We start from the raw sequence: 69280 nt of genomic DNA, 5'->3' as shown, positions 1-69280 counted from the left end.
AGAGAGAGAGATGACGATTTTACCATTTTTATAGGAAATATATTTATCGTCACGTTATAACATTAAAATTCTTTGCATAGTTAACTAATGTCCTTAACTCAAAACCAGTTCCAACAAAAATGTTGTCATGAGAAAACCTTGTAAATGTATAACTAAATTCAATAAACAATCAAATCGCTGCTTTCAACAGTCATCTGAGAGGTGCAGACTACAGCAGAACTTCTAGCTTTAAACTCATTCTCAGACTCGATCAGCGATCGGATTCTCCAGCCGATTGTTCCTTCCCTGCAAATCTGTGGCCACTTTTCCCGCAGAGAGAATAGGGAAGGACAGGAATGCTTGCATCAACCTTTTCCATGGCAACATGCCTGAAGCCCGTCCTGAACAGCCTGAGGGCCACAATGATGACAAAACAGTATTTAACCAAGCACACTGCTCCGGCTAGTTACAAAAGGGGGAAGGCTGGGGAGAGAGCAGCTCCACAAAAGTCCATTTACAGGACGGGTCAGTACATCTCAATACCTTTACAAATCCAGTCAAATTCTTTGTGTCCTCCCTACTGACAATAAGTATCTAGCCCACGCCACACACAAAAGGGCGAGCGGCGGTTTATGGTCTCCGCTGACATTAACCCGACAGATTTCAGCTCCTCTCCATTAAACTGCTCTTTCTTTTCTCCATCACACCATTAAACTTCTCCCTTTCTTCCTCCATCACACGGGTCAGTTCGAGTGTGAAGCAATCAGAGAGCGAGAGATGCGGCGACTTGCCTTTAACAATAATTAGTTCCTCTGTACGGCGGAACAATCTGCCCTTTTCCGAGCACCAAAAGGATTCTGCTGTTAAGGAGACATTAGCTGCCGTAACAAAGGGGGTCCCGGCCTTTGGAGCCGTTCGCCTCACATTAGCTCACAGTCCCGCTTCCGCTTCAGCCTGGCTTTGAGTCAGGACACAGAATCTCCCTGTGAGTTTGAGCTTCCCGCATTATACTTCCATCCCGGCCTAATCCTGCTTTTACAGGGGTCAAAATGGGGTCAATCCTCAGAGCATCCACCCAGGACATGATGCTGGAGTTAGTGCAAACATATGAAGATGGGAAATCTTTTTAAGATAAAAAATAAAGAACTGACAGAAGTTTTTACCTTTCTAATTTTAACGCAAAGTTTGCCATGAATAGAAATTGAATGACCAATTATTAATAAAGCCATTTCAGCTTGTGCACAGTAGGAAAACCAATTACAAGAAATAATAATGGTTACAAAAATGGGATAAAAAAATGTTGTTTTTTTTAAATATATATCACCTTGAAAATGGGTGATATATATTTTCATTTTCAAGGTGATCGGGTCAAAAATAGAGTAATAAAATTCATAAAACTCCTGATTTGGATTAAATCTAATCCACCGCAGCGAAACAATGCTATTCAAGCCATATCAAATATATTTATTTTGGTGATATTAAAGGTCCCGTTCTTCGCGATTCCATCTTTCAAACTATAGTTAGTGTGTAATGTTGCTGTTGGAGCATAAATAATACCTGTACAATTATAAAGCTCAAAGTTCAATGCCAAGCGAGATATTTTATTTAACAGAAGTTCCCTTTCAAAGCCTACAGCGAGCGGCCGGTTTGGACTACACCGCTGCACTTCCTGCTGTGATGACGTCACTAGAACCGTTTGTTGACTAAAGCTCCGCCCACAAGAACACGCAAAATAGGGGGCGTGGTCTCGTTGCTCTCCCACGTGGAGAAGAGCGCATTCTGCGCCGGCATCTCCCGGATATGGTAAGAGGCGGGACCTTTCTGGTCAACGTGCGCTACGCTGCTGTCCAATCACAACACGGGAAGCGCTGGCCCAATCAGAACTTGCTACATGTTTCTGAAGGAGGGACTTCATAAAATAAGGAAATAATCAGGACAGAGTTTTTAGGACAGAGGAAACAGCGGTGTACAGATAAGTAAAGTGTGTGAAAAATACTGTGTTTTTTTACACGCGAAACATGAACTCATGTTATATTGCAGACTGTAAACACAATCAAAGCTTCGAAAACACGCGAAGAACGGGACCTTTAAATTTTTAAAAGAAGGTACGTTCAATGCCTCTACATTTAAGCACAGAGTTTGCATTCTCTTGCATTTCAAGCAATAAAAATATGATATAATACATACTCATAAATCAAACATCCATCTATCGTTCTTTCATTCTATCTGTCCATCCACTCATCCATCTATCATTCATTCTTTAATTTTATCTATGTATCTATATCCGTCCGTCCATCCATCATTCTTTAATTTTATCTATCAACTCTCTATTAATCTAATTTATCCACACATCCATCCATCCTCTATCTATCCATCAATTCATCCATCATCTATCTTGTTTAATTCTATCTATCTATCTATCTATCTATCTATCTATCTATCTATCTATCTATCTATCTATCTATCTATCTATCTATCTATCTATCTATCTATCTATCTATCTATCTATCTATCCATCCATCCATCCATCCATCCATCCATCCATCCATCCATCCATCCATCCATCCATCCATCCATCCATCATATTACTAGAAAAATGTTACAAAATAAAATAAAATATGGCTTTGATAAATGCAGCCCAGAAACAAAGTGTCCCAGTTTCATTGTCCCAGCCCAATAACTCCTAAATAGGATAACTCTGACCTGAGAAGACTAAAGCACTTGTTTTGCTGGTAGTTTCTACAGTATAAAATCTGGAGTTAAGCACTTTGGGAAAAGTCAACACGAGTCTCTGTAATTGCTGCAAATCTGAACGGCCGAGGTGGGAGTGAAAGGTTTTCCTCTAAAGAACGGAGTCAACAAACACCAGCACAATCACCGTGAGGGGTATTAGTAGCGGAGGCTGGTGAAAGGGGAGGCGACCCTGGGAGCGTTTTAAATGGGCACTGTTTGACTGGGGCCTCTGCCAACCCCAGCTAGGGTTCCATATGTGTGCCTTTATTAGAATGGGATTGAACTTAATCACGTTTGGCTTATGTTGCACCCTGTGATTGCTGAGAGTAATTTTCAAGGCCAGCTGCTCATACTGACTCCCCACATTTCCCCATGTCCTCTGCTCTTAAACAGGCTTCAAACCAATAAATTATTCTGCTTATCATGTTATGGCCGCTGTCCACTACGAACACAAATACTTAACACAGTTGCTGGCCAACGTAAACGAGTCTGGTCTACCGCTCCGGAGCCAATGCGGTGGACACGGTTCGTCCAGGCCAGAGATCAGCGTCGATAATCCGACGAAATGGAAGAACTGGTGCTTGAAACTGACCTCATCTGAGAGCGAGTGCGGTCAGCTGTACATCTTCTCATGTCAACGCGGCGTGTGATGGATTTGTGCTGTTTTCTTTAATCTAATATACAGCCGGGCGTGCTCTGATAATCTGGATCTTGTAAATGTGCCATATTAAATTCCTCAGCCGTTCACTCTACTGTAGCATTTTGTTCCCATCTCCCAATTTCCGAGGGATGACTTTGGTTTCAAATAACTTGGCTGGAGTGCAAAGTCGTGTAAATACTAAACTATCACAGGCTCTAATTGAGTAAAACAATACTGCTTAGATTTGCAATGAATTTGCACACTCGTTAATTCACTAAACTGTTAGTTTTTCAGAATGAACAATCCATTTGTAGCTAATTAAAATAGACCTACACTGTAGTGTTGTCTAAAGTACTGACCACGATACCAATTTGGTACTGACCATGGACTGTAAAAAAAATATGGACGCTTTGTTTTCGTGACGTCACCCATAGGGTTCTGAAGAGCAGTTTTAGAGCCTCAAAGTCGACCGTTGCCATCTTGCCAGCGCGTCCTGCCTGGATAACAGAAAATGGGCAAAGAGGCAGGACGTGAGTGGAGCTGAGGCGACGTGATGACTAATAGACAATGGATAAATGGCTATCCACCTGTCAATCAAAGTGCAAAGTGCCCTTAATTATGCAGAACTTTAAGGCTTTATATAATGTAAACGAATGAGTTATATAAAAAACATCACCCCCTCACAGTTGTCATGAAGGGCAAAATTAGCCATATAGACCAAAGGCACAATTTGTACCAGACTGTAAACATGTTTTTTTCTGCTGTAAAGTTGGGCATTTTAACATTGGTTCAATGAGATTCTGCTCCTTCTGGAGCCGCTCTAGTGGCCAGTCGATGAATTGCAGTTTAAGTCACTTCCGTATTGGCTTCAACAGAAACTGGGGGAGGAGCCACTTGGCACTGACATTTAAAAAATGTGACTGAGCGCTGTTGAGCTGTATTCGAAAACACCTCTGACTGGCCATCGTGCTCACACGCTCATCAGATGTGTCTGTGATTGGCTACAATGATCAACACACAGGAGTGTTTAAAAGTGTTTTGAAAGTGGGAGCGGGAGTGTTTGAAAGCACAAGCAGATGACGATCAGCGGACCGGTAGGATAGACTCCTGTATTCAAACCCTCCGGGTGTATCTGTGTAAGCGCTCTGCAAGAGTCATTGATGCATATTTATAACAGGTTTGTGAAGCGCTGGTCATTGTAGCCAATCACAGACATACTTGATGAGCGTGAGTGCAATGGTCAGTCAGAGGTGTTTACGATTCTGGTCAACAGCACTTAAGGAGTCACATTTTTTAAATTTCAGTACCGACTTGGTATCACGGTCGGTACTTTTGACAACACTACTACACTGTCAACCAGGGCTATTTAAATCTTGCCCTGGAGGGCCAATGAGCTGCAGAGTTTAGCTCCAACCCTAATCAAACACACCTGAACATGCTAATCAATGTCTTCAGGATCATTAGAAAAAAAATCACTGGTGGGTGTGTTTGATCAGGGTTGGAGCTAAACTCTGCAGCGCATTGGCCCTCCAGGGCACGATTTGAATAGTCCTGTTGTAAACCCTAATGCTAAAAATAATTCATTGGTAAACTTAAATTAAACAAATGAGTTCAATAAAATGAACTTTTTGAGTTATGAGTATTTAGAAATTTTCTTTTGAGTTCACAAAACGGACACATTTTAATTATGAATGTGTTTCTTTTAATTTAGACCAACTTAACTTTAACTGAAACTTACATTTCCCAGCATGCTTTGCCATGACACTAGAAAGGGAGAGTAAATATAAAATGAATGAGTACAAAATAAAAATCTGCCAAATCTGCTTACTTAAACTTAAAACATTTGAGGTAATCAGTAACATTTTGCCAACTTATTCAGGTTTATGGGTCATTTAATTGACTCGTATGTCATCGTGCCATTACCATCTGACAGAAATACAAGTCTTTGGCTCACAGACATTACCTTATAAACTTAATACGGTGAAATTATATAAGCGTAAAACGGTCAGCGATGCACCTGCAAATGGAGAAGCCATAAAAATGAGATTTTAATTCTCGTTCAGGAAGTACGGCAGCCTCTGACATCCAAACGGCACTGTGAAGTAAATAAATCTCGATCCATTTTTAACGTTTTTGCAAGGCAAGGAAAACATCAGATTCCATTTGATTAGAGCGAAATTAAAAAGTACACACACGTACGTTCACATCAATCTATCTTCTGCCTCCGAAAGCACAAGTGATTGTGAGGTAGCTCTGCCGCTAATTGCTTCCATATATTTCAGCCTAGATGAGGTAATTCCATCTATTTAGAGCAAATGGCAGCAGTCAAACTCATTACAACTGATTATGAGTGCTTACAGAAGAGTATTGGCCGAACGGTCTGATTGTGGCTCGCCCCATCAGGAATCAGGGTTGATTCTTCTCCTCCAGCAAAAAACATTTTGACATATCATTAAAGAGTCATATACTTACCGTTTCATATTATAATTAAGGGACTTGCCATCCCCCTACTAATCTATCACGGTAAATTATTATTGTAGGTGATGGTTCCCTGCGTGTGCTTTGATTTATACATTAGCGAACCCATCGCTCTTCAGTTCATTTGAGCGGAGCTGGGTTTTGACAGCGAGAGCAGTCTATCACATCTCGGAGAGCTGACCCCATTCATAGTCTGCATATATCATACCCAGACCTGACAGAAACCTGATTTACAGTCTTCTATTATAGCACAGTAATGTGTTAAACCTCCACCTGGGCTGCTAAAACAACTCTCGGGGTAAATCTGGAGGGAGAACTAACTCTAGACTCAGAGCTGTGAACTGGCACTTACTAAGCACAGATTGTAGCCCATTAAACCCCTGAGAGGACTGAACTGTATCTGCTGAATATGAGAAGGAAGTCCATCTAATGTTCTGAGAAAAGCCTCGCAATCCTTTGACTTCACCTCGATTTCACCCTACGGCTCACCCAAACATTCATTCCTCTCTTCTGCCTGGATTGTAATGATCATTATTTGCATTCCAGTTCAGTCTCCGTCTATATTTGGAGACACTGTAAGAGGTTGACGGTGAAGTCTTTTCTGTGAGGACTCTCACTGAGTGTTTGGAAATGAAACCCAAACACACTGTTCAGCATGAAAGAAAGCACTTACTTTTGCTCCTCAATTTACAAGTCTGGACACACATCATTTGTTATTATTGCGTTCCCCTCACAGTCAAGCTCACAGTCAAGTAAAAATCAAAAACCTTCTGAATATAATGAAGATTAAAAGTAAAGTAATCAAAACTATGAAATAACACAAACAGAGTTATGGGAATTATGGTTCAAAATTATTTTCAGAGATTCATGAGTGCCGCTGTTATGCTCTTTTAAAGGCTCATTATTGTGTTTTTGTGTCTCCTACAACAGGTTTACATGCACATTTACACATTTACATATAATACACACATTGCACATCACATTGTTCAATGATTCTCAAACGACTCGACGGATGAATCGTTCTCTCTAAATCCATCCTTTCCTTGAGCTACTCTGCTCTGATTGGCCAGACGGCCCAGTCTGTTGTGATTGGTCTACCGTGTACAGCTCATTACCATAACTGAACTTCAGCTCCGGAGGCTTCCTAAAGCTCAGCGATCACACACACTGTAAAGACAGTAACGATGGCGTCGCTTTGACCATATCAATCTGAGCGCGAGTCCGATGATGAAACATTGAAGAACTAGTTATTCAACCCGAACCTCCATCACAAGGACGACTCGTGCATTCATTGGTTATGATTCGGAAGAGCAGCTGGTCCTAATAAACTGGTAATGACCGATATTTCAATAGCAAGTGTTTTGTGAATCTGAGAATTGAGATGCAGTCATCAGTCAAATGATGTTTGAAGCTGGGTCAAGTGGTTTGTGGGCGGGCGATGTACAACATAGGGATTTACGCAAATGTCTTTTCTTGTTAGAATTGTAACTCAGTGGAATCTGAATTACAAACTACTCGTCTAGGGCAGCTCAGAGTCGATTCTTTCTTTTGGGAGACAATACAATTTTTTATCATGCACTTTCAACTTTACATCTTTGGCGTTTACATTCACAAACACAGATATTACACAGAGGGAATAATTGTGAAGCTATTCTGAACTTTAGCTATTATGCTAAACTGAAATTAATGAAACAATTTAAAAAACAAAAAATACAGGAGAAATCTTTATTTGGCTGGATATGAATAAAGATGTAAGCAATGACAACATCTCAGCCCATGACAGAAGACAAATGAAAACCAGTTGGGCATTTGAAGAACCCAACATGATGAGTAATTTTGAAGTATTAATCTTTATTTTCACCAGGATAACACAGCTGTAACTGATGACAAATATGGTGATCCATCTTAATTTCACTCGGGATTGTGTGGCAGAGGGAGGGGGAGGGGGTGTATATCCATCTTACTCTAGCTTGGGCAGAGTAAAGAGATGAAAGAATGTTAGAGAAAAAGAGCAGCTGTTCTGAAAGTTTTAGAAGAGAGAGAGAGAGAGAGAGAGAGAGAGAGAGAGAGAGAGAGAGAGAGAGTGAGAGAGAGAGAGAGAGAGAGAGAGAGAGAGAGAGAGAGAGAGAGAGAGAGAGAGAGAGAGAGAGAGAGAGAGAGAGAGAGAGAGAGAGAGAGAGAGAGAGAGAGAGAGATTCGGATCGCCAGTGTCACGTGTTTTCAACTGTTTGACACGCGATCCAAACTGGTGAAATCACGTGACATTGTCGATCCGAATCATTGATCGATTCACTGATTCATGAACCGTTTTAATCTTTTTTTGGAGGAACAGGGAAAAGAAGACAATGCTAAATCAAGTCGTACTTTTTGTTATTTTTGGACCCAAATGGATTTCTGATGCTTCAAGAGACTCTAATTAACCCACTGATGTCTCATATGGACTGCTGTGATGATGTTTTTATTCCCTTTCTGGACATGGACAGTATAGTGTGCATACACTTGTATACACTCTCGGACTAAATATAAAATATCTTAAACTGTGTGTAAAGATGAACGGAGGTCTTACAGGTGTGGAACGACATTAGGGGGAGGAGGGGGAGGAGTTAATGACATACATTTCATTACATTTCATACATGTCCGGTTTCTTCCACAGATCGATTATTTCACTTTATATGACCTCAATGAATCGCCAGCAGCCACATGTATTCATTTAGTTTTGCCTGTATATGATTTTTTGACTCTTTTAAAGTGACAATAGCATTATATGGATCACCAAGGACCGCGGTTTCAGCTAATCTTCTTTACTGTTCACCCACATCGTGATATAATGGTGAAATAATGCTGGGTTGTTTTTTAACCCAAAATGCTGGGTTAAGACTGTTGGGTCATTTTTGTTGGTTTATTTGGTAACATTTTAAACACCATTGGGTAGTTTTAAATTTCCAGTCGTTGGGTTAAACCTGCTGGGTCGCAATGCTTGGTTGATTCTATCCAGCACTTGGTTGTTTCACGTGCTTCCCGCCTTGATTCGTTTAAATTTGCTCCCAAACTTTCATTTTGAAAGGACAATGCAAAAGGCAAAGCCACTGGTTGCAGATATTTTAAGATAAATTCATATGTTTTCGTTAATAATCATTTTAATTAGCATAATTATATATTTTTTCTTTTTCGCGGCAACAATTCTTAAGCTTACATGACGTTAAGACGACAAAAGTTTTTACCTCAGAATCTGATGCAATGTAACTGACTCGCGTTAGTTCAGGCATGTGAGACGATAGATTAATACAGTTTTTGATTATAGGGAACCATGGTCCGCTTACGAAAATTAAACATGGTTTTATGTAGGGATGTCACAAGTACCGGTACTTCGGTACCAAGTACATACTGAAATTTTAAAAATGTGACAGTATCTGTAGGCTATATAGCATCGACTCACAAGTAGACTATATTCGGTCCCGCAGCTGCGTTCAGTCGCGTCACGCAGGGCTCCAGACTGTAGCCGAATATATACCAGTGTCTGTGTAACGCTATATTAAATATGATTTAAATATTACTCTTCCATGTTTTGCGTCTCTGTGTGAATGATGGGAGCGCGTGTCATATCATGAACACTCAAAAGTCACGGCAACCCGTCAAAATAAAAGTTTGATTTAAACGTGAATAAATTGACAGAATATATTAGGTTTGTAGTTGTCATTGTGGCCAATTTTAACACATTTGTGTGTTGTACCATTTGTCAAGCAATAAAAATGATTGTTTTAACAGTCTAAACATGCATTCTTCATTTGTTCTTTTATGATTGTCTAGTTTTACAGCTAATGCACAGGAGAAATTTTAAGAAAAACCCAGCAAGAATAACGCAGAATAGCAAATCCATTAATGGTAAAAAAAATTGACTACATTTTGGGTTTTCTCAACAGCCCAGCCTGCTGGGTTAAAATGCCACTGGGTTAATTTAACCCAGCATGTGTTCTGTCCAATATTTACCCAGCGCTGGGTTGTCAATTGGGTTGTTTTTAACCCAGCCATTTTTAGAGTGTAAAATAAAAATAGTCAATGAAAGAAGGTAAATGTGGTGTATACACCTCCCATCATTGATTAAGTTGATTAGCTTATTGAGCTCCACTCGTGTTTAATTAGGTTTTAATTATCTGACATTTTTTAATAACAAGTTTCGGGAGGAGCACATCACATAATTTATTACATTTTGGTTTGCCTACATGAAGGACAGCTGTTCTGCACGTATGAACTATGATGCCGTTTTGTAGAATGACCCAGCTGCCTTTTTCCTTCATATTTTCCATAAGATTTGACAGTCCACTAATCATCCCTGGATCCATTCACTGAGGAAAACTCCTTCAATCGGCAACCGCCTGGAGCTAAACGAACACACCTTGGTGTGAGAGAGCTTCTTCTGCTTCCACACAGTAACACACACTCCCGCACAAATCCACATTCACGCACCTCTATGCACTATGTCACTATGTTTCCAGCTCATTTTGCATCGCGTGTCCTAATATTTACTCTCGGCTTCAAGTCCGGGCATAGTGTGTGCTTTTACCATCAGCACTCTAACTGATACTGCCATTAATTCTAGGCTTCTAGAAGGACAGTATGACAAAGATGTGGCTTTTCACTGTACTGCTGAGCTGCGTAGAGCTGTACAGACTGACAGCAGCTTTTATTGCACTTCAATGCAGGCGATTAAGTGATCCAACCTTTGAATGGCTATATAGAACAAAAACAAGCAGAGAAATAATAATAATAATCTCTCTAGTGTGACTATGCATTCAGTGAATATGGACGGGTTGGAACGAGAGTGGGAATGCATATGCCTACACATGTACCTTTTGAATCGTCATTGACTGAAAGTATGTGGAAGCTTATAAAACAGCAAAATGAGAAGGAATGTTTGTGCAAACACATGTAATAACATCATTCATCACAACGCAATCCGCAGATGATGAATAGATATTAAATAAATATGGAAACAACATCTGCACAGATCAGAAGGGGATAGACTGATGAAAAGATGGCCGTGTGTGTCTACACAACAGGAGTGTATACAGGTCTGACTGGCGTTACACTAAGTAGATTGATGTCGCCTAAACTCTGGCCTTTCTACGGGTTCAAGAGTTCCATCCAAGTGCAATTACTCTCTGATGTAGAGCGAGACAAATGATGAATCGTTTTCATTCTCTCCTCTTTATTGCTCCTCTCATTAATCTATTTTTCAATAGTCCTTTTCATGTAATGTCCACCGGCTGCCTTGCCAAATGGAGATTAGCACTACAGGCAAATCCCCTGCCCAGCCGGCCTTAAAATGGCTCACTCCTGGCAGAGGCATTCCACGGCGGGTCACATGTTCCCCAATAGAGTCTGTGTTTGAGTAAAAGGTTCAATGCTAGCATTCCTACACTGTCCACGCGTTTTGTTGGAGGGATTTCCGCTAAACCAGCGGCTGCAGTGACAGGTTTACTGTATATCATATACATCTTTTTGGGATCAGAATTGTGTAATTATTGTGTCACACCTGACCCAGAATCTGAGTAACACAAAAACTACCCAAACACTGGGTTGTCACGTCTGACCCAGGATCTGAGTAACACAAAAACTACCCAAACACTGGGTTGTTACATCTGACCCAGGATCTGAGTAACACAAAAACTACCCAAACACTGGGTTATTACGTCTGACCCCGGATCTGAGTAACACAAAAACTACCCAAACACTGGGTTGTCACGTCTGACCCAGGATCTGAGTAACACAAAAACTACCCAAACACTGGGTTGTCACGTCTGACCCAGGATCTGAGTAACACAAAAACTACCCAAACACTGGGTTGTTACGTCTGACCCAAGATCTGAGTAACACAAAAACTACCCAAACACTGGGTTGTTACGTCTGACCCAGGATCTGAGTAACACAAAAACTACCCAAACACTGGGTTGTCACGTCTGACCCAGGATCTGAGTAACACAAAAACTACCCAAACACTGGGTTGTTACGTCTGACCCAGGATCTGAGTAACACAAAAACTACCCAAACACTGGGTTGTTACGTCTGACCCAGGATCTGAGTAACACAAAAACTACCCAAACACTGGGTTGTCACGTCTGACCCAGGATCTGAGTAACACAAAAACTACCCAAACACTGGGTTGTTACGTCTGAGTACGTCTGAATCTGAGTAACACAAAAACTACCCAAACACTGGGTTGTTACGTCTGACCCAGGATCTGAGTAACACAAAAACTACCCAAACACTGGGTTGTTACGTCTGACCCAGGATCTGAGTAACACAAAAACTACCCAAACACTGGGTTGTTACGTCTGAGTACGTCTGAATCCGAGTAACAAAAAACCTACCCAAACACTGGGTTGTTACGTCTGACCCAGGATCTGAGTTACACAAAAACTACCCAAACACTGGGTTGTTACGTCTGACCCAGGATCTGAGTGGTTGTTACGTCTGACCCAGGATCTGAGTTACACAAAAACTACCCAAACACTGGGTTGTCACGTCTGACCCAGAATCTGAGTAACACAAAAACTACCCAAACACTTGGTTGTTACGACTGACCCAGGATCTGGGTTACACAAAAACTACCCAAACACTGGGTTGTTACGTCTGACCCAGAATCTGAGTAACACAAAAACTACCCAAACACTGGGTTGTTACGTCTGACCCAGAATCTGAGTAACACAAAAACTACCCAAACACTTGGTTGTTACGACTGACCCAGGATCTGGGTTACACAAAAACTACCCAAACACTGGGTTGTTACATCTGACCCAGGATCTGTGTAACACAAAAACTACCCAAGCACTGGGTTGTTACGTCTGACCCAGAATCTGAGTAACACAAAAACTACCCAAGCACTGGGTTGTTACGTCTGACCCCGGATCTGTGTAACACAAAAACTACCCAAACACTGGGTTGTCACGTCTGACCCAGGATCTGAGTAACACAAAAACTACCCAAACACTGGGTTGTCACGTCTGACCCAGGATCTGAGTAACACAAAAACTACCCAAACACTGGGTTGTTACGTCTGACCCAGGATCTGAGTAACACAAAAACTACCCAAACACTGGGTTGTTACGTCTGACCCAGGATCTGAGTAACACAAAAACTACCCAAACACTGGGTTGTTACGTCTGAGTACGTCTGAATCCGAGTAACACAAAACCTACCCAAACACTGGGTTGTTACGTCTGACCCAGGATCTGAGTTACACAAAAACTACCCAAACACTGGGTTGTTAAGTCTGACCCAGGATCTGAGTGGTTGTTACGTCTGACCCAGGATCTGAGTTACACAAAAACTACCCAAACACTGGGTTGTCACGTCTGACCCAGAATCTGAGTAACACAAAAACTACCCAAACACTGGGTTGTTACGTCTGACCCCGGATCTGAGTAACACAAAAACTACCCAAACACTGGGTTATTACGTATGACCCAGGATCTGAGTAACACAAAAACTACCCAAACACTGGGTTGTCACGTCTGACCCAGGATCTGAGTAACACAAAAACTACCCAAACACTGGGTTGTTACGTCTGACCCAGGATCTGAGTAACACAAAAACTACCCAAACACTGGGTTGTTACATCTGACCCAGGATCTGAGTAACACAAAAACTACCCAAACACTGGGTTATTACGTCTGACCCCGGATCTGAGTAACACAAAAACTACCCAAACACTGGGTTGTTACATCTGACCCAGGATCTGAGTAACACAAAAACTACCCAAACACTGGGTTATTACGTCTGACCCCGGATCTGAGTAACACAAAAACTACCCAAACACTGGGTTGTCACGTCTGACCCCGGATCTGAGTAACACAAAAACTACCCAAACACTGGGTTGTCACGTCTGACCCAGGATCTGAGTTACACAAAAACTACCCAAACACTGGGTTGTCACGTCTGACCCAGAATCTGAGTAACACAAAAACTACCCAAACACTGGGTTGTTACGTCTGACCCCGGATCTGAGTAACACAAAAACTACCCAAACACTGGGTTATTACGTATGACCCAGGATCTGAGTTACACAAAAACTACCCAAACACTGGGTTGTCACGTCTGACCCAGAATCTGAGTAACACAAAAACTACCCAAACACTGGGTTGTTACGTCTGACCCCGGATCTGAGTAACACAAAAACTACCCAAACACTGGGTTGTTACGTCTGAGTACGTCTGAATCTGAGTAACACAAAAACTACCCAAACACTGGGTTGTTACGTCTGACCCAGGATCTGAGTAACACAAAAACTACCCAAACACTGGGTTGTTACGTCTGACCCAGGATCTGAGTAACACAAAAACTACCCAAACACTGGGTTGTTACGTCTGAGTACGTCTGAATCCGAGTAACACAAAAACTACCCAAACACTGGGTTGTTACGTCTGACCCAGGATCTGAGTAACACAAAAACTACCCAAACACTGGGTTGTTACGTCTGACCCCGGATCTGAGTAACACAAAAACTACCCAAACACTGGGTTATTACATCTGACCCAGGATCTGAGTAACACAAAAACTACCCAAACACTGGGTTATTACGTCTGACCCCGGATCTGAGTAACACAAAAACTACCCAAACACTGGGTCATTACGTCTGACCCCGGATCTGAGTAACACAAAAACTACCCAAACACTGGGTTGTTACGTCTGACCCCGGATCTGAGTAACACAAAAACTACCCAAACACTGGGTTGTCACGTCTGACCCAGGATCTGAGTAACACAAAAACTACCCAAACACTGGGTTGTCACGTCTGACCCCGGATCTGAGTAACACAAAAACTACCCAAACACTGGGTTGTCACGTCTGACCCAGGATCTGAGTAACACAAAAACTACCCAAACACTGGGTTGTCACGTCTGACCCCGGATCTGAGTAACACAAAAACTACCCAAACACTGGGTTGTCACGTCTGACCCCGGATCTGAGTAACACAAAAACTACCCAAACACTGGGTTGTCACGTCTGACCCAGGATCTGAGTAACACAAAAACTACCCAAACACTGGGTTGTTACATCTGACCCAAGATCTGAGTAACACAAAAACTACCCAAACACTGGGTTGTTACGTCTGACCCAGGATCTGAGTAACACAAAAACTACCCAAGCACTGGGTTGTTACATCTGACCCAAGATCTGAGTAACACAAAAACTACCCAAACACTGGGTTGTTACGTCTGACCCAGGATCTGAGTAACACAAAAACTACCCAAACACTGGGTTGTTACGTCTGACCCAGGATCTGAGTAACACAAAAACTACCCAAACACTGGGTTGTTACGTCTGACCCAGGATCTGAGTAACACAAAAACTACCCAAACACTGGGTTGTCACGTCTGACCCCGGATCTGAGTAACACAAAAACTACCCAAACACTGGGTTATTACGTCTGACCCAGGATCTGAGTAACACAAAAACTACCCAAACACTGGGTTGTTACGTCTGACCCAGGATCTGAGTAACACAAAAACTACCCAAACACTGGGTTGTCACGTCTGACCCCGGATCTGAGTAACACAAAAACTACCCAAACACTGGGTTATTACGTCTGACCCAGGATCTGAGTAACACAAAAACTACCTAAACACTTATAAAATTACCACAACAAACAAAAAAAATTACCAAAAAAGGCTCAACCTAGGACTTGGGTAGAAAAAATAACCCAAGATTTTTAAAATACATTTGCTGACCAGACTGCAAAGAGATTGCGGAAATCTTTGGCAGAGGCTTTGAGAAACATAGATCATTGTCAAAAACAAACAATGATTTTATTTAGCAGAGATTAAGAACTGCACGTTTGCAGCACAAGGTTCAACTCAAGACGTTCAGTGAAACGTAAAGGACTTAAGCATAGCTGTGGGTTGACCGGCCCGAGGCTCTACAATAAGGAAATGAGACCATGTTTGGAGAAGTCTACATCAACAGAGTCAACCTGGACAATAAGTCAGCGGAGCTTGTCCAGCTTTACCTTGGCATGAAATCAGAACCAATTATACCTCTCGCAGTAAGATTGAGTAATGATCGGTACACCGTAACAGCTGTTCCTTCTCCATCTACGCTAACAAGACGAGAGAAGTTCTGGCCGAGCTGAAAGACTCATTTATTAAAATATTTACATTAATCGCTTTGCTTTGGCTCTACAATGCTGGAATGAACATGAAATGGAGTGATTATAAAACGCGCTTTGTCCTGTGGTCTAGCACGATAAGCAAATGTTATTAGCGAAAAATTTGAACAACTTTGAAAGATAGACCTGAACCCTTAGACCTGAGACCAAATAGAAACATATATTCCTTTCGGATTTCTCCAAGGAAATCAGAATCCGGCACAAAATAAGTTCCATGCAGAGGATAATTCTAGGAATTCTGGAGCAAAACAGAGCATGTGAGTTATTAGCTGCTTGATCAATTCTGGGAATTCTAGAACCGCAGCTTGGATGGATTTTAATAATTCTTCCAATTATTGTGTTTAGCTTTATGCTGGTTTTACCATGTTTTTTGGATATGGAACCATGGCTATACCATGTGTTGTGGACATGCGTCACTTTCACACTTTAATCTGTTTGGACATGCATTTTGGTAACAGGGTCATTCCTGGATTCAGTCATATATCAGTCTAGAACTGTATGTTAAAAGCTTTGCACAATATTTTGATATGTCTATTATAATGCATACAAACATTTAAGTAAGTTTGGATCATAAAATAATTTATTTCTATGTTAAAGCTCCACTGTGTGATATTTTCCCCCATCTAGCGGTGTAAAGGTATATGCAGTGAATATTAGTTTCTGTTCCTCTCAATTCCGATTTCGTTTGAACTCCTATGGTGGCCGATTTAGTCCAAGATTAACATGGCTTCCAGTTCGACCTCGTCCATGATTGCTACCGAGGGCCCTATTTTAACGATCTGAAACGCAAGTGTCAAAGCGGGTCTCGGCGCTGTTGCTATTTTCCCGGCGGGATAAATGGCTCTTGCGCCCGGCGCAAATCTGAAATGGGTTGGTCTGAAGTAGCTTCATTATTCATAGGTGTGTTTTGGGCGTAACGTGAATAAACCAATCAGAGCGTCATCCAACATTCCCTTTAAAAGCAGCTGCGCAAGTTCCATTATGGATTGCTATTATTATGGCGTATTTACCAGGCGCACGGCAGGAGCGGTTCACAGCCGAGAAGACTGATGTTCTTGTAAGAGCAGTGAAAGACAGAGAGGTTGTGTTGTATGGGGATGGGAGAACCCCACCCAAAATAGCGTCGGTTAAACAGGCGTCAGTTAAACTGTTTTTTCAGTTTTTCAGTCGATTTTTTTTTCCTGGTTCTTGACGGACAAACCAATTTGTCAGATGTCCTTATATTCATATATGTCTTGCCACTATTAGGTCTGATCCTTAATTACTACAATTAGCCTGAATAATTTGTAAGCTAGATTTATGCCTATTTTTTCACATCTTCGTGGCACACCACAATGATTTCCGTCATCTCATGTGTTAATATTTTTTTAGTGTAACAATTTATGATTTGCAAAAATAACTGTTGCATCTGTGTAGATTACATGAGCAAAGTGTATGCGCGTTGTGCACGCTATACATTATGGTCAAGCATGTGCCCTTAAAATAGCATAATGAACAACGCGCAACGCACCACTGACTTTAGACTGGGTTTTTTCTGGTCAGTGGCGCAGGTGTTTAATGGAACAGCAAAATAGCACCAGGGATTGTTTGCACCAGAACATGCCTCCTTTTTTGCGCTGAACCGCCCAGGGAGCGCAAGTCCATTTACGAGTTTAGCGACGTGCTTCTGTGGAGGGAAAAGCGCGCTTTATGCGGGTGCAAAATAGGAATGACACATGCGGCGGTGTACAAAGTCAATTGCACTGGGTGCAAGATAGGGCCCCGAGTGTTAAAACGCGAAAGGCGAAGCTTGAATTTACGGGTATGTCCCTCTTTGGCTACTGTACTTTCAAGATGGAGGGGCAACATGGCGACCGGCATTCGAACCCCTCACCTGTATGTATTTTCAATGGCATATTATAAACTTACGAGAACACTTTATTACTTGAAAGAAGTATACATTAATGAGCAAATATATTTTTTAAAGAACTAAGTGGTTTTAGCTAAGAATAAACTAAAAAAGTTACACAGTGTAGCTTTAATGTCCGAGCCGCATCACTGAATTTGTAGTCATTTAACGAAATATGCACAGTGTATATCATTTTTTTGGGATCCTCGTAAGGATTCATTAGAGTTGGGGGAAAAAAAATGCGTCACTCCGTTGCTCTGATTGGTTGTAGGTCTATCCAATCGAGGTCTTTCCTGGTTGGGTTGAAACACGCCCCATAATCACAGCCCAATGAGCATCAGACTCATATTCTGACTGGAGCTGAGTATGACCACGTCAGGCTAGTCAATACCCAGCCCTACCAAGAACATAGTCCTAATTCCTGTCCAAAGCACTGCAGAGAAAACAGGCCCAGGATGAGGAAATGAGGAAATGAGGACATAAGCCCGTCTGAGCCGGTGCCATCCTCAGCAGGAGCAGAAGAGCCGATGGACCAATGATAACTCCCACATGCCGTTATCTCCGGCCGCAGGAATGCTCCTTCTGAAGTCCTGTCTGTGTTTATGTGATGATAACACGTGTTTGTTTGTGCATTCTCCTTTGTTTTTATGCTGATTTTGATAGTTCTGTTTGCTTTCCCGTTCACTTCACCCTAATGCACATAGGATGTTTGTGAATGGGATCGCTAAAGACATTTATTTAGGGCTTTTGCCGGGCGAAACCGCATTGATTTGGACGTAAACAATGTTAGGAGTAATCAACAATCATAATTATCTCCTGTTGTGGTATGATGATAAACACTTCTCACTTTAAAAGAAATTATAATCAGACTTTGATCAAAATCAAAGGGATATTTCTTTCGGGACCTTATTACAAATAACGTGCAAGCTCTTTCAAAGCTGAGCGATATGGGGAGGGATGTGGTAAATAATGTAGAAAGGCAGAAGTAAATACTCTTAACATGCAAGAGTAAATCAGTGTTTGGTCATGCAAAGTTTGTGTGGCCACAAATGTAAGCAAGCCGTGAGAGATTTTTCTTTCGCATCTAAACTTGAAAAACCAAACGACTCAGGCCGGGCTCCATTAGTGAGATGATTAATGCGATCGCGTGGGCGCATCATGAGTTTTCTTAAAGGGATAGTTCACCCAAAAATGAAAATGTGATGTTTATCTGCTGACCCCCAGGGCATCGGAGATGTAGGTGTGTTTGTTTCTTCAGGAGAACACAGCCGTTGCTGTGTGCCAGTCATATAATCATGTGAATGGGTAACAATTCTATGAGAGCAAAAAAAAACATGCTTAGACATAGGGATGGCGAAAACTAAACATTTTCTTGACCGACCACCGAGCCTCATTAGCCGGTTGAAACTGGTTAACCGCTTAGTTTAAAATATGCTGCGCTATTTGAAATAACAGCCGCGAGCCACGCCTTCAATTTCGCAACTGTCGCATCTCTCTATGATCTCTCTGCCTCCCGCTCTCTCACACACACACTGTCCCGGCGCCGCCACCACCCTTCCACTCACGTCACTTTTTTAAAATCCTCTACAGTAGAGGTTAGATCGGGCTCAAAAAATCAAGCCCGACCCTACCCGAGCCCGTGAACGTTGTGTCCGAGCCCGGCCCGGCCCGACACATTAACTGTAATTATGAGCCCGAGCCCGATTTAAACCCGACCATTGTTCAATCCGTGGGCGTTCTGACGAGAACGAGCCTGTAATGAGCAAAGCGCAGCGAAGCGGACTGGTGAGGCTCATGATAAAACTACATTTAGTTTTCAGTTTTCTCCACAGCGACTGCACAGCCGAATAACATTATGTTGCAATATTGTCATGTTTAACACTTTGAAGCTGCTTTGAAACAATCGTCATTGTAAAAGCGCTATAGGCTATAAATAAAGCTGACTTGACTCCGCTCAATAATCCGCAGGCGCGCGCTCATGATCCGCTCACCGGTAAACTGATGTCTGCTCAAATCCAGCTCAGACAGTTATCTGTAGCTTACTTTGTTGTAGCCATTAAACAATGTGTTTTTTTCCTTCATATTTATGTTTAAATATTATAATATTATTTTTACATATTTCATCTGATTATGATGAGTGAAAAGATGCGAGTGGGTCAGAAATGATTTTGGTGGTTATATTTAGTTTAATATTAAGTTTTGTTTTGTAGAAAGCATTTATTTCATTTTGTTTAAATTGTATCTTAATTTTAAAAAAGGTTTCTTAGGCCAGTTGCCTGAATTTAATAAATAAAAAGCAAATAGCATACTATATATCTATAATCGTGAGGTGAAGTCGTGGGAGTGATCGCTTTCATTGCTCGTGCACTGGAGCGCGTCTCATAAATAAACCGAAACTCAGCAGCTACTCGCCTCACAGACATGAGAAATATGCGTATAGAAAGCTTGAAATGACCACTTTTAAACGAAACGATTCGAAGATATTTAATTAAGCAAAGTGCAGTGTTGACGCGAGCAGCTCTTGACACAGAGCGTTTCTGTTTATAATGCTGCACTCCATCACTGCTCGAGCTGTGAGTTTAACGCGCATTTTTACACTAATTGTGCAACTTTGTAGCCTACACATTTGTTTCTTAGTTGTTGTATTAGTTCTTACTTTGCTAAATATGTATATATAATTTTCTGATTATAGCATAGCTTTCTGCCCACCCAATTAGACTAGTAAAGTAGGCTAATGATTAAAAAAATAAAACGCTTGATCACGGGCCCGGCCCTACCCGACCCGAGTATAGTGCAGGGAAATCTCAGCCCGACCCGGCCCGCGGGTCGGTTCGGGTCAGGTTTGGGCTCGGGCAGAGAATCTAAACTCTACTCTACAGCGCCAAACATGAGTCCCGCAAACGCAGCGCCGAGGAGCTTGTTTGTAATCGGGGGACGAATGGCTCCTTATAGTTTCAAAATGGTTTGGGTATAAGGTGATCGTGTTGAAAATAAAGGCATTTGTCTTGCGTTAGAAGCTCATTTGAAACATTGCCGCGGCTCGTTTAAGAAAATGACAGCTCCGAAGAGACGCCGCTTTAGTTTGAGGTAGTGCTAACAATAATAAAGAAAGATGATGATCAACACCTTATGTGTTACCACTGAAATGTAGATGTAATATATTTCCAAATGTAAGTCCATCTTAAGCGGAATGACGCTTCATACTGTCGTCTGCCCTGGCTCTAACCTCGAGTGTTTCAGCCGGTTTACTTTTTGCAAACCTTGTGAGCGCACAAACCCAAACGCTGTGACCTCGCGCCAAATGTTTTTATTGGTTTATTAAGTACAAACAGGCGAGTTATGAAAAATTGAGTGTGAGGGATTTGTTCACTTCACACAAATTTTTTTTGTAATGAGACGGCTAACTGTAGTAGCGTTTAGTCCACTGTCTATAATAGCCTAATTTAGAGATCACTTTTTCTTTTCTTTTTTACCGACAACTTTGAGCGGTTAAAGTTGATACGGTCAACCATCGGTCAAACGGTCATCAGTTAACATCCCTACTTAGACAACATGCACAAAGAGCCCTGTGGCTCATGACGACACATTGATATCTTAAGACACAAAAGGATCCTTCACACGCTTCACTTCGGGTAAGGTCAATATGCACGCTCTGGCTCGTATGTTCAGCGTGTATATTGACCTTACCGGAAGTGATGCGCGTTCGAGGCTGTTGGATATAGCGTTGTATTTAAGGTAAAAAATTATATAAATACAGCTTGATTTCTCACACAAACTGATCGTTTTGTGTCTTCAGATATCAGTGTGTCGTCATGAGCCACAGGGCTCTTTGTGCATGTTATCTAAGCATGTTTTTTTTTTGTTCTCATAGACTTGTAACCCATTCACATGATTATATAACCTACACACAGCAACGGTTGGAGTTAAAAATCTTCATTTGTGTTCTACTGAAGAAACAAACACACCTACATGTTTGATACCCTGGGGGTCAGCAGATAAACATCACAGACTCATTTGTGGGTGAACTATCCCTTTAACAACACTCTCCTAGCAGACAAAACCTCTTTGATAAGCTTAAAGGGTTAGTTCACCCAAAAAGGAAAATGATTTCATTAAATCACCCTCATGTCGTTGAACACCTGCAACACCTTCGTTCGTCTTCGGAACACAAATGAAGATATTTTAGTTGAAAGCTGAGAAAGGCTTCAGAAAGGCCTTCATTGGCATTCATTCCCACTCACAAGACCCATAAAGGCACTAAACACATCAATACAAAGCCCATCTCACTACAGCGGCTGTACAATAATTTTACAAAGCGACGAGAATAGTTTTTGTGTGCAAAAAAATCTAAATAATGACTTTATCCACCAAGTTATTGTCTTCCATGTAGGTCTTGGACGTGAACTCAGGCGATAGCAGCGCTCCTCTTCCGGGTCATGAACGGCGGATCAGCATCATATTCTCGCGCATGCGTCAAGTTCACGTCGATAACTTGGCGGATAAAGTCGTTATTTTGATTTTTGTCCGCACAATAACTATTTTTGTTGCATTGTAACATTATAGTACAGCCACTGTAGTGAGATGGACTTTGTAACACCATCTTTAGTGCCTTTATTCAGGGTATATACAGCAATCCTTAAGTTAAATTTACTACTTTTTAATACCTTTTTTACTACCTTCAAAATATATTTTTAAAACCATCACGGCACTGAATTGCGTTAATCAGCGACCTTTCTATTATTTACACAGATTTTGACATATATAACATACAAAAAAGAATAGATTTAGAATTGACAGCAGGAGGAAATCTGTTATCATTCAGACACAGTAAAACATCTCAACATTCACAAAGGTTGGTTGAGGAGAAGTATTACTGCACACACATTTGATTTCAAATAATAATTAGTAATTCAGCAAATAAATGATTTAGTGTTTTTTTTCCCCAACAACAAAACCTGAGCCAAATATTACATTTCTATAACTGTGATAAGTTGTTGAATTTAACAAAATACTAAAAACTAGTGCTGTCAATCGATTAAAAACTTTAACTAGAGTAATCACACATTTTTTCTGTGATTAATCGCATTAAAAAATAAATGTTTTTGTACGTTTTTAATATATTTTTTAATATAATAATTTCAGTTAATCAAATTAATGTAGAAACAACATAAAGACAGTATATTTTAAATACTTATTTAAATGACATCTTTTTATGTGGCCAGTATTACTGAAATTAATACAGCTACTGATTTTTTTTATTTTTTACATTTATCATTAGGCTTCAAAAATATAACAGTTTTTAATTTAAGTAAACTTAAAACAATGCTAACATAAACCAGTAATAAATGTCATGTTTACTTCTGCCCTTCCTGTCTTAACAGTTAGGAAATATACAGAAATTTAATAAAGTTATCAAAGTTATATGCAGTCTGCACTACATAAACTATAAATTAAATAGTTAATCCTTATTAAAGCAACAAAAGTTATTTCGTCAAGAGCAGCGAGTCATTTTCTCTGTTCCCTTTGTGCTTTAACTTTACTGACAGGAAGCTTTATTGGCTGCTGTCCCTTTAAGAGCAGACAGACACGTGGATCTCGCTGTTTACTGTCTATGGATCGCGCCTCATTCTCTCACAACTCTTTTTCATTTTAGACTTTATACAAAACATTTAAGATTGCTCTTATGAGGATAGTCGTTGAAGATATGTCTTGAAACAAGTCTAAAATAAAACGTAAGCCAGCCACTTCTGTTTCTGTCGCAGTGTTCTGAGATGATGCCGAACGACCGCTGAATATGACGTCAGCATCAAACATACCGTACGTTGAGACGGAGACGAAAGGTCTTTGATTATGTGCCCAGATATGCTAAAGCCCATATTTAAACGAACTAACCAGAATAGGACACCTGATAGTCTGAAAAAATAATACCTAATTTGGAAAAAAATAATACCTCTGAGACGAGATTTAACACTTTTAATGGCCTTAAATTTGACAATTTGGATTTATCACTTTTTTAAAACCCCGAGGACACCCTGTTATGGGTCTTGTGAGTGGGAATGTACTGAATGCCAATGGAGGCCTTTCTCAGCTTTCAACAAAAATATCTTCATTTGTGTTCCGACGATGAACGAAGGTCTTACGGGTGTCCAACGACATGAGGGTGATTTAATGAAATAATTTTCATTTTTGGGTGAACTAACCCTTTAAATTCGCTTCAGTGTTCAAATGATGCAGCAAAAAAAGGATGCAGTCAATTTCTCCGCCTGGTTTTCCGCCAGTTCCCGTTTGTTTGGGGTAGATCTGCCATGTTTTCCCGAACACACACAGGCCTCGCTTCGGCTGGCTTTGTCTCGTATCGCTCTAGTGAGCGCTGGGTTGGTTTAACAGCTGTGTGGGGTGAAATGTGTGTCTTTTTAAGCTTGAGGATAATTTCCTGTGCGCCCCTCTAACCCTTTCTCTGCCTGACTGTGCCTCTAATCCACAGACACAAGCTGACAATGAGAGCTTCGTTCAGATCTGACGCCACGACTTTAAACTGCTAACAAAACTCATCTGCTCTTTTGTGTGGAAGACCTTTCCACCACATAGAACAAAAACGATGCTTTGGTTAACCATAACTCAGAAAAAAAGGTTTCTTTATATGACAGTTCATCCCAAAAAGTCCAATATAAGGAGAAACACCTTAAATGACTGCATAATAATTTCATGTTTTAGGGTTATTTCAATTTGGCAACATGTTCTACGAAGCCCACACTGTAAAAAATGTCCGTAAAAATAGTGCACAATGTACTGTAAATATGAAGGAATTTTCCGTATTGGTTTTTTACAGGTGTTTTACCTGTATTTTGAATTACACGTTGCATTAGTTTGTGTTTTAAGGGTTAATGGAAATTTCTGTAAAGTTACCGGATAATGTACTGGCAGAAAATTACCAGTACATTTTCCGTTTTTATTTTTTATAGTGCATACTTATAATGAATTATGGCCCCATTTATACTTAAAGGTAGGGTAGGTAGGAATTGGTAAAAAAAACTTTTTTTTCCAAACTTGTTTAAACTTTCTTTATATATCAATACATAATTAAAATGTAGTTGAAAAAGAAAGTATAAAAATTGAGTATCTGTAGACCTCTCACGACTGTTTTAAAAGACAGCTCATTATTTTCCTTCACTCCACCTTCTCCCTTCTGGGCTCTTTCCAAAGCCACGCCCCCAAAATACATGAACGAGCTACACCGACCAATCAGCTGGAAGACGCATTATTTACCTCAGACGAGCGGTGTGCATGTAGTACACACCCTCCAGAAGCTTGCGTTCTGCGAGTGAGCGGCGCCTCGTGGTTCCATCCCAAAGAGGCATGAAATCACTCTCACGGACATTTTCCTGGACCGTTCCCAACTGGTGGAATGAACTGCCGATCTCAATTCGTGCTGCCGAGTCTGTAGCCATTTTTAAAAAACATCTTAAGACACATCTCTTCCAATTGCACATGAACAATAAAGAATAGCACTTAACTATCCATTAATTTTTGTTTGTTTGTCCCCAAAATAAAAAATAAAAAATAATTGTGTACTGTGCTAATTAACTGAGACTTCTTACAGCTCTTACAGGTTGTTGGCCTTGTTTGTTTCGTTGCTTCTATTGCTCTCCCCTTTTTTGTAAGTCGCTTTGGATAAAAGCGTCTGCTAAATGATTAAATGTAAATGTAAATGTAGTGACATAATAACAGAATCACATGTAATAAAAAAAAAATAACTTTATCAGTATGAATACAGTCCCTGACAAAAGTCTTGTCGCTTGTGTACAAATTGACCTAAAGTGCCGCTGAAATATATTTCTAATCAAGATATTTTTACAAGAAATGGCTCATTTTAATCCCACCAGCTTTTGTGATAATGTTTCAGTGAAAAACTAAACTTTCAAAAAGTATTCTAATATTCACAGCTTGGTAAAGCCCATTGAGTCAATTTTTGCAAAGACATAAGTGTTGTCACCTTGTCATATGAGCTTCACCTGTGACTAATAATGGATCAATTAGGTCTCAAGTGTGTATAAAAAGAACCCTAGTACACTAGACCTTCAGATCAACTGCAACTAGACCTCTGCAAACATGCCTAAGATTCACCCTGAGACTAAAGTTTTGATTATCAAGAGGCTGAAGACCGGATCCACTGCTGACGTGGCAGACACCTTCAATGTGTCTCAGCCTCAAGTACAGAGGATAAAAAAAAGATTTGAAGAGACTGGAGACGTTTTTGACAAGTCCAGGTCAGGCAGACCCCGCAAGACAACTGCTCGAGAGGACCGTTTGTTGGCTCGAAAATCCAAGGCCAGCCCATTTTCCACTGCAGCAGAGCTCCACGAGACCTGGTCACCTGAAGTCCCTGTGTCAACCAGAACAGTTTGTCGGATTCTGTCTCGAAATGGCCTCCATGGTCGAATCAGTGCCCAGAAGCCAGCACTAAACAAAAGACAATTGAAAAACCGTGTGGCATTTGCCAAGGCCCACAGTCTGCTAAAAGGATGGATGCTGGAAAAGTGGCAGAAGGTGGATTTTTCAGATGAATCTTCTGTTGAATTACACCACAGTCGCCGCAAATATTGCAGGAGACCTACTGGAGCCCGAATGGATCCGAGATTCACCCAGAAAACAGAGAAGTTTGGTGGCGGAAAAATCATGGTCTGGGGTTACATCCAGTATGGGGGTGTGCGAGAGATCTGCAGGGTGGAAGGCAACATCAATAGTCTAAAATACCAAGAAATCTTAGCCACCTCTTATATTCCCAACCATAAAAGAGGCCAAATTCTGCAGCAGGACGGTGCTCCATCGCATACTTCCATCTCCACATCAAAGTTCCTCAAGGCGATGAAGATCAAGATGCTCCAGGATTGGCCAGCCCAGTCACCAGACATGAACATCATTGAGCATATGTGGGGTAGCATGAAAGAGGACGCATGGAAGACGAAACCAAAGAATATTGATGAACTCTGGGAGGCATGCAAGACTGCTTTCTTAGCTATTCCTGATGACTTCATCAATAAATTGTATGAATCCTTGCCAAACCGCATGGATGCAGTCCTTCAAGCTCATGGAAGTCATACAAGATATTACATTTGGATCTCACAGCACCACAACTTAATTTGCTGACATATTTTTGTATTTGCAGTAAATTTGTTCCATTTCTGTATAGGCGACAAAACTTTTGTCTTGCCAAAATTTGACCTTTCCATCTTGATTAAATGATAAATATTTTTTCTGTGAAAATTATTTATTTCAGTGCATTAAACATCATTTGGGAGGGTTTTAGCTTTTCATATGAGCTATTTCTAACACCAATTAAATAATTAAAAGTCAGGTTAATATCAGGTATTTCTAGAAAATAGATAAGCGACAAGACTTTTGTCAGGGACTGTATAAACAAATAAGATGTCTTTTAGTACTCACTATCAAGCTAGAATGGTAAAGTTTAAAATATATTTTTGTTTGATTTGGTAACGAGCTAGTTATATTTATAAGGCAAAGAAAACGGGTAGCATCATGTTCTTCCAATAACATCAGTTATACTGTGATGAAGATGAATTTCGTGTAAGATTCATAACATACACTGTGTTTTGCATGTAAGAGTTTCCATGATGAAAGCATTGTTGATTAACAGCAGCTAAAGCTAACTTAGCTCAAAAAAATTATCCTGGATGCGGTGTACTAGCTTTTACACATGCATTTTGTTATCTAAAGTAGAATTTTGTGAAATTCAAAACAACAGCGATCAACTTGAGCTAAGCATATTGAGTATTTATCATCTCTACTAATGGCTAAGTGTATAATATTGTAACTTTATGCTAAGTAATGTTATTAGCTATATTAGGCAGCTTCATGTGCTCTTGATACATGCTTCATGAAAACATAAACCAAAAAAATGTATAATCAAAATGAAAGATGACCTGTCCAGCAGAAATACAGCAGCAATGAGGCGTTTTTCAGGTCCCTCAGTTCTCACCATCGCAGATATTTACTCACGTTTGATTTCTTTGTTTATCCAAAGACTTTCTGTGCATTGTCTTTTCTCGTACTGTCTTCCTTTTTTTGCATTGTTTGCCTTCGCTGACTGCAAAACCCTGCACTGTGAATTTTGAATGCTCTTTTTCTGCCATTATTTTGCCGAGGTTTCTTGCCTCTTGAACTCCTCGAATCAAACGAGCGCGCGCATGTGGGCGGATCCTGTAGCGAAAGCGGTGGTCGCCATGGTAGCGAGAGAGAGTGACAGTCGCCCAAGCCAATCATTTGTTTCGTCCCGAACGAAAATAATGAGCGGTGTTTATTGCAGATTAAAAAGTCTAGAGTCACTCGATTTTTATACTCTCCTTTTTCAGAGAACTTACATTGTAATAATGTATTGACATATAAAGAAAGTTTAAACAAATTTGGACAAAAGTGTTTTAGATCAGTCCGACCTACCCTACCTTTAAGTATTACTATTCTATAAACATATTGGGAACACTTTACAATAAGGTTGTATTAGTTAATAATTTAGTTAACAGGAACAACACCTCTGTTCAGCATTCGTTCATCTTAACTCACACATATATTAATGAATCTATTCACATTAACAGTGCAATCAGTTAACATTAGTTAATGCATTAGTTACCATGAACTAACCATGAACAATACCTGTCGCTTTACTGTTTGTGTAAAGTTACTCTATATATTTACATTAGTTTATGTAGCAGTTGACACACAGTAAGGATGAACATTTCTAACTCTCCATCTGAATGTAAGTAATGATAGTAAAGTGCATATAAACTAGGGCTGCACGATTTGGGGAAAATATATAATTGCGATTATTCTGGGTAAAATTGCGATTGCGATTTAAAATGCGATTATTGTTATTATAATTTTTTACAAATGAAAAGTGTGTGTATATAACAATTTGTGTTTTTATATTATTGTGACTAATAATAATTATTATGATTATTATTACTGCAAAACATATTTTTTAAAATATTACCATTACAATAACATTTTCATAATTACAAATAAAAAAAGAGTATGCCAGAATAAATATAACAATATAATACTAATTATTATTATTATTTTTGTAATATTTTACAGAAAACTTATTTTACAAATAAAAAAAAAATGCTGGGTTACCTATTAATATGCAGACAGCCTATGACTACAAACATTAGAAAGGTCTAAGCCTAAGGAGTTATTCTTAAAGTCTCTCTTTAATATGAAATATGAACCTCTTGTGCATCCACTGTGGGGGGAAAAAACTCCTGTACATTGAAGAAAAACATGGATTGTCCAACAAATGTAGAATTTTTTAAGTTTATTAAGTTTTAAAATGTATTAAGCATTCATTTCTTATTATTCATTACCCAAAAGTTTTTAATTTTTACTGAAGCCAGAGGGCGCCCTCGAGCGGAAAACGCCACATTTGCCTCAGAGAAGTAATTGACATTAGTTTTCAGGAAATCCATGATGTGAAGCTAAAGCGGTGTAAACAAAAGATAGAGACGCTTTGATTAAACATGACGACAATAAACACGACTGCAGCAAAATATGGTGTATTTGAGTTCTTCAAGCCGTCAAGGGTATTTTCATAATAATAAAGTGTATTATAATGCAGTGCTGATTGAGATAGAATACTATAAAATAACGCCTCGTCTGCCTCACTCTGATGAGAAGCCACATCAGCTCACACACATCGACTGACGATATAAAGTGAGGTAAACATGTTATTAAACGTTGTCTTTTGTTGAACAGGTTTATGAACGCTTCACTAGTTTGTGAAGATGTTTGACTCGTGTTGCTTTTTCAAACGCACGTTATAAGCGACTCAAACTCGCAGTCTTTCAGACGGAGCAGCTTTTATCACAGAGCCGCTCTTCGCTAACACACTTGGCATTTATTTATTTAATTAAAATCGCAGTCTTTGAGCTTTCATAATCGCACACAAGCCAAATCGCGATTGCGGTTCGATTTCGATTAGTCGTGCAGCCCTAATATAAACATAAACAACGTGTCCGTTGATGTTCATTTTAAAGCTCCACTGTGTGATATTTTCCCCCATCTAGCGGTGTAAAGGTATATGACCATCCAGTGAATATTAGTTTCTGTTCCTCTCAATTCTGATTTCGTTTTAACTCCTACGGTGGCCGATTTAGTCCAAGATTAACATGGCAATCCCCCTCTTCACATTCGACACGGTGCCATCGAGTGTTAAAACGCGAAAGGTGAAGCTTGAGTTTACGGGTATGTCCCTCTTTGGCTACTGTACTTTCAAGATGGAGGAGCAACATGGCGACCGGCATCCCAACCCCTCACCCGTATGTATTTTCAATGGCATATTATAAACTTACGAGAATACTTTATTACATGAAAGAAGTAAATATACATTAATGAGACCATATATTTTTGAAAGAACTAAGTGTTTTTAGCTAAGAATAAACTAAAATAGTTACACAGTGTAGCTTTAATGCACTATATAGAGCCTTTTCCTTTAAACGTTTGACATATAATGTCATAATTATGAGATAAAATGTCAAGATGATGACAAACTAAATCATAAATATAAGATAAAAGGTTGAAATAATGACAAAAATCATAATTATAAATGTATAAATTGTCATTATAGAAAAAAAAATTAGATTATGACAAAGTCATGAGATAAAGATACAATTATGAAATCAAAAAATTTACTTTTTGTAAATTTTTTGTTTCTTATGGGTAATGGGTGGAATGGACATTGCATACTTTTGACTATCACTATTGCCTAGAGTCCAAATTTAACACTCGCCTTGTGGTGAGTTAAGTTGTGGTAATTCAAACTAAAGTTGTCGAGTAATTAAAACTACTTGACTACTGATCAAAATAATTTCCGTCTTAAATAAACAGATAAATACTTTTTACACAAAGAACCAAAAGAAATTAAAGTTCATTCATCCTTTTTAGACCCTCAACATGATCTCATTGTTCTGGTCGACAACAAAGTTTCACGTGTCCAAGTTCAGTGTGCTTTAAGCATTTAATTAATGCATACAGAAATTGTGGGTTACACTTTATTTTCAGGTGTCTTTGTTACACTCTAATTATACATTTAAGTACTGAATAAAAATATTAACCTTCTGGGCCTCTTCGGTCAAAAATGTTAAGGCTTCGTTTTAAGCCAAGTGTGAAACTCCATGTTCTTACTACAGGGTTGGGATTAGGGTTTGGTTTGGGGTCAGTTGCATGCATAATTTATAGATATTACTATAATAGCTGCATGTAACATGAGTTACTAAATTTGGTTTGACATTGGCATTCACGGATACATCAAACAATACAATCATGCTGTTTTTGAGGCAGTAAGTCCTGAAACTAGTTCAAATCAGTTTCAAATCAGTTTAATTCTGTGTAATTATGGATCTGTATATCTTTACATGCCTGTTTAACTGCCACGCTCCATTTAATCTACAGGATTCAACGTCCATTTCAATCCATCACAGAAATCCCTCCCAGTGCCGACTCAACACTTCTGTATGTCACGGATTGGCATTTTGTAAATCACAGCATCCTAAAACAAAAGGAAAGGTGATTTGTACAGTCGAACTTTTGTGATTCGTACCATCTAGTGTGCACTTATTTTTATTTTTTTACAGGGACAGTGCATATTAATACACATTTCTGTCAATATGCCAGAGTTAGTCTATATTTCACCCGCAGTCCCTAGACAGATGTCATCCTAAAAGAGAGTAAAAAGTTTCATTTTACATAATATAACAACCACAATACAATTTTACAGTACTAAGTTAGGATGTACAATACAAACACAGACCAAACAGACAAATACATGACCACATACACACAAAGCAAAAAGCAAACAGGAGGCAGCAAAAACAGGTCTAGTATTGGGCGAATGTTGGCAGCTCTGATTATCAATTAACCATTTCTGTAACCGTAAATGTTAAATGTACTATAGTGGTTGCATTTCTAATGTATATGGGGTGAAGTGCCACCCAGTAGCTCTCGAACAAAAGTAGTTTTGCCAAATACACTTTTCCTAAAAGGAATAATACAATCTCCCCTAGCTGGCTAGTACTTAGCCACTATGTTAAGACGGTGTCTTAAGCACTAATTTGTCCAACTAGCATTTAGAAAACCATATTATGTAACTGATTTTAAAAAGTTAGGACCAGTCTTTAAAAAAAATGTTCGATGACTTACTTTTAAGACTAGTCTACGTGGTTTATGCAACCGTACTACTATAATCAGCCGTATAACCTTATCTAGACACCTTTGCATGAAGAAAGAAACTTCCATCTGACTTGTGAGGCGAATTGTAATGGTGTCTGACATAGTAATGCCACATCCGTTGCCTGTGTGTGTGTGTGTGTAGACACACAGCAGGAGTGAGCCACAGCTGATTTATCCATGGGTTAATGTGGAGCAGAGCTCTGAGAGGGGCCCGGGGACGGAGAGCACAAACACACGCACATTTCAGCAGTCACACATATTCTAATGCACATACAACACCAGTCAGATGTTTGGACACACTTGATTGATTTTTTGTTTATCATGATCTTTAAACCGTTATGAAAGAATGCCTTATGCTTAATCACCTCATGAAGTCTGAGTGAATTCCCCAAATGGTGAGAGTGTAGTGTACAGAGAAATCCACCAACCACACAGATATACACTGATCTTCTGACAAACTATGCTCAACCGCTCTTCTCGTGTCTGTCATGACCGACGTGTTTTTTTTTTTTTTCATTTTAATAAAATGAATGTACTTCGGTCGATAATGTTTTTAGTTAATATTTTGTATTTTTAAGGGATTTTATGGTGCTAAATTATATTTATGCTCTAGGGCCAGTTGTTCAAAGGTATTCTGATTAGATTTTGGCTATCGTATTTGGATCAAATCTTGAAAAATGGGCTGTTTCTGAAATCAGATTAGATTACAAAAAATCCAATCTTGGTTTTGATCTGGATCAAAACATAATTTTGCGTTGTTCAAAACTTTTTAGCAAGATTGGGATGCCTTTGATCCCCCAAAATAAAATAAAAATCAGGATTATACTGATCCCAGCAGAATCGTGGATTCAGGAACAAAAATCAATAAAACTTTAAAACTGGTCAAAAAATAAAAAACTGTTAAAATAATACATTTGAAGTAGACATTAGGCTGCCTATTATGCACTTTGAGATTCTTCGGAATGAAAAGTGCATTATAAATAAAATCTATTATTATTATTATTATTATTATTATTATTATTATTAAGGTACGGTGGCCCAGTAGTGCACAATTAGGGTTGCCACCTTCAATACAAAAAAATAAGGGACGCCTACCACAGCGGTGGCCACACCCCTCGGGGCCACGATGACCACAGTCCCAATGGTGTGCCAGTGCAGTGGTCGTATATCATAATTTAAAACATGTTTTCATAATTTGTATATATATTAAGATTGATAACAATGGACATTATAATAGGATATCTGCTATTGAAATCAGTGTGAACAGATGCACTCAGTATAATACACAGCTATGAAAAACAAACTCAGCTGCTGTAACCTAGAGGGGAGTAGGATAAGAAATTGCTATCTTAAAATTGAGTAATTTTAATTTTAAGTGTTGTGAACAAAAATTGACTAAAATATTTGTCATTGTTTGCAGTAACACCATCCAAACAGTGAAACCACACCTAAATAACTGTAAATGATATAATATCTACAATCATTTCTTATTTTAATAAAACACTTAACAACTTTTATTTTTGGTAAGTTAAGTAAATATATTTATGTATTATTCCGTTTTTATAGTCTATTGTTAATTCTATAGTATTGGATGATGAAATTATTTAAATCTGTTAAGCATAACAAATAGTTGTTTATTTTATTCCTAAAAGGTCCTATTTTGATTAAATATGTATTAAATATATCTTATCTCTTATTAAAGTAATGCTTGTGTCTGACTGTACAACTTAACCTTAATAAACAAATCATACCATAACATCATTAATGTAGCCTACATTATTAACATTTCTTAATAGGCAGCATATGAAATCTAACGTTACACTGTAAAAAATTATTTAGAAAAAAAGTTACCTGGTTGCCTTAAAATTTTGAGTTCATTGAAATTAAAATTTAGAGTTAATACAATGAACATTTTTTGAGATTCGACAACCTTTATTAAAATATTATTAAAAGATTTTGTAAGCATATTGGGTAATTGTGTGTGTGTTATTTCTGATGATGCAGTGAAACATGCCAAATAGTGCTATATTCATGATTTATCATATTTTTTATGTGGTTCAGATTCAAAAATATTTTGAGTTTCTATTTATTAAACTAATTTCCTTTATTGTGTCAAACTCAAATTTTTAATTTCAATAAACTCACAATTTTAAGGCAACCAGGTTACTTACTTTTTTTAAGTTAAACCAACAAAAAACACCACAAATTTTTTTACAGTGTATCAATCAAAAAATGATTATAGGGTATTTGGACCTGCCTCCGCCATCGTTTCAAATGGATTCTGCCCCTATAGAAAAGAACCGGCGAGGCGGGGTCCCCTCCTCTTCTGACTCTGATTGGCCGTGATTCACGGCCCGTGAACCTGAAACAAACCAATCAAACAAACCAACGACGGCAGCGACCCAATTAGGGGCAGAATAGGACGTGTCTTCACACAATGCGGGTGGACCTATGTAAAATACAGGACAAATCGCGTCCTGTATTGCTTTGATACGGGACGCGTCATTTTTCCTGAAAATACGGGACGATTCCATATTTCACGGGACAGGTGGCAACCCTATGCAAAATACAACAAGATCAAGCCACAACCCAACAAAATCAGGGCATTTTAGATGTGCTTTTTAAATTTCGATGTGTTGTGCATTACTGGGTCATCGTAATTAAAGGGTTACTTCAGCGATTTAGCATATGGCTTTGCATCAGTAGAAACCCGGGAGTATTTTCGAATGATCGTGCTAGCAATCCAGATTTGGTCATCTGAAAAAGTGTGTATCATCTGGATTAGTAATCCAATCCAATTTTGCTTTGGAAAAAAAACCTGATCCTGGATAGCAAAACCCGGGATTTCCAAATCCAGAACATGCTGATCCAGATTAAACTTTTTGAACAATTGGCCTGTTTTATAACGCATGTATTCGCTTTTTGAGCCTAGACCAGAAAATGATATTGCCAACTTAACCTGTGGTAAATCTTGAATGCTTTAGGAGCACAGACTGAAGTTTGATCTCTTTTCAACGACGACACTTGGCAGATTAATGAAGTGAAAAACATTTTAAAAAGTGAACTTTAAAAAGTGAAAAATGCACAAAATTTGTATTACATTTTTTTATATGAAATTTAAAATAAAATCTCTAAAAATGCAAAGAAATGCAACAAAAAAAAACACGTCATAAATTGTAAATTGTGCTCCAAATTTGAGCTTGATATCTCAAAAAATGAGCTTTCAGTCAGATTTTTTGGGGCGCAGTACCAAACGCTTCCACTAGATGAAATTAGTCTCATTATTTCCAATGAGCTCGTTTTTGACTGGAACACAAGTGTGACTATTTTTTTTCTGGACCCTTTAACCTTTTCGAATCGTGTCCATAATTTTTGTGTGTGTGTGTGTGTGTGTGTGTGTGTGTGTGTGTGTGTGTGTGTGTGTGTGTGTGTGTGTGTGTGTGTGTGTGTGTGTGTGTTGCTGTGTTCACAGAGCAAGTGCCAAAGCGAAAAACACCAGAGGGATTTATATGCCAAATTCCCCTTTTAGTAAAAAAAAAAAAATCTATCATCTCTCTATGACATGTTGCTTCATTTGGAGTACTTATGTATTGCACAATGCACATTTCTAAATATTAAGCCTATAGTATATAGTATGATCGCAGTCTTTAAATGCAAGACACAATCATACATTATGATGAAATTCTTCTTCCTTATTATTATATGGTAGTCCAAAGAATGTCCAAAACAAAACATGGCATTATTAATCCTTGTGCATGTCCAGAAATCCATTGTATTAACTTCGAATCATGGCGACAATACCTGTGCTATTTCTGAGTGCATTTTCCAGTAAAGCATTTTACTGCAACTAAATCTGTAGCAACAGACTCGGTATAAATGATATGCAATTAACCTCTAAATATTTACATGCCAATTAAATCCAGCTCATGTCATGAGGCCTGTTTACAAAATCAAATTGAATCTCATAGTAAAAACACCCCCGTCCGACGTCGTCCATCTGCTCTGACAGGTGGATTTCACTGCAAACAAAGACACCACAAATATTTACATTCCTTCATTGTTCCTTGGATTCTCTTCTCCGTCTCTCATCCCTCATTTTCTCCTCTCTTTTAACCCTGTCTTCAAACACTCAGGTCATCTGGTGCAGTGGTCCTCACACACTCTCCCTGCTGTTCGTAAGTACGAGTCCAACTTGGTTCTATTTGAAAGTGTTTTATACTGTTACAAAACAAATGTAGCTTTTGATTAAACACAGCTTTCATCACCTTAATGAGGTTAGTTAGATCTACTTTCATCTCGCTCTCTCCAAAGTATACATAAAAATACACACATTACTTTTTCCCCCTCCAGGTGCAAGTCGATGAATATACCATATTCCCATCTAACTCGAGGCCAAGCACCGAAGGTGTGTAGCAACCTGCCGTTTTTATTCTTCTTTTTCCGCTTTAGAAGTGTATGGCAGCCCATAGAACCGCATGCAGGAAAGTTATGAAATTTGGCACAAAGATAGAGGACAGTCTGATCTGTCACCATACAGGGTATATGCAGGAATCCTGAAGTTAATTTCAATACCTTTTTAAGACTTTTTTAAGACCTTCTCAAAATATTTTAAGACCAAGTTCTAATCGGCAACAAACCTTTAATAAACAGTTGTAGTCGAATGTAGACTTAAAATCTCTATCGTAGGCCAATTTTGTATCGTTTATATAGCATATCTGTTTTGCAATGTATGGAGGGCGACAGATCACCTAACTGCGCATTTCACAAAATACATGACGTCACCCATGAACAGCGCTCGCCGGGGATGGAAATTAACTTTTTTCAAAGTCTACCACTCAATGTTTTTACCAGCCACTTTTTTGTTTTTAAAAAATTAATACTACAAGCTCTACAATACTTGGGCAGTTTATTTAATCTCAAGTCTCAATGAATTCCTGACATTTTCACGATGATTTGTGGTCTTTTATGGCTTCCAGTTTTATGGTTTTTAGTCCCAAGAATGAAACTATTCGTTCTGGCATCTTTGAAGCGTGTTGACAACATACTGAGCAGAACATTGTCAGTAGGGATGCACCGAAATCAAAATTCTTGACCGAAACAAAAAAAGAAGAAACCAAAGCCGAAAACCGAAAAATAAAATTCAAACTAGATTGTTTAACTCGACCTCACTCATGTGTTCATTAAATAATAATGTACAGGTCTACTGGCCTGCAGAAAGGTACAGCAATTGAATAAAGTAATCAAATGTAAAATAACTGCATATTTAACTGTTTAAATGAAAGATTAATCCTTATTAAACTTACAAAAACTATTCAATCAAGAGCATTGTTTAATGTCAAACTAAATATAAGGACATCCCTCAGGCAGCAGTAAAGGCTACTGCGCCTTTAAGACCTGAGGCAGGGATATGCTCGTCTTTCTCGACTGTGCACACTATACAGTTCACTTAAGGCATATTCAGACGATGTCTGCTAGGATACTCATCAAGATGGACATGTTGACATACTTCTTGTGTGAGTTTGTCCATTTAAGCGCAAGACTTGAAAGAGAACTCAATATTTGCGCGCTGTGAGACTCGTGCGCGCTCTCGGATGATGCACAGCATCAGATCTTCTCTCAGCGCGCGCGAGTCTCACAGCGCGTCTTCACGCGAGTGATGACGGAGAAAACGACTGGTCATATGCGCACATACGGCAGCACTCGCATGCATTGAACAAAGTTTACAAAGAGGTGAAACAGCTCGGTAGGTGAAGCGAGTTTACCCGCCACAACTCTAAATCAGCCGCATTTGGCTGGTGGCATGGCGGCGCTAATTTCCATCCCTGGCGCGCACGCTCCGAGCAGATCTCAGACTGAGTACCCGGTTGTTTTTTAATACTTATGGGGATGAAAATAAATATATTCATAAATACTTTTTGGAGTCAAACTCTTTTGACAAAGCTTGAACAAAATACTTTCAAAATTTAAGACTTTATAAAGCCGTGATAAGACTTTTTAATACTTTATAAGGGTCTTAATTTTCCCAAAATTGATTTATCACCTTTTAAGACTTTTCAAGACCCCGCGGATACCCTGCCATAGCAAATTTAGAGTCTCTAACTCAAGCCCTCTAGCGCCACCAACTGTCCAAATGTTCAACTTTTGAACCGTGAAGGCTAGAAACTAAATTCTCGAGCTTGATTTTCTCCTCCTAGGCCGTTGCTCCGATTTTTACGAAAATTTTACCAGATCATCTTCAGACTAGGGCTGCACGATTTGGGGAAAATATATAATTGCGATTATTCTGGGTAAAATTGCGATTGCGATTTAAAATGCAATTATTGTTATTATAATTTTTTACAAATTAAAAGTGTGTGTATATAACATTTTGTGTTTTTATATTAATGTGACTAATAATAATAATTATGATTATTACTGCAAAAAATATTTTTAAAAATAAGAAATATTAACATTACAATAACATTTTCATAATTACAAATAATTGATAAAACGTTGATAAATCATCAATCAAAACTAAAATACAATTTATACAAAACAAAATAAATTTTAAAGACTTTCTAGAAAATAAAACTCGAAGTGGCTAAAATCATGTGTGACCCCGTCTCCAGACGTATCGCTAATCTTATATCTTACTTATGCTGCTCACTTTTCATAATCAACATATGAAATTAAAATCATAATACTATATGCTAATATTTAGGCCTAAACGTAGCCTATTTAGTTTCATAGTTAGGCTATGTTTTCTTTAACCCATGGCAGATGAAGACAGTGGAAACAGCTCACAATACTCCGTCATTTTTAGCCATACAGATAAGTTCAAGAAATATAAACTATAAACTTTTATTTATGTACACTCACAATAACAACAAAGGCCGTGGATTCAGGGAACAGATTATTTTGCATGCACTGCCCTCCAAGCGCTGTCTTCATTTCAAAAATGTATTTTGTTTATTAAACGCAAAGTTTTTCATTTCAAAAGCATTTCTAAATTCAGTTCATATTTCCAACAAATGAAATGTCAAGCCAAAATATCAAAGTGGTAAAAAAAAATGTGTTACCACCATGCAAATTCAAACATTTCGCTCTTAATAACCTGGCGTGTGTAAAAGCCAATCTTTCTTTACAGATGACGGTATGTTTGGACACAAGACGAGACAGAGTTCTTTATTAAACTCATAAAAGACAAGAGAATTACAGGAATACTGGATTCTAAACACAAAAATGCCACATTATCATGAAGACCTTGAAACCGATCTGAGGGAGAAACACACACACACACACACACACCTCATATACGTGCCGCTCAAGTAGCCTATAAGGGGTTTTTTCCTTGCCATTAATCCTTGTATCTTTCCATTATAAATAATCACTAGTGCGGTGGATGGAGTATATAAACCTACCAACATAGGTAGCACAATTTTTGGAATGACCGATCGCGAGAGGAAAATAATACGTTTTAGTCCCATAACTGCGACTAATGGAAACAAGTGTAATTTCGCAATCGTTTTTTTTCGACATTTAGAAAATATTGCAAACGTTTTACGCAAATCTGTAACGGAAACATGGCTAGTGTTACCTTACTCTGATCACACCACATCAATTTGGTCAAAGCGCCACCTATTGGTTAAAAGTGATAAACCCCTTTATTCAGCCATTTTGCCTAAAATCATCTTAAGATGTCTTTTCTTTGCTCGTTGTTATGCTTGGTCTGATGGCCAGCCATGTTGGCATGACTTTTGTGTTCTTTGCACCGATAATTGCTGCTTGCAGCTATATTTAATTATTAATGCTGTCATTCCATCTCCATTTTCCACAGTGGCCCCCAAAAGTTTTTGGACACTTAAGAATGCCATTGTATTATACAACAAAATACCAAACCAAGTACAAGAAAGAAAGAGCAAGCACTTTTCAAGTACAGCATGAAATGGGTCCAGAGCTAATGAACCACACTTGTAGGACACATGTGAACTTGAGGACTTCTTACAGCCATTTAAAATCACATTGGGAATATTTAGTTTATAAAATTGGCACAGAATAGTATAGTTCCTACAAAGCTCTAGCATCAGCTTGGTTTGATATTTTGTATATAATACAGAGATAGGTTATTAAGTGTTATACTGCAAGCATTTGAGGTCACTTTATACGGACACAAAGTGAAGAACAGAGGAGTCTCTTCATGGAGTCCGACCATCTGCCCAACATACCTTCCTGAATGAGAAATCAAAGGGACACTCATTCACCCTCCCTCTCTCCATCTCTCTCCTGGTCATACCAGGCCATTGGAAGCACAACTTTAAACACCCATCTATGTCTATAGCACTTGAAATCAGTGCTCACTTCTAATTATTTAGTTCCCCATGTGGCATCATTACACAAAGCCAAAGAGAAATAGAGATATGGACAGAAAGAGAGCCTCTTCCTTAGTCATAACAGAAATATCTCATCTGCGACCTGCGATCTAACCTTGCTTTCTCCTCTGTTCTCGAGCCTAATAGATTGCGTCTGTATTTAGTACTTTTACAAATCTCACAGGAAACTCACAAAGTCACAAACTATTACATTTACAGACTCAAGCTGTCTGAATCATGGGGATGTTTGAAACATTAAAGGAATAGTTCACCAAATAAAATACAATTCTGTCATTGTCTACTCACCCTCATGTCATCGACATTGAAATGACATTGACTGAAATATGGAGTCCTGCACATGGCATCCAACACTCTAAAAAATGCTGGGTTAAAAACAACCCAAGTTGGGTTGAAAATGCAACGACCCAACAATTGGGTTGTTTTAACCCAATGGTTGAGTTGTTCTTACCCAGCAATTGGGTTGTCTTAAACAACATTTAACCCAACCACTGGGTTAAAACAACTCAACCATTGGGTTAAAACAACTCAACCATTGGGTTAAAACAACTCAACCACTGGGTTAAAACAACTCAACCACTGGGTTAAAACAACTCAACCATTGGGTTAAAACAACTCAACCATTGGGTTAAAACAACTCAACCATTGGGTTAAAACAACTCAACCACTGGGTTAAAACAACTCAACCACTGGGTTAAAACAAGTCAACCACTGGGTTAAAACAACTCAACCACTGGGTTAAAACAACTCAACCACTGGGTTAAAACAAGTCAACCACTGGGTTAAAACAAGTCAACCACTGGGTTAAAACAACTCAACCACTGGGTTAAAACAACTCAACCACTGGGTTAAAACAACTCAACCATTGGGTTAAAACAACTCAACCACTGGGTTAAAACAAGTCAACCACTGGGTTAAAACAAGTCAACCACTGGGTTAAAACAACTCAACCACTGGGTTAAAACAACTCAACCACTGGGTTAAAACAACTCAACCACTGGGTTAAAACAAGTCAACCACTGGGTTAAAACAACTCAACCACTGGGTTAAAACAACTCAACCATTGGGTTAAAACAACTCAATTGTTGGGTCGGTGCATTTTCAACCCAACTTGGGTTGTTTTTAACCCAGCATTTTTTAGAGTGAACTAAAAAAAAAAAAGATATTGTGAATTACACTAATTAAGAATTCTCTCTCACGGTTTATTAATTTACAAACATATTTTATTCAATTGTTTCCTCGTTTTAGTTCAACTGTGGACATGTTCACAACTCTTGTCAATATAATAAAAGTGAATGAGGACTAGGGCCATAAAGCTCAAAAGCACCATTAACCATATCATATAGTCCAACAGTTTTGTGCGACGCACAGACCAACATTTAAGTTGTTTAAGAGTTCCTGATTGTTAATGTGTGACACTGTCACATAGGTAGGGCTGTCAGCGAATATTCTAAATTCGAATGTATAGTCGAATAGTTTTAAAAAAAACGAATTTCGAAGGAGAAAATTAATATTTAAAAAAAAAGAAAAAAAAAAAAAGAACGCCACGATAGTAGAGGCGTAGCTGTCTGCTTTCCGAGTGAGCGCGCGCATGGGGGTTCAGGGACAGGTCACAGGAGTCACTGCTGAAAGTTGCCGCGTCTTGCATGGAAGATGGCAGAAAGTGCAGAGCCCAACTCGACCGCAGCAGGGAAAGCGATTTTAACCCTCCAAAATCTAAACAGCCATGTCTGGAAGTACTTTGGATTTTGGTCGGTAGGAGGTAAAACTGTTGAGCCGTGAGATAGTTATATGCAAGCTATGCAAAATACAGTAAGCAAACCATGCCTCATTTTATTTAACATTAAACAGAAACACTAAAGTATAGGATACTGTACTGACTGAAGAGATATTGCATGAATAAAGGATAAATGCACTTTTTCCACTGGTGTGATTATTTTCCGTTTCATGTCAAGGTAAAGTTCCATGTTTACCACAGCAGAGCTCGCTCAGAGCGTTCAATATGCTGCAAAACTTAAATTAATATTAATAATATTTGTTTCAATCACTGAATGAAGCCTGCTATATTTGGGGCAATCTATATTTTGAGAGTCACGAGTCTCACGACCTTAAATTGCTTGCACAAAACTCTTGATCAGCGTTTGTTCATTTAAACTGTTATCCGCGGCGAGGGCAAGAGAGAGAGAGAGAGAGAGAGAGAGAGAGAGAGAGATCTGCGCTCTTGGCCATTAGTTAATTTACTTGTTTTTTTGAAGGTAATACGTTATCAAATATGTATAAACTTAAATAGACAAACTATACAAGTAGTTATGTCTCTTTGTATAAATTTTATCCTATTATTGACGTAATGCGAGATAACATTACGTCAATAACATTACGTCAATAACAGGACGTCAATAACAGGATGTCATTGACAAAATGCGCAACCCAGATGTTCGAATAGTTTGAATATTCGTGTTTGTTTTAGAGGGAATATTTGAATGTCTTTTTTGAGAAATGTTGACAGCCCTACACATAAGAGACATAATAGAGTTTTAATCAGTGGTTTACATGTTCCTCTCAACAGTTTATGTCTTTAAGAAATGTATGTTTGGCTTGTCATGTGAGCGATCAAGGAGTCACACATCCACTATCAGGTGTTCACCGATACTCTTGTGGACTTTCCCTTTCCGTCACAACCTTCAAACCTTTTGGATTATCACTTCTTTTGGACAGTATACACCGGTGGACACTCACATTGGGACTTATGGGACACTAGGATGCCTGGACTGTTTTAGGGTGTGGTGCATTAAACTACAGTTTTCTTGGTTATATTGTGTTGTTTTAAAGTCTCATGTAAAGATATTCTTATCCACGTTTACATATCATTCTTTTAAACACCTGAATACTCACACCAGGGATGGAAATTAACTTTTTTGTCCATCGGATTTCAAAATCTACCAGCCACTCCATGTTTTTACCAGCCACTTTCTTGTTTTTAACCGACAATGTGTAACTGCATGTGAAAAATTAATACTACAAGCTCTACAATACTTAAGCAGTTTATTTAATCTCAAGTCTCAATGAAATACTGACATTTTCTCTATCTCTCTTATACACACACAAACCATGAACTGATATACATTTCATTAAATGAGTAGGGCTCTGTGCGCTTTTTTTTTACCTGGATGTGGCATTTGGATGATTCGTGATCTTTTATGGCTTCCAGTTTTAGGTTTTTAGTCCCAACAATGAAACTATTAGTTTTGGCATCTTCTGAAGCGTGTTGACGACACACCGAGCAGAACATTGTCAGTAGGGATGCACCGAAATAAAAATTATTGGCCGAAACCGAAACACCAAAAGAAATTATGCCAACTATTAGTACCATTGCATTTATGGCTAATGCTGTGACTGTGTAACTTTACTAAAAATCAAGGCATTGCGATTGCATAAATTAATATTAAAGTTTCAAATATTAATCAATTACAAATTATGCAAATATTTATTTAGCACATTGCAACAATCCACAGTATAAAATACAATTCAAACTAAAATGTTTAACTTGACCTCACTCATGTGTGCATTTAATAATAGCTAATGTACAGGCCTAATGGCTTGCAGAAAGGTACAGAAATTCAATAAAGTAATCAAATGTAAAATAACTGCATATTTTAACTGTTTAAATTAAAGATTAATCCTTTTTAAACTTACAAAAGCTATTTAAGAGCAGTGAGTGATGTCCTTTTGTTTGACATTAAACAGACAGCAGTAAAGGCTACTGCCCCTTTAAGACCTAGTGCAGGGATATGCTCTTCTTTCTCGACTGTATAACGTTCACTTGAGGCATATTCAGACTATGTCTGCTTGGATACTAATCAAGATGGATATGTTGACATACCTTTTGTGTGAGTTTGTCCATTTAAGCGCAAGACTTGAAAGAGAACTCAATATTTGCGCGCTGTGAGACGAGTGCGCGTTCTCGGATGATGCGCAGTGACGGATATTCTTTCAGCGCGCGCGAGTTCGTATTCGCGTCTTCTGGTACTGCATCCGGGTAATGACGGCGAAAATGACTGGTCATATTCGGACATACGGCCGCACTCGCATGCATTGAACAAAGTTTACAAAGAGGGGAAACAGTATGCTATTTTTATTTACCCGCCACGGTGGCCGGTAAGTGAAGCGAGTTTACCCGCCACAACTCAAAATCACCCGCATTTGGCTGGTGGCGGGTGCTAATTTCCATCCCTGACTCACACAGTAAGATCTGACCCCCTTTTACTCTTGAAACCCGACCAATTCAGCTGAGCGATACAAATGAATCATTCTTTTGCATCGAATCATTTATTCAGCTGATACAATTCACAAACCCAAAAAAGCCTATAAATAGCATAAAGCCTAAACTGTTTTTCGATGGATCGTTTCAATAAATTTGCCTATTCTATTAACAAAACCTACGTCTAAAGCATTCGTTGACTGATCCGGGTCTTGAGTTCATCTTCCAGACTCAGTGATCCGGTTCATCAGGGCCGTTAATAAGATTTCATATTTCATAGTCTGATTCGTTAATAAATCTTTATTTTGCGTCGGCTCATTTCAATGAATCGGCTTATTCAATTCACAAAACCGGTCTAAATGATTCGTTCACTGATCCAGTTCTTGACTGTCTTAATGATCAGGTTGCAACGGTAATCAGTCTCTTCATCACACAAAGCTATGAAATATAATGCATGAGTTGGACCACTTTTTCGATGCATTTTACTGGACATTGCTTACATTATGAAGCCTGAAAGCTCCCCATCGATTGTAGTTTCATGGAACAAGCCAGCAGGATATCACTGAATTTCTCCTTTTCTGTTGTACAAAAGAAAATAAGTCGACTTTCGACTACCCCTTGAACAACACTATCCACCGCTGATAACTCTGGTGTATGAACAGCTATTCTTTACACAGCTTCCACTGTGATGAGACAAGGGCAACCGGTAAGCATGCACAAGGGTATTGTATTCCCTTTAGAAGCAGTTCGCTATATAGCGGTCACAGCAACAACAAAAGAGTTTATTAGTCTCTCCCTGTAGAGCTGTCAGCATTAGTTTTATTGTTATAGATGGATGTGAGAGAAATGGACACATCCTGCTGTCCTCTAGAAAGGTTACTGGAATCAGGGGTGTCCTGTGAGCTGGGGAATAACAGCAAAAGGTCAGGCCCTGCGATGTAGCCCAGTAGGGGGAGACATATGGGGGAATATTGTCCCCAGATTGGAAGGCAATAAGCTATATCTCATGCTAGATCAAAGTAAAGGCCCATCGTTGGAGCTGTCCGTGGCACACAGCAGGCAACGGGCAGGGTCAGAGCAATGTGCCCAAAATAAACATGAGTCTGTCGCCTTCACACTGCTGCGACATCTTCACTTTTAAATAGCAGCATGTGTTTGCTTTTGTCTCACCAGAGTCTTTGGCGAACCAGATTTTGACCATCAGGCCTCGGGCAATGAGGACATTAGTTTAGAGGACAGCCACGATTTGCAGAAATGTTTCACCAAAACTGTATATAAACACAGACAAACAAAAGTAGATCTGCGGAGCACCTGTGCTTACATGCTCTCCTTTTGTTTTGTCATGCACCAAGTTTTAGACATATTGAGTACACAGCACTCTTTCTTGAGATAATTATTTGCTTCTTGAGCATCGATTATTTCTTGCATATCAAGAATTTATGTAAACTGTGCCTGGATGGGATTATTTATATCTGTGGTTCGTTAGAACTCAACATTTCTCATGCCCTTTATTATTTCCTATCGCTTTTGGATCTACTGAAACAATATTAATATTATGGCAAAGGAAACATCTGTGCTGGACATTCAAAATCTAATAAAGGATTTAGATGAATTTAAGACAAACAAATGTTACTAGAAAAAAAAATTCTCAACTATTTTTAGGTCAGTGATATTTTTTGATGTAGAGTATGTGGAACTCAGATGGTCAAGCTCTAATCGTTCTGAAGAACATGCTTCATGCCGCAATGCATGCTGGGAGATGACTCCCAGCATGCATTGCACCATGAAGCATGTCACCATTGTTGAGATTCATATGCTGATTCTTGATGACTGTCTGTGTCTAAAACCCAAAAAGTCAAGAGTCAAACTACCCAAATAAAGCGAACACTAATCACCATAATGGTGACCAAACATTTTCAATGTAAATTCTCAAAAATAACTGTAACGAATGATAGAAATAAAGTCAGTCTGGTCAGTAATAAGTGTATTTTCAGTTGATTTCATGTGGCTGGAAGTCAGTTGTAGTTCTTGCGTTTAATTTTCTGAGCGTGCATATATGATGCTGAACCAACATCACACTGTAACATTGATTAAAATGTCATTACCATTGATTGTTTAATGATTTTTTTTTTTAATTCAACATTAAGCATGGTTGCAAAAGTGATAATTGACGCATTAAGATTGATTTTGCATTGTTTCAATGGTTGCTTGCTCTCTGGGATGTCTTACTACACTGCAGACTGAAGCATATTAGGGTTTCATCTGCTATTGTTTGTGTGGCTATAATGAGTCAAACTACCACCTCATAAAAGTATGCATGACCACAGAGTCCACCATAGTGGTGAGTGCTTTCATGTTTAACACCAGCGTCGGTCTGAGACCATGTGCAAGCATCTGTCAGACCTCAAAGCCTTAACCAAACGCTTAACTATGTAATGTTTCACCATGAAGACAGTTCTGTAAAATCTGCTTAACCAATACGCATCCCCTGTTATAGTAGGGCAGTAGTTGTCAGCTAAAGACACTATTAGGTATCATCCCAGACAAAAATGGGTTCTGATTGTAAGCTATAAAGAATTTTCTGTAAATCACAAAGAAAAAAAAAGCTTGCCCCAGCATAAAATGGCACCAGTTCAGATTTTTCACAAGGTTTTGGAAAGGAACTTTGGAACCACAACCTGAATGATATCATTTTACTGTTAACCGTTATGACGTTTGTTTGACCGAGTGCAATTCACGGGGAACCTTTTTTTCAGAATGGGCTCTTTTAAAAGGGTGTTTGTGGCTGAAAGCTTCTTTTAGAACGACAGAAAGAGAACGTTGTTGGTGATGAAAACAAGGAGTTTGTATTTTGTATACTCAACACTTGTATGCTGATAGTCGCCACAAAATCAAAATTTAGGCTAATATATATATATATATATATATATATATATATATATATATATATATATATATATATATATATATATATATATATAGGCTATGCTAGTGTGCACCTAAACACTGTTTAAACACTGATTAAAATTCACAGTAAACCCGAATGTTCAAATTAAATAAATAGATTAAGTAGTGTATACACAAAGTTTTAGAAAAAGTTCTACTAACTTAATTATTTCAAGTTGATCTAACATGGTCTTCCTTTTGAGTAATTTTAAAGCTACACTGTGTAACTTTTTTTGTTTACTCTTATCTAAAAACACTTAGTTCTTTCAAAAAAATATGTGCTCATTAATGTATATTTACTTCTTTCAAGTAATAAAGTATTAAGTAAGTAAGTAAAGTAAGTTTATAATATGCCATTGAAAATAAATACGGGTGAGGGGTTCGAATGCCGGTCGCCATGTTGTCCCTCCATCTTGAAAGTACAGTAGCCAAAGAGGGACATACCCGTAAATTCAAGCTTCGCCTTTCGCGCTTTAACACTCGATGGGACCGTGTCGAATGTGAAGAGGGGGATTGCCATGTTAATCTTGGACTTAATCGGCCACCGTAGGAGTTAAAACAAAATCAGAATTTAGAGGAACAGAAACTAATATTCAGTGGATGGTCATATACCTTTACACCGCTAGATGGGGAAAAATATCACACAGTGGAGCTTTAACTAATATTTTTTGATTAAATGGAACTTTTTTGTGAATAAGTTAGCATAACTTAAAAACATAAATTAAATATAACTTAATAGAATTAAGTAATTACATGCTAAGAATGAAATACATAAACTAAAGATTTCAAGTTGTATGAACTCAAAATCATAAATAATTTAAAAAGCTCACTCTGGTCTTGCTTTGATGTGATTGGAACCACAACCTGAAGAGCACTATCTTATTTTAATATTTAATGTCGATAAACAATGGTTAGCCTACATACTGTTAAAACTAATTGTGGTATTGATATCTTTGTAAGATTTCAGACTATAAAACAGTGGCAACTTTTCCCGCCGCTCCGAGAGCCGCCTAGTGGTTGGGAGCATATCCGTTGTGCTGTGAACTTAAGTTTGCTTTTTATACCGCTTTGTGTTGTGCATTACTGAGCCACCATAAAATATGACTACACATGATAGAAAACCTTCCTTTAGTCCTTAATACCAACCAGCGATGATGTGAATGGCTAAAACAGAGACATTCCTTTCATATAGTTTCTCCATATGGGCCTAGCATGTCTTTAGGATATATATTTGTGTAGATGCTTTGCTCTGCCTGGTTCCGTATATCACAGTAACATGAGTCTCTGCAAACTCTTGACAGATCTGAGAGCAAATGTACAGAAGTAGCAAAATAAAGCAGCTAAGGTCATGGCCACAGCGCAGATGTCATTTCTCAGAGACTTTGAGAGCCAACTAGGAGCCACTGATGTGTGTGTTTCTATTTGCTCCAAGAGGACATTTTCTCACTCCATTTTTCAAAGCACACCGCCTACACTTTTTCAAGTCCTATTCATCTGCTCTACATTTTCCAGAAACTCATTAAACGTATTGTGTCAGTGCTGAATGGTTTCAATAATCCAGGGCAGGTGGTTATGACTCTACCGAGGCCCTGAAGTGTCTAGTCAACTACAGAGCACCAACCGTAGGGTTAAAAAGAAGTTTGCAAAACATTTGCAGCGAACATGCCGATGCCACCCTGGGATTGACCTTTAGATGAACGTGTAAAAATGTGCTTTCCTCTCAATAACAATGACAGCGGTAAGACAACAGTTAAGAAAGCATTCGACCATAGAGACGTGGATGTTTGCGCCAGCGCAGCAATTCGACACTCCAAACATGTCAAGTCTGTTTATTTAGCACTTTATACAATAGATTGCTTTAAAGCAAACAGCTTTATAGTGTCTGTGTTTCTTTAAATGAGAATTACATCTTCAATTTCAACTACAAAACAGTGTTTCTGATGCTTGATCTTCACGGACTAAACAGAAGAGGAGGATGTCCATGTCTAATAAGCAAAGCCTCAAAGCACATCTATTATGTAATCCCCATAAAGGACCAATGGTAGTTCGCAGGTGTTTACCAGGCATTTTCAAACTCCAAATGAACTTCGTTTTGGCCTGACATTGTTTGAAATTACGCCACACCAGTTCGTTCTTTTGATTTCGCTCAAAGTTCACTGAAAAAAATTTGTTTAATCATGTACATCGGTTCCACATGAATCAATTAAGTTTAACAAAACTTATATTTTTGAATAACCAAATTGAGTACTAGCAGAATGATTTTAATATGGCTCCCTAACATGGGGACTTGAGACCCTGCCTCTTTAATCCAATTACAAAACACAAGTTTATTTTTGTATATTTTTGTTGATTTATACGACTGTACTAACTAGCTTTCATTCTATTAGCCAGCACTAGCACATACTGAACATGCCAAGTGTTAAGCATAAAATGCTCTTATGCTGTATCAGTCCACACCCTAGCAATCGCTCTGCTCTTCTCCACTATGGTAACTCAATAGTTAATTTAAATGGTTCTAATAATTCCAACATAATTTAATATTAAACACTATTAAACAATATAAAGTCCCTTTTCTCATTTTGCCTAAAAACACATAAAATAACACTTAATTTTAACAATTGTACTCTATTCGTCAGGACCCAATCAAAGCATGTTGGGCAAAAATCATGAGTCGGTTCACATTCACCCCAAATAATTGTATCTAATAGATTGCACAATTTAGAGAATTACATTAATCAAAAGCAAAGAAATCACGTTTAGAAGAGAAATGCCATTTTGTTGCGTAGATTGCAAATAATATGATTGAGTAAATGGTGTTTTTCTGTTTTTTCAGAGTACATCAGAGCTTTCAATCAAGCATCTTTGCCATTTATCGGGTCTCCTTTCAGGTCAGAATCGGGACACATGGACCCAGGAGCTGAAACACAACCCCGCCCACCCTCAGAGCTTCATGTCAAAGGTCACAGACATCAAGGCGACCCTACGACCCAACTGTTGACCCCTGGGACAGCTTCACTCTGCTTTGTGGCCTTGTCACCACGGCCAGTCTAGAAGAGCAGCATTGATTTGCTTCACTTCTGTCTGTGACCGGTCCATACTGTTGAGGGAGGTCTCTTCATCTCTTCCCACCCAGGGACTTCGCCTCACTAAGTACCGCTGACCCTCACCCTCCTGGGGCTGAGGGGAGCTTTGAAGCCCCTGGGATCGACTCTTAAAGGCCCACTGAAATCAAAATGGTAGTTTTTTAGCTTTTAGTATGACTGCCTTAAATGAATAAGCTGGTATGTTTCCCCCCAAAAAATGACAAAATTTGCATTTAGGAGATAAAAGCATTCAAAACTTACAGTCTCTCACTTCTGTTAAAACGAATTACAGATTTTGATGAAATCATCGCAGATTTCACCTTCTCATCAAATCTTCTGTCCAATCAAAATGCTCTCTAGAATCATAAGCCCCGCCCCCTACACTGCTGAAGCTGCAGCTGAAATCAGTCAGTTGTTCACACATTTACTGATTTCTACACGGTGAAAGGCACATAGCACCCTATATATGCGATAGGAAACGATTCGGTGTAAATATGCTTTCAGTTGAGGCGATTGAAGTCTGGTTTCACACACACACACATACACGGCTCTGGTCTAAAGTTAGACGAGATCATATGCGAGAGTCGGCGCAGACAACAAAACATATCGGACCCATTTGAATTCTGCACAGAATGCTGCATTTCAAAGCGATATATGGAGGAGATTATGATGATAAACGGTTAGAGGAAACTGGCTTTACCAATCAGAACGGCTCTAGTCAAACTGTGTATTAACGAAACGCTATTGGCTGTTTCCAAAAAGGGGAGGAGCTGCTAACAGCTGGAGCCGTTTCAGGGGAAATCACGTCAACACACTGAATAATGCGGCGTGTGGGCCTTTAAATATAACTCAGATTGTCTTCGTCTGAAAGAAGAATGCCATACACACCTAGGATGACCTGAGTGAGATTTATTTTCATTGTTGGGTTAACTATCCCTTTAATGTCTAGAAGAGCAGCATTGATTTGCTTCACTTCTGTCTGTGTCGGGTCCATACTCTTGAGGGAGGTCTCGTCATCTCTTCCCACCCAGGGACTTCGCCTCACTAAGTACCGCTGACCCTCACCCTCCTGGGCCTGAGGGGAGCTTTGAAGCCCCTGGGACTCGACTCCTAAGCCTTGTTTTATTGCGAGGGAATGGGACGGGTCAGGTGCCTGTGGAGACCTGTTGAGTAATTCCTATCTGCACGAGCCTAATCTACACAGCAGCTACTGTGGATTAAATCTCTAGTGCCACTCTTTGCTGCTTTCACATGTGACCGTTTCCTCCATCTGGAGTCTAAGAGGGCAAGGCGAGTGTGTTGTTGAATCCGGAGATTGGATTGAATTACGCAGAGGGCTCCGAGTCCTGAGGCTGTTGGGCTGCGTTTTGTGCTTTCCTGCAATTCATAACACAATGTGTAAGTGATCAATTGAGGCAAAGTAGCCTTACAATTGCCATTTAGAAGCAATTGCTTTTAAACAAAACGCCGGCACTTGGGGGAATTTCACTGGGAACATTTGAAACATATTTGGGCGGTTCTTACGGCAGAGTGGCAGAAAGATCACAGCTTGAGATGCTTTTTGTGTTTAGCTCCAGTTCAAAAGGTCCTATTTTACACTTGCGTTTCGCATTAAAGCCAAATTAGATGTTTGTCGTCCACCTCTAAACGTAGTTTACTCCCAGATCAATCGGGAACAAAAGAAATCTGTCCAGAAGAGAAACTGTGGATGCATTTACGAAATTCCCCACGTGTCCCATGTTCAGCACAACTTTTTTTTTCTTTTTCAAACAGGCAGGCATTCATGCTTTGGTACGACCTCAAGATGAAACCTCTTTGTTCTCACTTAGCTTTACACAAATCTTCCTCATCATCGAGCTCCTTCAGCTCCCTCAGTCTGTTAATCATTCACAGAGAGCCCAAATAAATCACCAAAGCAAGAATGTGCCGCTATGAAACCATAGTGCTCTTTGATGGGGTAGATAGGGGCATCAGATTTCACAAACAGGCCAGTTTTTTGGATTTTTATAGAAGTGTATTGAATTCATTTCTAAATTGAATTGGGGATTTTTGCAAAAGCATGCAATCATTGAGAGAACGCTTGAATGATGAAGGCCCATAGCAAAACCAGAACGCCACAGTTTAAAACCTACATATGGAAGCAAATGGGATATAACCATGAGAAAATAAATTTGTTTAATATTTTATTTTATTCATATTTATTTTGCGTCACACTGCATCAGGGAATAGTCCGGAAGAGGATTAGGGCCAAGCAATAATACAAAAATAAACCCATCTCCATCTTAAAGTGAGAGATTAAACTCACTGCATTTCAAGAAAAAAAAGTCTAAATACAATGTTGAGAATAAAATATAATTGTGAATAAAGTAAAAATTCCTAATTTTTAAAGAAGTTGAAATACAATTTGGAGAATAATCATGCATTCGATCAGTGTCATGTTCATCGACAGAGTTGGATCTGCAACTTGGACTTTTTTTTTTCTGAAAAGACCCTGTCGCTTGCATATTCTCTTTAAAGCTTGTATGCAACTTATTATTCAGTTATTATTAGATAAAGCTGATCTTACTCTGTAATGGTCTCAGTATGCAGCGAACATGAGTGGTCAACTGGTAGCCTAGAAATCTAGATGCACCCTAGCGGCAGCAAATTTAATCTGCCCGCGAGTGTCGTCTGGCAACTCTCAATACCCTTCTGAGCTGTATTCGCCTAACTCTTGCCGGGCCAATCACATCGTGTATAGAGTCAGTGGGCGGGGCTTAACATAATGACGGCCGAGTTGCGTTTGCGTGCTTCTAGTAAACACAGAAACTGGCGAACGGCGGCGGTCTTTCAAATCAGCTCTGCCCGCGCCTCCGGTAGACTTGGAGTTAAGCTTTTCTCTGAGAAAAGAACAAAGAGTGGCACTGAAGTCATTCTTAAGAAGGGAAGATGTGTTCTGAGTTTTGCCGACCGGATACGGCGAATGTTTAATCTTTCAACGAGCTCTGTTTCACCTTCGTTGCTCTGGTTTGTTGTAGCGCTATCCTATCGCGTGCAGAGGGAGTTTGAAAGACAGCCGTTTATCCGCCCCTCAGATTGAGCTGTCAATGGTGAGTTTCCAGACCAAACATCTTGATGTGGGTCTGGCTTGTCAGGCTACTCAACTGAGTGTTTGTTCTCAAATTTATTTAGACTATTCGACTATTATACAAATGTCATGAGTTTTTCCTCAAACTTTTATTTAGATTTTTTTCTCTAAATTTAAAGAGTTTTTTCTCAAAACAACTTTATTCTCTAAATTTAATGCGTTTAATCTCAACATTTTATTTTGACTTTATTCTCGAAATGTAATTAGTTTTTATCAAACTTTTATTTATTTATTTTTTTACGTTTTTTTTTTTCTTCACAAAACTTTATTTGCGAAATTTAACAAGTTCTCTCAAACTTATTTTTAGATTTTTTATCTAAATTTTACAAGTTTATTCTCAACATTTTATTTTGACTTTATTCTCGAAAAGTTTTTTCTCGAAACAAATTTATTCTCAAACTTTTATTTCAATTTTTTTTTTCTCAAGTCCTTTTTATTTTATTTTATTCATTTTTTTGAGTCAGGCCTTGTTTCAGACAGAAACAGTTGTGCTGGAGCAATGATTTAATACACCGTGTCGTGATAGTTTAAAGCAGAAACCCACTACACAAGAACACACACACACGCACGCACACACGCACGCACACACGCACGCACACACGCACGCACGCACACGCAAACACAGAGAGAGAGAGACACACACACATTATTTTATTACTCCTGTGACCTACCCGTTTCCCTTATAAACTTCTCTTCTTATGGAAAACCTTCCAGCAGCACTTTTTACTGTGACTGCATGCAATCTACATCCGCAGAGTGAAAGACGTGACTCCATTCGCATCGGCACACATACTTTTCCAGTATTTTATTTTAAATGTTCTCGATGTTGCAATATGACACAAATCTCGCTCTCAGCTTGTTCCTAATCACTCAAAAACCACTTACTGACAGGAAAAACATCAGCCAGGAAGCCTGTACAATAAAAGTCTTGGAACCTGGCAAGGTCACATTCATCAAACCACAGAAATGTCACAGAATAGGAGAACGATGTCTTTCAATAAAAATAAAAAATGTGTGAGTGTGATATCATAAAGCTCAGGCTTAAACATACAATTAGTCATTCACTATGAGGTAATGCGTTTAGGAGCTACTGTACTTCCTGTCTGAAAAACATGTCATCATATCCTGATAAGCCCTGAAAGCTTTCACATGGCATTCAGGAATGGAAACTGGCCCTTTACAGAACACACAAATTACAAAGACTCAAACACACTGGGCACAAGTGGTTTGAATTTGATTTAAAAAAAGGCTCAGACTTTATCTAATTGCCCTGTATTGTCGTCATTTCATTTTCACTTTGTGGTTGAAGTCTTTGAACATTTATTCCATTTTTATGGAAATCTGTGGAATGAATTAAGTTTATGGTGAACAGATTTTGCAGAATATTTCAAAATTATGTTTTGAGGTTGGACCTTTGTTAAAAAATCAGCTGTAAATTAAATGTATCTGGTAATTTTTTTGCAAACTTGACCCCGCCTGACCACATATCACTGTAATTATCTTTACAATGTAATTCAACGAGCCTTTTTTTATCAGTTTCAGCATGTTTTTGGTGAGCTTTACTATAAGTGGCTATTTTATTGATTCATATTGTAGACATTAAAGATGTGTAGTATACATTTTCCATTTTTCTTTTATCATGCGACAGATGCCACATGGAACATTTGTACATTGTTAAAAATGTAACATTATAAAACCAAAATCGTATCCGCTCGACAACTCAAATATGAGAAAAAATATTTTTGTATTTTATTTTTATACACAGTAAAAACATTGGGTTGTTTTTTTTAACCCAACCGTTTATATTACATATTGGGTCACTAAGTTTGGGTTATTTTACAAAAATGTTGGGTCATTTTAACATTGTTGGGGTATTTTTAACCCAACATTATGTAATGAGTAATTTATATAATCATGAAATATTTTCCCCATATTTGCTAAACCAGCATTACCAAACAACAAATATGGAGGAAATCGATATTAAAAGGTTTTTGTAACGTACTACTATTTAAATGTCGGTAAGAATTTAATTAAAAAAAGATTTTGGGTAAAGAACTTAAAGAAATGAATTCATTTATTTAGCATGGATGCATTAAATTGATCTAGTGACAGTACAGACATTTTTAATGTTGCAAAAGCTTTAGATTTATTTCAGATAAATACCATTCTTTTGAACTTTTTATTCATCCCAAAATCCTAAAAAAAAAAATTCACACACAACTTCAACATCGATAATAATCTTAAATGTTTCTTAATGCAGAAAATCATAATATTTGAATGATTTCTGAAAGATCATGTGACACTGAAGACTGGAGTAATGATGCTTAAAATTCATCTTTGCATCACAGGAATAAATTACATTTTAAAATATTCAAATAGAAAACAGTTATTTTATATTTTAATAATATTTCAGAATATTACAGCTTTTTTGTATTTCTAATAACATAAATGCAGACTTGGTGAGCAGAAGAGACTTCTTTAAAAACATTTTAAAAATCTCACTGTTCTTAAACTTTTGACAGGTTGTGTGTGTGTGTGTGTGTGTGTGTGTGTGTGTGTGTATTTTTTTGTCCAATTGTAATATTTTATTTAATTATATTTGAATTTATTCATTTTACATAAACATATTCTATCTTTAAATAGTTCATATTGTTACCCATATTTCTTTAATCAAAATGTTTGGTAACACTTTATTATAGTGAACACATATTCATTATTATCTATGACTTTTGCCTCAATAAACTCCTTATTTACTCCTTATTAATAGTTGGTACGGTAGTTTTTGTAGCATTTAAGTTCAGGTATTGACCCTGGGTAAGGCCATGCAGAATAAGTACTAATAGACACCCAATATCATACTAATATGCATGCTAGCTAGTGAGAATTGAACCCTACATTTTTTTAATGCTTATGTAACATGAAATATAGTTTTCTGAATTTTTGTTACACTACATAACTCAAGCTAAAATATTTTTACGCCATTTAGCAATTAGAAACTAGAAATCATCATGACACTGGTAATTTAACACAGATGGTACCGCAAACATGCACTCATCTTGTTTTTATGGCATCCAACCTCAGAGCAATCACACTGATGACATAAGTTCCTCAGATTTAGCGCACCTCACACCCCGTAACACGACAGTAATGCTATGGGTTTTAAAGACCCGTCTGCTGTGATGGATTGCCAGACCTCCCTTTAATTCAAAATGACCTTCTGTCGGATCAGGCAAAAGGCTGTGGTGGTTTTACATTGTCTGTGTACAGCTGAGGGAATGTGAGATGGTTGTTCCCCTCTGACCTCACAGTGTAGTTACTGTTTTACAGAGATAAGAACTAAAGCTTTGAGGAGAGCAGATCCTTTTTATGCGTCTAGTAAAGACACACAGCGGCATCATTGTGCAGGTGGTTCCCTCTCTCTCTCTGTGTGAGAGAGAGAGAGAGAGAGAGAGAGAGAGAGAGAGAGAGAGAGAGAGAGAGAGAGAGAGAGAGAGAAAGCACTCCACTTTTGTTGATTTCTGGACTGCTGAGAAAAGCTTTCCCTATGGAGTTCACGCAGATATGATTTACAGAATAGATGAAAATACACTCCTCCGCTGACCCTTCCTAAAACCATCCCTGATTTTCCCTCAGCGCAGAATAAATGTTTATGCTCTCCAGCTCTCGCGTTCTCATTGATTTTTTACACGAACGGCCTTTGGTAAACAGGTCGGTATTTAAATAGGGAACAACCTCTGGCTTCGATTGAAAAAAAAAACAAGGAATTTTATTTGTTTGCCCAGGAACCAATGCAGAACATTGCGGAGCCAAGTCTTATGACAGCTGAAAAGAGACTCAAATGGAGGTGGATGGTTTTAAATAAATCAACCTCATGTTTTGCTAGAAGGAGCCAAGAGTAGACGCAGAAAATTGCAGAAAAAACTTTAACTGAGGTAATACATATCGGTGTTTATTCACACACACAAGCTCTGTTCCAAAACTTCACTTTCTATAGACAACTTCCATAGTATAAATGCATTTATCAATACATTTCAGTACAATAATATACATAAAGTGCCCATGAAAAACTGAGGGCTAAATTTCTTCCTTTTTCTATTTAGGTCCCCCTAAAAAACAGACTTTATCATGTTACGCTACCAGGTACGCTCGTCAGACATAGCGAAGCATTTTGACCTGCGAGAGGCACTTTCAACACTTTTTCCACAGAAGGCAATCAGCTGGAACTTTACTTTATAAAGTTTTAAATTTGGATATGTTTCCTACACAAACGCATCGATTCGCTTCAGAAGGCCTTGATTAACCCCCCGGAGCCGTGTGGAGCGGTTATTTGACAGACAGATGCATTTTTCATGGACCTCAAAAACAGAGCAACAATCATTGCCATTATAAAGCCTGGTTTAGCCAGGACTTTTTTTTGTATAACTCCGATTGTATTAATCTGAAAGAATAATGTCATACACCTGGGTGAACTATCCTTTTAAGTAGGTTTTAAACACTGCTGGTGCTTAAAAAAAAAATCTTTGGGTTTACAGAAGAATACCTGCTCCCGACCAAGTTAGGTTCACAGAGTAAGTTACCCTGATAACTGACTTTAAGGTAGCCTACCTCTCTTTTAGAAATGGGCTTGATTTACCCTGCTTACTTGGGTTTAACATAACCTACCTCCCATTCTGAAAAGGAAAACCCAGAGTTCCCTTATTTCAGGATTAACATAGCCTACTCATGGTTTTCACTTAACCTCCTTTCTTAAAACGGGCCCCTGACAACTAGATAAAGATAATTCAGAATGTCTGAGTCCTGTTTCGGCAACCTGCCATTTGCTAACAGTAAGTTTCATGGTTATGTGCATTTCAGAAAACCACTTGCTCTCAAATATTACGCAAACATCATGCCACGGCGGGCTAGACTAAAAACCTCCCATGGCTTACCTTGCATGGCTGATGTCTGTTCTAAACAAGTCGGAGTTGGCTGGGTTTAATTGAAGATGTTGATTGATCATATCATCATATTCTGTTAGTTCACTTTCAAACGACAAAAGTGTCATGGCGTCCTGTCATCTTTGTCAAAACCTGTTTCTTTCTTAAATGTGTCACAAATGGCAGTTTCGACATTTGTTTAATAAGAAAAAAGGCACCGCGCGTTGGAATCAAATCCGGATATTGCCCACTGATCTTGCTCACGACGTCATAAATTAAAAAGTAAAGCCGCCGCGCCGCCATATTGGCATTCTCTATAAACCCACGCGCTCTATTGCATCAGTAGGAAATTATATGATTTTACTGAGAAATTTGTCTTAGGAGAACCCGTTTTTATATCTGAGGTCTCCCTGCACATTCTTACAAAACAAGCGTCCTGAGCAGGGAAATGTTTATTTGTTTAAAGTCAGGAATTTCCCCTGAAAACTCACGTTCATATTCATTATTACAGTAACGCGAACATCAGATCGGTGGGCGCGGACGATCACTTTAGCGTGTCACGCGTGTTATTACAAACGTCAAAGTGCGCAATTTGAAATCGGAATAAAGATAAAGTGTCTCGTATGCCTTGCAACCTTAAATCACATTGTGTTTATGTATGTTGTGCTGTACTAGCCTATTATTTTTATTCAGGCTAACTGTAAATGTTTCAACTATGATTAAGCATTTCTAGGCAGTTAATGATTTAAACAATGAATAAATTAATAATTAATTCAACAACATGGCATACCTTAACTCATATGGAATCTGTCATTTTGTGATAATGTCACGAACAAGAACATAACTGACTTGATGTAACAGAAATGAATTAGCATATTATTATTACTATTAGAATAGAGTTAATGCATGGCAAATTAAATCAAATAAATAAATTACTGAATAATTGTTAAACGTTAGGAAATAGTAGCCTAATTAAAAATGTTTTTAAAAAACAACATTTAAATCTCTGCTCTGAGAGGATGGGCATGCTGTCAATCCCGTCAGCGCTGGAACTAATGTATACAGATTAATTTAAATCCTCTAAACGTAAAACATATATTATATATATATATATATATATATATATATATATATATATATATATATATATATATATATATATAAAACACAAAAACGACCCAAACACTGGGTTGTTACGTCTGACCCAGGATCTCGGTTACACAAAAACGACCCAAACACTGGGTTGTTACGTCTGACCCAGGATCTCGGTTGCACAAAAACGACCCAAACACTGGGTTGTTACGTCTGACCCAGGATCTGCTATCCCCAAACACTGAAAAATAACCACAAAATTACTCAAAAGGCTATTTAGGTAGAAAAAAGGAACCCAATATTTTTTAGGGGAAATGGAAAATTAAACAGGAAGATGAAAGCATGAAGCAGTTTGCTTATTTTGATTATTGCACTAAATATGTGCCCTTTTCTGCGCTGTAGGTGGTGGTATGTTTCGTCCACATTATTTATGTCTGGGATGGAGCTCTTGTAGGGTAATTAATAATGACTTAATTCATCCCAGTCCAAGAGTTCTGGAGCCTGTGGGAGGGAAACAGGGAGGCTTGACCTGATCCTCCAAGATGATTTAAATCCCAACTGCCCCGTCTCCCTGGTGTGTCCTCTCAGGATCTCCACTGAGTGAATATACAGACCCATATGATCCATACAACCACTGACTGTTATTATTACATTTTTTTTGGTGTAACTACTTCTATGGAGATTTTACAAAAGTCTTTTAGTGAAAGAGCTATTAGCTGAAATCAGAATAACATACTTTCGTAATATCATCTAAAACAATTTATTTATCAATCTTTTTGTATTTAGTTTTTGTAGGTTTTTATGCTTTTTGTGGTTTTGATTTTATATATATATATATATATATATATATATATATATATATATACATAGATAAATTGTGATATATACAATCAAACCTATATGTATTAAGACACCTTCAAACTTATATTATCACAGTTTATTCGCTATCGTTTAGAAAAATATGTAATAGCAAAAATAGTTATACAATATGACAAGAACTCAGAGTTAAACTGTGTCAGAACAAATACAACTTGATAATGTCAGATAAATTTGATAGAAAGGGATGTATGTAAGATTTAACTACACATTCAGAAAATGCAAATTTAGCTCAACCAATGACCAAACAATGCTTCATTTTGTTCAGTCTGTGGGGTCAAAGGTCACATTAGCAATTAAAGAAAAAACACCACCAAAACATGCTCAGGTAAAAGTGTCGGAATCATTTTGCTCCCAGATTTGTATTAATTTTACTGGTAATGACTGTATCTTCATACAGTTACTACCAGTAAAATTACTACCAGTTACACATTACTACACATTACATAAATTACTACACGTTACTACCAGTTTGACCTTTTGGTGTGTGAATAAATTGTTGGTACATTATTTGTTGGTACAATTTGTTGGTACATTATGTCACAGTTTACTATATTTTGCTCTCCTCACTTCCAGAAATGAACTATAGTGTCCTGCACACACTCAGAAAAAAACTAAACATTTTGGTTTGACTGTATATACAAAAAAGTTATGAATCTTTTTTCTTTTTTATATTCCGTGACAGAAACAAGCTTGTACAGAAAATGGATATAGATCAATTCTATCCTAATATAACCTTCTCCATTCTATACCAGGCCTACATAATTAAATATTCAGAAGCAAGAACCAGGTTAGGTGACTTTTATTGTACCCGTAGGTAAAAATTTTTTACAGTGCAATGACTGTGGCATCCAACACAAAAACAAAAACACACAACACAGAACACTCCACAACACATAGGGACAAATCCCTAAAAAAAGTAAATAGTGCCCTCAAAACATTACATTTCTTTGTAAAAGGACCTGGGGCTGTACCATGAAGCCGGTTTAGCTGGCTAGCCAGATTTGTTTAAGCTTAGCTTGTGCCAATCCTGGGTTTTAGGTACCATTAAAGTGCTTTGGCTTTTAGCTGTGTTCATCGCCATAGTAACTTACGCTCCACGGCAAACCTACTCCAGGGCAGGATATGTTTTGGATAAGAGATCTCAAACTGAAATTGGGCCAATCAGCTGTGAGTAAAGGGACACACCTCTGATTCAATAAAGCCACTCCCCCTGTTTCAACTCCAAATTAAAGGTCACGACAGAGCAAATGGTTTTTAAAAACTAACGCGTCTGGCTTTTAGCAATACTTATTTATAAAAAATAATAATTTTGAATGATTTAGATATAATTTATGTAAGTATTATACCCTTAATCAATTACACATTTATCATTTTAGTTAATCAATCATTAATAGGCACTTTGTTAAATTATAATAAATAGCCTACATAAAGTCATAAGCTTTAAAATCAATAAATAAAACTATTAAAAAAAGAAGCTTACTGAGCTTAAATGTTAAATTTTCTCTATATCAACTAAACTAACTTCATAACTTTTACTTGCATTGATGTATACTATTTTTTCTTTAAGTTGTCCTCTTTCATAGACAGTTTTTTTTTTAATTCTTAATATTTTTCGATCAGGTAATATTCTGCAGAAGAGAGAAATTAATAACACTGCTTGTCTCGCGAGAAGTGAATCTCAGTTCCACAGCGTGTGATTGGCTGTCCACTGCTGATGTCACAGCGTGTGATTGGCTGTTCACTGCTGATGTCACAGCTAAACTCCTGAACTCAGGATCAAAGCCTGAGTTGACAGAGAAAGCTGATGATCAGCATCATGGGACCAACAAAGCCTTAATACAATAGTTTGGTTGTGGCAAGGGGGGCGTGGTTCAGCGAGGTCTGCAGCGGGAGAGAGAGCCGCGGGACGAGCGGTAAGTGAGTGGGTTAGACGCAGATTAATAACACCTGTCTCTTGTTCCAGTAATGAGCGCGGAGAGGGTATAAAACCTCGGTGGAACCAGAGACCAGGGAGAGAGAGAGACGGACGGTTGATGCACAAACCCCAGAGACTGAGTAACCGGAATCCGGAAGTGCCGACCCGGAAGTGATCGTTGTGACATTGAGAAAGAGAAACTATACACCACTGAGTGTGTTTTGACAGTAAATGAGAATAAATAAAGAAAGCATCAACCGTCTAGCCGACCCCCGTGTCCTCTTCCTTCCTCCTATTAACGAACTTTGCTACACTGGTGCCGATACCCGGGAGGAAGTAGGACAGCGCCGCCGCCATGCAGACGCCCTCCGCCACGCCATTTGCGGACATTATCACATCCCTCGCGGTCCTCCATCAGGACCAACATCAAGCCATGCTGGACCTTCGGGCAGACCAGGAGCGCCGCTTCGAGGCCATTGTCCGAGGCCAGCAAGAGGACCGTGAGAAGTTCCGGAGCTGGATCGACCGGGAGGTTCGCACCGAAGCCGCCGGGCTCGCCAGCGCACCGGTCCACGTGCCCCTGCACAAAATGGGGCCACAGGATGACCCGGAGGCATTTATTGACCTCTTCCAAAAGGCCGCGGAGGCCTGCGGGTGGCCCCGGGCACAGTGGCCGGTGCGCCTGATACCACTACTGACAGGAGAGGCCCAGGCGGCTGCACAACAGCTACCGGTGGCGAACCTCCTGGAGTACGAGGACCTAAAGAAGGCCATCCTCCAGCGGGTCGGCCGCTCCCCGGAGCAACACCGACAGAGATTCCGCTCCCTGGAGTGGGGGGAGGCCGGCCGACCCTTCGCGATGGCCCAACAGCTCCGGGACTCATGCCGCAGATGGCTCCTGGCCGGCGGAAGCGACGTGGACCACATCGTCGATCTGGTGGTACTGGAGCAGTTCATCGCTCGGCTCCCAAGGAAAACTGCCGAGTGGGTCCAGTGCCACCGGCCCACGTCGCTGGAGACGGCCATCCACCTGGCGGAGGACCACCTGGTGGCGTGCCCGGGGGTCGGCGCACCCCTTTTAACCTCTCGCTCTCTCTCTCCCCCCTCTGTGTCTCCCTCTCCTCCTATCCCTCTCCCTAGGTCCCGTCCTCCGGGCCCTCCTCGGATTCCCCCCAGAGGCCGGGGTGGGATGGGCCCTGGACCGCTCGGGAGTTCGCGGGCTCCGCCCAGGGGGGCGGGGCTGCTGGGGATGGGGGGTGATAGTGGCTCTGGTTCCGCGCCCTCCCCGCGCTCATTTTCCAACCCACTCCCCGCCGCAGGGGTGGCGGGTAAGCCTGGGCTGGCCTGCTGGCGGTGCGGGGATCCGGATCATTTTGTGGACCGATGTCCGAGGATGGACATCGGGACAATGATCCGGATCCCGGACGTCCAGCGGACCACCCCCGATCAAGCAGGAGAGTACCAAATTCCTGTAAGTATCAAGGGGGGTACATATCAGGCCTTGGTGGATTCAGGATGTAACCAAACCTCGATCCATCAAAGCCTGATGCAGCCTGGGGCATTGGATACAAGCCGCATGGTTAAGGTGCGGTGTGTGCACGGGGATGTGGTGGAATATCCGGTTGTCCCAGTCACGATACAGTTTAGGGGGAAAAAGCATAGTGTTGAGGTGGCGGTTAGTCCCCACCTCCGGCATCCGCTAATTCTGGGGATGAATTGGCCCGCCTTTTCGGCATTATTGGGGTCGTTATGCGCGGATGCCGCTTGGGAAAACAAGGCTAGGAACGGGGCGGTGCGAGTGCAGGTTGGCGAGACTGATACGGGACCCTTGGGAACAGCTTCAGAGGAACCCGAGCGGGGTCGAGAGACTGATTCTCTCGGACCGCGATGACTTCCCTCTGGAGCAGTCTCAAGATGAGACCCTAAAACATGCATTTCAGCAGGTCCGCTCTATCGACGGTCAGTCTCTCCAACCCGCATTGCCCGTCACGTATCCTTATTTTGCCATAATTAAGGATCGGTTGTATCGAGTGACCCAAGACACTCAGACAAAAGTGGATACAACCCAGTTATTAGTACCAAAGAGCCGCCGGGAAATGCTTTTCCAGGCGGCTCACTCGAACCCGATGGCGGGCCACCTGGGGCAGGCGGCCACACTGAATCGCTTAATGACCCGATTTTTTTGGCCAGGCATTCATGACAATGTGCGCAGGTGGTGCGCGTCTTGCCCTGAATGTCAGTTGGTGAATCCACTGGCCGCCCCAAAAGCGCCATTGCGCCCCCTTCCATTAATGCAGGTCCCCTTCAAGAGAATTGCGATGGACCTCATCGGGCCATTAGAGCGATCCGCACGCGGACATCGTTTTGCGTTAGTCATCGTGGACTACGCAACACGATATCCGGAGGCAGTGGCTCTCCGCAACATCTCCGCGAAGAGTGTTGCGGACGCACTGTTTCGTCTGATCTCCCGAGTGGGGATTCCGAAAGAAATCCTCACTGATCAAGGCACGGCGTTTATGTCACGCACGATGAGCGAACTCTACGGATTATTGGGCATTAAATCCATTCGAACAAGCGTCTATCACCCACAAACGGACGGCTTGGTCGAACGATTTAATCGCACTCTTAAATCCATGATCCGTAAGTTCGTACAGGAAGAGGCCAAAAATTGGGATCAGTGGTTAGAACCCCTCTTATTTGCCGTGCGGGAGGTTCCACAAGCCTCCACGGGGTTTTCCCCCTTCGAGCTTCTCTACGGACGACAGCCACGGGGGGTGCTGGACGTCCTACGAGAAACTTGGGAGGAGGGACCTTCTTTGGCCAAAAACGAAATTCAGTACGTCATGGACTTGCGAACAAAACTCAACACCTTGGGGCAGCTATCTAGGGAGAATTTGTTGCAAGCCCAGGACCGCCAGAGCCGGTCATATAACAGGGGTACAAAACTACGCAAATTCACACCGGGAGAGAAAGTGCTCGTTCTACTCCCTACGTCGAGCACAAAATTAATGTCAAAGTGGCAGGGGCCGTTTGAGGTCGCACGACAGGTAGGAGAGCTCGATTATGAAGTGATACGATCCGATAGGAACGGGGCACGTCAAATATACCACCTCAACCTGCTAAAAAAATGGAATGAGGTGGAATCAGTGTTGTTGGCAACGGTGATCGGGGGAGAGGATGATCTCGGGCCAGAGGCGAGCATTAAAGCGCAATCAGTCGCGCTGGTCCCTGGGGGAGATCACCTCTCACCGTTACAACTCACTGATTTATCAAAATTGCAGGCGGAGTTCGCTGACGTGTTCTCGCCCCTACCGGGACGTACCGACTTGATTCAGCACCATATCGAGACCGAGCCGGGCGTGGTAGTTCGCAGCCGGCTGTATCGCTTGCCTGAACACAAGAAAAAAGTAGTTCAGGAAGAATTAGGCGCAATGCTCGACATGGGAGTAATCGAGGAGTCCAACAGTGACTGGGCGAGCCCGATAGTTTTGGTCCCCAAAACAGATGGCTCGGTCAGGTTCTGTGTGGACTACCGCAAGGTGAACGCTGTGTTGAAATTCGATGCGTATCCAATGCCGCGGGTTGACGAGTTGCTTGATCGGTTAGGCACGGCTCGATTTTATTCGACACTGGACTTAACAAAGGGCTATTGGCAGATCCCCTTGTCTCCATTGTCCAAAGAAAAAACAGCTTTCACCACGCCGTTTGGATTACACCAATTTGTCACGCTTCCTTTCGGCTTGTTCGGGGCGCCCGCAACCTTCCAGCGACTCATGGATAGGATTTTGCGCCCCCATGCTGCATATGCTGCTGCGTACCTGGATGACATAGTGATTTATAGTCACGATTGGCAGCGGCATATGCAGCATGTGAGGGCGGTCCTGAGGTCGCTGAGGGGAGCGGGGCTCACGGCCAACCCAAAGAAGTGTGCGATTGGGCGGGTGGAAGTAAGGTATCTGGGCTTCCACTTGGGTCATGGTCAGGTGCGTCCCCAAATTGATAAGACTGCCGCAATTGCAACCTGTCCGAGGCCCAAGACCAAAAAGGAGGTAAGACAGTTTTTGGGGCTGGCGGGATATTATAGACGGTTTTTACCAAATTATTCGGACCTCACCAGCCCTTTGACTGATCTTACTAGAAAGGGGCTACCAGATACGGTCCAGTGGACGGAGCCGTGTCAACAGGCTTTTACCCAAGTGAAGGCTGCTCTATGTGGCGGGCCGCTTTTACACTCCCCTGACTTTTCTCTCCCTTTCTTGTTGCAGACTGACGCGTCGGACAGGGGGCTGGGCGCAGTCCTGGCCCAGGAGGTGGAGGGGGGAGAGCGGCCGGTGCTGTACATTAGCCGTAAGCTCTCTAAGAGGGAAGCTAAGTACAGCACCATAGAGAAGGAGTGTTTGGCCATCAGATGGGCCGTTCTCACTCTCCGCTATTACCTCCTGGGGCGGGAGTTCACTCTCTGTTCGGACCACGCTCCTCTCCAATGGCTCCACCGCATGAAGGATACCAACGCGCGGATCACCCGTTGGTATCTAGCTCTTCAGCCGTTTAAGTTCAAGGTGGTCCACAGGCCGGGTGCTCAGATGGCTGTGGCCGATTTCCTCTCCAGAAATGGGGGGGGGGGGGGGCTGCAGGCCGGACGGCTCCCCGGCCTGAGTCGGGCGGTGGGGGTATGTGGCAAGGGGGGCGTGGTTCAGCGAGGTCTGCAGCGGGAGAGAGAGCCGCGGGACGAGCGGTAAGTGAGTGGGTTGGACGCAGATTAATAACACCTGTCTCTTGTTCCAGTAATGAGCGCGGAGAGGGTATAAAACCTCGGTGGAACCAGAGACCAGGGAGAGAGAGAGACGGACGGTTGATGCACAAACCCCAGAGACTGAGTAACCGGAACCCGGAAGTGCCGACCCGGAAGTGATCGTTGTGACATTGAGAAAGAGAAATACACCACTGAGTGTGTTTTGACAGTAAATGAGAATAAATAAAGAAAGCATCGACCGTCTAGCCGACCCCCGTGTCCTTTTCCTTACTCCTATTAACGAACTTTGCTACATTGGTTTTGTCAACTTTAAACTAATCCTGTAACCCTGAGTCTGTTAAACTACCATCATGGTACAGGCCCCTGATGAAGAACCCAAAAACAAACAACTTAAAAAATAAAAACATAAAATAAAATCAAAACGGATAAAACTCATAAAAGCCTAGTAACAACATTTCTAAAAACCACCGCTACACTTTGTTAATCATATAAATTGCATTTGGTATGAAGCTGCTCTTATATCTTTTCGTTCTACACCTTTCGGACTTTATACCTCCTCGCAGACGGCAATACCTGAAACTCACTGTGCCGGAGGTGAGAGTCATCATCTAAGATTGAGAAGGCCATCCTTTGTAACTGTTTGGTATACAGTGATGCCACTCATGGGCGTCGGAAGCAAATAAAAAGTGGGTGGGTCAGTAGCGGCTAAGGCAAAATATGATAGGTGGGGAAATTGTTTTGTGGGGGGTCTGGGGGTTCTCCCACAGAAAAAAATGATTTCATAGATGTGATTTCCTGCATTATGGTGCGTTTTAGGCCATATCCCTTTCCTATACCAAAAAAGACGTCAAACCAGTCAATACCAATAGTCTAATAATAAAAGGCTATATTCATTTAACTGCCATAGAAATCAACCGTTTCACAGATAGTGATAATGAACAAGTTGCATGTTTTTAATGCTCCGTGTCCAACCAGAAAAAGTGCCGTTTACTAAACGATTGATTGGGCCAGACAAAATTACAGAAATCACTGAATTATTTACTGTGGCTATAGAGTAGGGGTAAAGACGCATGGCATCAAGATTCGAGGCAAATCGATCATAGGTTCAAATCCGCCTTTTGCCACACTCGCTCTACTCCCTTTCCCCATCACATATCTGAACGGAAAGGTATTTATTTTCAATAAAAGAGAGAAAATATTAGAAAACACACACACACAATGGTTCCGACGCACATGATGCCACTCCTGGTTTAGATTCACCTATCAAACAGCCAGACCATTTTACTATCTCTAACTGATTTTTTGCCTTTAAAGATATATGACCATACCATACTACAGTGGAGAAGGACAACACCAATACCTTTGCCCACAAAATTCAATAAAAACTCAAAAGTGAAGACAAAACACATCTGTTCAGAGAATGCATATCCAAACCCACTTATAATTATTTCGTCAAAATGAACAATACAATCGAAATGAATCAAAAGAAGCATATATGTTTCTCTGTGCAGACGGAAAGCATCATTTGATTTTTTTGGTCTGCAAGAGAAGGAAATGACTTTCTCCCTCTTCATCCTTAGCAGGTCTGGATTGTCTCAGCGTCTCTGCGAGGTCAAAATCTGACGAGCGTGTGACCTCCTCTCTTTCCTGTAGCTGGTTCTGCAAAGGCATGTCAGGTGTTAGCTGATACCTCTCTTTCTGCAGAGGCGATGTAAAATGGGGGGTTTGGGAGGAAAAAGAGGGGCATTTTAACAAGCCATATTAAAAGCAGGGATGCATTAGTGTGGAAAACATTTGTTTCTGAGCAAGGGTTAAAGGTCATT

General features: G+C 39.7%; 1 long non-coding RNA gene across 1 annotated transcript; it reads right to left on the bottom strand.

Moving 5' to 3' along the window:
* Positions 1 to 31250: 31250 nt before the first annotated feature.
* Positions 31251 to 59036, bottom strand: LOC137062106 (uncharacterized). The gene is made up of 2 exons (XR_010901205.1): positions 58831 to 59036; positions 31251 to 31442 (listed from the first exon to the last, which is right to left on the bottom strand). It is a non-coding gene; the product is annotated as an uncharacterized lncRNA (long non-coding RNA).
* Positions 59037 to 69280: the final 10244 nt, after the last annotated feature.

This window comes from Pseudorasbora parva, chromosome 23 (genome assembly GCF_024679245.1).
Source record: "Pseudorasbora parva isolate DD20220531a chromosome 23, ASM2467924v1, whole genome shotgun sequence".
NCBI lineage: Eukaryota > Metazoa > Chordata > Actinopteri > Cypriniformes > Gobionidae > Pseudorasbora > Pseudorasbora parva.
Note: the sequence above shows the minus strand (reverse complement) of the source record. Positions and strands in the feature narration are given on the sequence as shown.